The sequence below is a fragment of the Myotis lucifugus genome, unplaced genomic scaffold, assembly GCF_000147115.1.
Source record: "Myotis lucifugus unplaced genomic scaffold, Myoluc2.0 scaffold_96, whole genome shotgun sequence".
Taxonomy (NCBI): domain Eukaryota; kingdom Metazoa; phylum Chordata; class Mammalia; order Chiroptera; family Vespertilionidae; genus Myotis; species Myotis lucifugus.
In genome coordinates, this window is record NW_005871144.1 from 212,713 (window position 1) to 284,801 (window position 72,089).

At 42.8% G+C, this 72,089-nt stretch overlaps 2 protein-coding genes and 1 non-coding gene across 5 annotated transcripts in view; 2 read left to right on the forward strand and 1 right to left on the reverse strand.

Annotated features, from left to right (window-relative positions):
* Positions 1–15,718: 15,718 nt before the first annotated feature.
* On the reverse strand, positions 15,719–50,079 carry RRAGD (Ras related GTP binding D). Of its 2 annotated transcripts, none has more exons than XM_006091795.3 (7): positions 49,672–50,079; positions 37,470–37,765; positions 30,259–30,458; positions 29,240–29,354; positions 28,370–28,512; positions 21,697–21,845; positions 15,719–16,220 (listed from the first exon to the last, which is right to left on the reverse strand). In XM_006091795.3, the coding sequence occupies exons 1-7, from the start codon at positions 49,805–49,807 to the stop codon at positions 16,069–16,071; spliced, it is 1,191 nt and encodes a 396-aa protein (XP_006091857.1). In that variant the 5' UTR covers positions 49,808–50,079; the 3' UTR covers positions 15,719–16,068. The 2 variants fall into 2 exon arrangements, with proteins under 2 accessions (XP_006091857.1, XP_023612273.1); XM_023756505.1 differs by lacking the exon at positions 49,672–50,079 and adding an exon at positions 48,536–48,855.
* Positions 29,603–29,708, forward strand: LOC111826690. The gene has a single exon (XR_002830048.1). It is a non-coding gene; the product is annotated as a U6 spliceosomal RNA (small nuclear RNA).
* Positions 50,080–63,587: 13,508 nt separating the features above from the next.
* The window catches only part of ANKRD6 (ankyrin repeat domain 6), a 157,658-nt gene continuing 149,156 nt past the window's right edge, over positions 63,588–72,089 (forward strand). Inside the window, exon 1 of one of the 2 annotated variants that reach the window (XM_006091797.3) lies at positions 63,588–63,785. The gene's annotated coding sequence lies outside the window, so the exon portion shown is untranslated. The remainder of the gene's footprint in view (positions 63,786–72,089) is intronic. The other variant, XM_023756507.1, reaches the window with a different exon arrangement.

Genomic DNA, 72,089 nt, shown 5'->3' on the forward strand with positions numbered 1-72,089 from the left:
TTGAAAGTGTTTATGCCTGAGATGAAACTGAATTTGATCTGGGCAAGAGATGTGTTTATGTGTGCAAAGCAAAGAATAACACACTGACTCCTGGTGGCAAACCAAACAAAACCATAGTCATCTGGGAAAGGTAACTCGTGCTCATGGAAACAGTGGTATAGCTCATGCCAAATTCCAAAGCCACCTTCCTGCTAAGGCCTTCTTGTTAAATCCATGTAATGCTGTATCTGTGTTATAAGGATTTAAACAGTGAAAAGTAAATAAAAGTGGGGGAAATGTTTATGGAGAAACATGCTGAGTGGAACATGTGCAAGACAAACTTCTTCAAGGCTTCCGACTCCATATATTTCCCCTGACATAAATGGCTCCGCCGTGGCAATCTCTGTTCACACTGGAGGACTTGTTCTGCAAGTAGCAGTGCTGTTATCACAGACTGATAGCATGAATTGACTAATTTTATACCAATGCCTTCCCAGTGTATAATTAGAAATGCAAGCAGCTTGGAAAGCCATAGATAGACTTTATCATGTACTTTTATTAATTCTTCTGAATATTTGTAGTAGAGTTTTGTGTGTTGTTTTTTTTTTCATTAAAAAACAAAACAAAAATTACTGGCCATAGTGTTTTCTTTTGTTTCCCCCTCAGGATTTCCCCTTTGGTAGGTTAAGAAAAATGGGACTAATTTTCCCAGGGGAATGTAGTTGGTGTTAAGGTTAGGAGAGGTTGGTCCTTATCAGCGACACAAGTTTTAACTCTGGTTACCTTAACAAAAAGTCGGACGGGAAGGAGTTCTTTGTTCAGTGTGCCCCACCTTGTAACATGGCAGGTCTAATAGCTATGCTTTTGCTTACCGACTGGTGGCCCGGCTGAGAGAGCCAGTAGAGAAAATGACTTCATGTTTTCCTTTTCAGGTTCAATGTTCAAGATATGCCTTATCTGCTTGTTCTATTTTAACACTTTCTAAAACTGTATTCCAGAAAGAAAGAAAAAAGCATTATTGAGAGATATCAAGTGAGTCTATTTGAAACCAAGTGGAGTGCTTACAATACTAGTTTAGTAGGTGTCTTCCACCAGATACCTCATTTTAAAAGGTTTTTCCCATTAATGAGCAAAGGAGCATTTTCTACATGCAGTTGTAAATGGTTGTTTGCAACATTATTAAAATCATTTTTACTGCTGCTTTCTAAAAAATTATGTATTTTCTTGGAGATCCAATTTGCTACCATAGCTTTGAATTATCTGACATTCCTTCCTTCCCCCCTCCCTTCCCCCCCAAAATTACAGCTATTGGTATTAGGGATGAGGAACAAGAAACCTACTTTGTATTGTGCTTTTGCTTTATTTGCATGGATTACATTTCTTTTTTTTTCTTTTAGTAATAAAGGTGTTTTAAAATTAGCAACAAAATTTACAACTCATATTTCTTACTCCTTAGTTCTGATGAACAGATGAGTGTGACAAGAGATATTTCAATTTCTAAATTTAGCCCTAAAGGAAACACCTGCAACTAAGATGAAACTGGGTTGCTCATTGGTGAAAGAACAGGTCCTTCATGATGTACCAGCAGATAGCTTGGGCACAGCTGTATCTTCTGCTCTCTCTGAGTCCTCTCCTAATAGCTCTTCTGTGCTACTCTGTTTATGCCTTTTTTGTGTCTCCATATCCTGTTGAAGTATGGTAGCAACCATCTCAGGTAGAAACTGTAGGTTAACTCTAACCCTGCTGTTTGGCTTAACAATAGAAAAGTTATTTTGATTTTCTGAATTGTATACATCATCCCATTCGATTGAATGACTATCCCATTGATTGTTATCTCACTGGTTTTAGAAAGCACATTCTTCTGTACCCGGGAAACAGGACAGCACAATTATCCTAAATTGTCTTAGTGGACACAGAGAATGTGTTCCAGTTGACTCAGTGGTCCCAAGACCAGGACAGCACAATTACTCTAAATTGCCTCGATGGCTCTAGATAATGAATTCCTGCCAACTCAGTGGTCTCGAGACCCGAGGGCTCTAGATAATGTGTTCCTGTCAACCCAGCGGTCCCAGATGATGTGTTTCTATCAACTCAGTGATCCGGAGACCCAAAACTATAATTAACATGTTTAATTCTGCTTCTGTAAACTGCTTTTTTGCAAACCAGGTTCCTCATTCCAAACCCTGGGATGTAATCAATACCTTTGTGATTTTTGCCTATATAAACCTGGTTTTTCGACCATCTTGTTACTATGAGATTTGGGAATGACCCCTCATAGTCCCGGATTGCAATAAATGTGACTCTTTAATTCGACTTCTTGAGGCGTCCTTCTGTGATTCGCGGCGTACGTTACAACACTGTCACCCCAGAGAATTTGTCATTCTTTGGACTCTTTTTGTCCATTTGCTGATTGATGAAACTTCGTCACCTACTATCTAGCCTGAATAGCTTAGAACTATTCCCTACCTTCAAAGTAGTTTTAGTTTCTATCCATTGGAAAGGAAAATGCAAAATGACAAAAAACTACTAAGAGTTCAATACTTTTAAACAGGTTTGTATTTTATTTACCACAATAGCATCCACAAACTTCCAAAAAACAATATTTCATAGATATGTGAAACATTCTTCAGTGTACAGAGAATGCTCAGGGCACACATAAATAATGGAACTTCTAGAGTAATTCTGTAGCCACAGGGCATTTTGGCAATATTATTAATGTCTTTAGAACAAACAGTCCTACTGCTGCTTCCCCTTAAAATTCACTTTACAATACAGGCAAACTTTAAATAATAACCAGCTCATCAACTTCTAAAAAGCAGTCCTGGACTTTCCTACAATGTATTCTTGTAGCACAAAATAACCAAAAGGTGGATGTATGCCACTCCGTCTGCCTTCTAGCATCTTGTGAGAAAACAGCTGAGGCTGTCTAACTTCCCTGGGAGTTGAAGTTAGGTTTTGGTGTAGATGTTCTTAAATGGAAATATATACCTTATATGCCAGGATAGAGAGCAAACTTTTCCCAAATATATCATTCTTCAGGGGAAAAATAAAAGAGCTGCTTTATATTTTCGTCCTTATTTTGTGTTGTTTGAACAAAATGCTTCCCAGGAAGACAACGTTTTGAAGGCACCTCAAGCACTGGAGTTTTCTGTCTTATAAGGGTCACATAATGAAATCAGGGGGACAGGTGAAGACATTTATTAATTATTCCTGAGGGTACGACCTTGGAGAACAAGCACTGGAGATTTTTATTAGTTGGCTTTTTAAAAGGTCACTGAAAAGAAGAATATAAGAAGTACTTATTTGTGGAAATTATGAATATGCAGCGGAGAAATCTGTCATAATGTTTAAGAAATGGCTCTTGAGACTCAGTAAAATTGCCACCGACAGCATCTTACTCAATTTAAAACATGTTCTATATTAAATAACTAGAAGGGAACTGTTAGATGACTCACAATGTTGTTCCAATGATGATTTAAAAAACCCTGCTACAGAAGATGCCTGAGAAGAATTTGAACGATTTGAGTGCGGAAAAAGCAACTTTTCTAAATTAATACCATTTTGTATAATTTGTGATATTAAATGTGAATAAGTATTTAAATATATAAATTAATAAGTGGTCTAAATATACTTTTTAATTATTTAGTTTACATCCATAAAATTGTAGATTAAATAATGCCAATGTTAAAAGCTACATAATCAAGTTGGAAAGCAACACTAATTACTTGAGGGTGTGTGTGTATGGAGGAGAGGAGGAAGGCTGACTACAATCCTAGTCCTACACCATTTGCTCTTACCATCCCTCTTAACAACTACAGGCCAAATAATGTCTCCCAAATTATAAGAATTCCCTAGGGTGCTTATTTAAATACAGACTCCCAGACCTCTGCCCAGAGATTCTGATTCAAGAAGACTGGGGTAGATAGGAATTTGCATTTTTAAGCATCCAAGATGACTCTTAGAATCAGGTAACTTTGTAAAACACTGGCTTAGGGCATGTTATGGGTTCAATCAGCGAGATAGACCACCGACTCAGAATTTAAATTTAGGAGCCTTTATTAAGCTGGCCAGCTGACTACAGCCGCGTCCCTCCCCCTGTGGGAGCCTCACAGCTTGTAGTGCCGACTGAGGGCACAGAAAAGCCTTTTATCTGCAACACTACAAAGCATTTCCTGGCACTGGCAGGGTTCACACAAAGTTTACAAGTCTGAATGGGGAGGTAAACGGAGTCACACCTGGCTGGGTTGAATCATAATACATTGTTTTTCTAAGACAATCTAGCAATTTTTCTCTGTCACGATCCCAGACCCTAATACAATCGGTAACCTTTCCATGCCTCAGTCCCTCCCCCTAGCACATGCCGTAACCCTTCCATGTCACAGTCCCTCACCCTAGCACAGGCATTAAATTAAACCTTATGACATGAATCAGAAGTGCCATTTCTTATACATTATAAACCTGAGTTACTCCCTCTCCCATCAAGATAGAAAGACATACAGGATTGGTCTTCCCAGTCAGCCCTTTAATGACTATTTCACATGGAGGGGAAGTGAAAGCCTGATTACCAAGACCACCTCATAGAGGTCTGGGAAAAGTCTGGAGTCCTGGTTATTGACTATCTAGTTGATGAAGGCAAGGCCAGAGGCAGAGAGAATTAGACAGCAGCAAAGGACTTAGGCAATAATGGAAGCTGGAAGCAAACAGAAACAACTTGTAGGAATAGAATTCTCCATAGTGATGGTGAGGGTTAGCATGGAAGAATCTGAGTTCTTAATTGCTCTACTGTAGTTGGCTATTCAGGGAAGGGCCTTCATTTTTTGCTTTCAGTTTGGGGCGACTAGAAAAATCCCCCTAGCCTCAGCAGCTTATTGGTACAGATTGAGAAAGCAGGGTGGTCAAGGCCTGAATTTTACTGCTCTCCTTCACCTCATTCCTTCACCCTGAACTTAGCGGCGAGGTCGGCTCCTTTTCTAGGTCGGGGAAGGGGCTTGTGCAGGTGGTTCTTGGGAGTGTCAGAATAGCACACAAGAGCAAACTTATGTGTTCTTGATATCTTATAAGACAAATGTCATCGAATTGACAAAGGATCCCATAGAAGTTAGATATGGACTCATAAGTTACTAAATTCCAAATAAATTATTTATTACTAGAGGCCCAGTGCATGAAATTTGTGCAGGGGGGGGGGTCCCTTCAGCCCAGCCTGCACCCTCTCCAATCCGGTACCACTTGGGGGATGTCCAACTGCCAGCAGTAGGACATCCCTCTCACAATCCGGGACCACTGGCTCCTAACGACTCACCTGCCTGCCAGCCTGGTTGGCCCCAACTTTCCCTTCCTGTCAGCCTGGTCATTTCCAACTGCCCCCCCTGCTGGCCTGGTCACCCCTTACCGCCCCAGCCTGCTGTTCAATCATTTGGTCATCCCTCACTAACCCCCCCTGCCGGCCTGGTCACCCCACGCAGCCTGCTGTTCAGTCATGCATATTTGCATATTCCTCTATTATTAGTATAGATAGTCAAGGACAGAGTCTATAGTAATAGATGATCCTCTCAGGACTACAGCCCACAAGATGCCCCCCACGTTTAATACAACCCAACATACAAAACATCCAAGGGATGGCAATGAAAAGAAAAACTGCTCTGGTAAACAGAGTAGAAAGCCCTAACCAAGCGAAAGAAAAATTCAAGAACTTGATCAGCATTTCCCTTATGTTTCTTAAGACCTGAAAATTAAGAGAAAGAAGGAAAATATTTTAGGCTAGAAAGAAAGTCCTCAGGTATCTCTGATCTGGCTAGTGGGTTCACTCTAGCAGTGCTTTACAAATTGCAGGTCAAGACCCATTAGTGAGTTGTGAGATCTTCTTTAAAAAAGAAATGAATGGATTGAATGAATGAATCCTAGAGTGGATTGCGTGTAGAAAGGATAGTACTTCATGAGGTTTTTAAAAAGTAACATTTGCAAATATGAGTGTGTGATAGCTGGCAATGTGAATTGTAGTTATTATGGTTCACAACAAAAAGTTTAAAATGCATTTCATAAAGGATTAACTCCTACAGTTCTGTCCCAGGGCAGTTATACCATTCAAACACTGCTCTGAGTATAAGTTCACATGGTCATTTTGGTTTTTAAGATAACTTATATTTTAAAAATTAAACACTGAGGACCAGACCCCATCTCAGCTTTAACTGCTAAATCATTTATTGAAATAAAAAACCATAATATTCTACAAAGAAGACCACTGATGGGTATTTACTGGGCTAGTATTAAGGATCTTATTTTGGATTTCGTTTTTATTTATTTACTTATTTTTAATAATTTTGTTAATTTTTATATATATAATTTAAATTTGCTTGTTTGTTTTTATATAATTGAATTGTTCCTTATAATAACATGACAGAATTTGAAGTATCTTTAAAATTATGATAGGGCCCTGCCCGGTTTGGCTCAGTGGATAGAGCGTCGGCCTGCGGACTCAAGGGTCCCAGGTTCGATTCCGGTCAAGGGCATGTACCTTGGTTGCGGGCACATCCCCAGTAGGGGCTGTGCAAGAGGCAGCTGATCGATGTTTCTCTCTCATCGATGTTTCTGGCCCTCTATCCCTCTCCCTTCCTCTCTGTAAAAAATAAATAAAATATGTTTAAAAAATAAATAAATAAAATTATGATAGGGACCATTAAAGCCTATATTTTCACTTTACCATGACATTTAAAAAACAAAACCAAAAAACTTCAAAGATACTGGTGGTACAGCTGAAATAAGATCACTGCCTCAACTTTACTTGAATGTATGATAAAAGAAGATATTCCTGAGGACTTGCTAGGCCAAGTTTGGCACATTTTAAAATATCATCCAGCCAAAACCGGTTTGGCTCAGTGGATAGAGCGTCGGCCTGCGGACTGAGGGGTCCCAGGTTCGATTCCGGTCAAGGGCATGTACCTGGGTTATGGGCACCTCCCCCGTGGGAGATGTGCAGGAGGCGGCTGATCGATGTTTCTCTCCCATCGATGTTTCTAACTATCTATCTCTCTCCCTTCCTCTCTGTAAAAAAAATCAATAAAATATATTAAAAAAAATAAAATAAAATAAAATAAAATATCATCCAATCTTTAAAAATTCTAAATGATCTAAAAAGAAGGTCTGCATTAGCCCTATATTCTATATTCTTAGAAAACCAAGTGGCTATAGAAGGTAATGAAATCTGATTCTTCTCACATCTTCTGTGGCTCCTCATGTCAACATATTAAGAGGACATAAACTTCTTCCTTAAGCAGCACTCATAGTTCCCTGGGACAAAAAAGATTGAAAAGAGGAGTAACAGTAAAATAAACTTTTAATTAAATCTAATTCTGGAAATGATATATATTAAATTAACAAAGTATGAACATTAAAATAACTAACATTTTGTCCTAGTGGGTTTTGCTCAGTGGATAGAGCTTTGGCCTAAGGACTGAAGGGTCCTGGGTTTGAGTCCAGTCAAAGGCACGTACCTTGCCCTAACCGGTTTGGCTCAGTGGATAGAGCATCAGTCTGCGGACTAAAGGGTCCCGGGTTCGATTCCAGTCACAGGCATGTACCTTGGTTGTGGCACATCCCCAGTAGGGGGTGTGCAGGTGGAAGCTGATCAATGTTTCTCTCTCATCGATGTTTCTAATTCTCTATCCCTCTCCCTTCCTCTCTGGAAAAAATCAATAAAATATATATATTTTTAAAAAGGCACATACCTTGGTTACAGGCTTCTGGGGGCATGCTGGAGGCAACCAATCAATGTGTTTCTCTCACATCAGTGTTTCTCTGTCTCTCCCTCTCCCTTCCACTCTAAAAAGCAAAAAAATAAAAAATAAAATAAAAAAATAAATAAAAATCCTCGAGTGAGGATTAAAATAACAAAATAACACTTAAAACTCACACTTTCTAGCTAAGGCTGTGGCAAAGGTGTAACTTGTGAACTTGAGTTGGAGTACCATAATATCTGCAAGTGAAATTGGCACCACATGCTATCTGTATGTGTGTGTGTGTATATATATATATATTCACACTTTTAACATAATTTATCTCTTTCCTTAATTATAAGGGAAGGCACTACAATAAACATTTTCACTTCCTCAACCTATTTCTTATAGTATTTAGTCTTACTATAAATTAACAATATTAAATATAGCTATTGATCTGCTACTGGTTGAACAACTCAACTTCTCAGATGCTAGTTCTAGCTATCCATGGTTTTTGCTGGAGAGGGCAAGTCTTATAGAGCTGTTGTGAAAACTATAAGGGCCTATCTAAAATTAAAGTAGTTTATTTTGTTATTTTTACATATTAAAATCCTACCATCTCCAGTATCTGTCTTTTAGCTACTTTACTAAGTACAATATCTAGCATATAACAGCTGTCCTACCAATAACTGTTGAATGAAAGAAAATTATAATTTCCCTCAGAAAATGACTGACAAAGGAACCAAAATGCACGGATCCTCTTGTTTACCACACTGTGTAGGCATGCCAGTCCAGCTCTGTTAAGGGAGGATGAACCAAGGCTGGAGAGGGAGGTATGGACTGGGGAGACAGGGTCTTACACACTTTATTAAGGACTTTGGCTAATATCTATAATGGGGAGCGAGGAAGGGCATAAGCAAGCGATATGGTCAGAATTGTGGTGGTTTAGAAAGGTCATTCTGCATCTTGTATAGAGAATGGAACGGATGGGTGGATGAGGCAGAGTGACACTGTTAAGAGGCTACTGAGATTCAAATAAGAGGTGATGGTGGTCTAAACAGGATAGTGGCAGAAGAGATGGAGAGAAGAGATTCAATGGAGGTTTGTAAGGCTGAACTGAAAGAAGTAGAGGAGGAGGTGAGCAGGAAAGGGAGTCAAGAAAGAGGAATGTGTTTCTAGCAGGGACTTGGGAGGATAGTCATGCATCACAGATTTAGCAAGAAAGAGGCCAGCTCAATTCTGGACGTTAGATCTGAGGGTCCTCTTACAGAAGAGTCCAGCAGAGGCATGCTAGTAGCAATTTTAAATATAGGTCTGAAGGATTAGGATCAAAATGTATCTTTTTGAATTTTAATCCAGATCAGTATTTTATTTTTCTATGTTATTGTTACATATATTAAAAAGGTTGAGTACAGCTGAGGTCAACAGCTTATTCTCTCTTGATTTTCTTAGAAAACCAATGGCAGTAAAATGTATTTAAATTTTCTTCTGATATTTAAATACTCTGTTAATAATATTTTGGGCACTAGTTATTAACTGGATTTGTTGACTTTCTTCTCTGAGTGAAGCACATTTAGAAGAATGGTCCTATTGATTCTCATGTACAGAAAGGTATTTTAAATATCTCAGCACCTCAGCCTTCACAAACCCAGACAACAGTAAATCCTACACAGTAAGTCCCCCTTTTCATATTTGTGAAAGGAGGGCATTTAAGGGGACATTCGATAAGGCTGCTTAGAGGAATAGCTGAGAGACTGGACTCTTGAGTCTGACTCCAGACCTTGTGTCTTACTAGTAATATGATCTTGACTAAATTATTTAATCTCTTTGGACTCGGTTACCTCATCTGTAAAATAGAAGTGATAATAGTATCTACCTCTTGGATTTATAAGTTATGTAAACACACATAAGAGCAGCGTTTGGTATACTGTGTGTACTCAGTATCTAGTATCTACACTAATAAAAGAGAAACATGGTAATTAGCGTACGACCGCTACCCTTCCCATTGGCTAATCAGCATATCCTTATGCAAATTAACTGTCAGCCAAGATGGCGGCCGGCAGCCATGCACTGAAGCGAACAGGGAGGCTTGCTTGCTCCAGTGACGGCTGACTCTAACGTTCCCCACCTGAGTTGCCGGCCTCTCAGCTGCAACTCTAAGCAACTATGTACTATGTTGCAAATAAGAAGCTAAACAAAACCCCAGAAACCGGCTTTCAGTCAGCCAGGTTCAGCCAGCCGGACCGCATCATTGTATCAAATACAGAAGGAAAAACAAAGGCCAGAAACCTGCTTTCAGCAGCCGAGGCCTCAGAACTAAAGCTGACCCAGAATAAAAAAAAAAAAAGAAAAAAAGGAGCTGTTTGGAGCTTTAGTCACCCGCCAGCCGGAAAACGGCCCTCAGCCCCTCACCCAGACTGGCCAGGCACCCCAGTGGGGACCCCCACCCTGATCCAGGACACCCTTCAGGGCAAACCAGCCGGCCCCCCACCCATGCACCAGGCCTCTATTCTATATAGTAAAAGGGTAATATGCCTCCCGGCACCGGGATCAGCGTGACAGGGGGCAGCGCCCAAGCCCCCTGATCGCCCTGCGGCTCTGTGAGTGACAGGGGGCGGGGCCACAACCTCCCTATCCGCCCTGCTCTGTTCGTGACAGGGGAAGGCGCCCCAACCCCCTGATCAGCCCTGCTCTGTGCCTGATAGGGGGGAGCTCCCCAATCCCCTGATCGCCCTGCGGCTCTGTGTGTGACAGGGAGGAGCTCCCCAACCCCCTGAACGCCCTGTGGCTCTGTGTTTGACAGGGTGTGGCGCACCAACCCCCTGATCGGCCCTGCTCTGTGTGTGACAGGGTAGAGCCATAACCTCTCCATCGGCCCTACCCTGAGTGTGACAGTGGCGGCGCCCCAACCCCCTGATCAGCCCTGCTCTGTGGGTGATAGAGGGTGGCGTCCCAACCCCCCTCCACGGGCCTTGCTCTGTGTGTGACAGGGTAGAGCCATAACCTCCCCATTGGCCCTGCCCTGAGTGTGACAGGGTGCAGCGCCCCAACCCCCTGATCCGCCCTGCTCTGTGTGTGACAGGGGGCGGTGCCCCAACTCCCCTATCGGCCCTACTCTGTGAGTGACAGGGGGGAGCTCCTCAACCCCCTGATCCGCCCTGCTCTGTGCATGACAGGGGGGAGCTCTACAACCCCCTGATGGGCCCTGCTCTGTGAGTGACAGGGGGCAGTGCCCCAACCCCCTGATCGGCCCTGCTCTGTGCGTGACAGGGGGTGGCGTCGCAACCTCCCCATCGACCCTGCCTTGAGTGTGACAGGGGGCGGTGCCCCAACCCCCCAATCGGCCCTACCCTGAGCGTGACTGAGGGTGGCATCGCAACCTCCCGATCCGCCCTGCTCTGTGCATGACGGGGCGGCGCCCCAACTCCCCAATCGGCCCTCCTCTGAGCCCCACCAGAGGCTGCACCTAGGGATTGGGCCTGCCCTCTGCCACCCGGGAGCAGGCCTAAGCCAGCAGGTCGTTATCTCCTGAGGGGTCCCAGACTGCAAGAGGGCACAGGCCGGGCTGGGGGACCCCCCTCCCCTCCCGAGTGCACAAATTTTTGTGCACCGGGCCTCTAGTCTATATAATAAAGAGCCAGGGTTGTAATGACGGAAGGCTCGACAGGCAGACCGGGCGCCCCAACCCAACACTGACTGTCTAGGGGGCTGTGGATCAGGCCTGAAGAGAGGCCTGCAGAGAGAGAGGCAGGGTCTGATCTGTAGCCTCTGTGGCAGCTGTTGATCAGAACTTGCCTCTCTTTCTCGCCCAGCCTGGCCAACAGCCACACATCCATTTCTCTCCAGGCCTCCACTGCAGCTGCTGATCAGCCCCGCCTTTCTGATCAGGCCCCATTGATAGGCCCAGAGATGCTGCCTGGCATAGAAACTGACCAATCAGAACCAAATCTGGGTGAATGTAAGGAGCCAATGGCTGCCTAGGAAGTGGAGCTTTTGATGCTGATTGGCATAGAAACTGACCAATCAGAACCAAATTGGCTGGCAGAGGAGGGCAGTTGGGGGCGAGATCAGGCCTGCAGGGGAGGGCAGTTGGAAGTGAGATCAGGCCAGCAGGGGAGGGCAGTTAGGGGTGATCAGGCAGGCAGTGGCAGTTAGGGGTAATCAGGCCGGCAAAGGAGAGCAGTTAGGGGCGAGATCAGGCCAGCAGGGGAGGGCAGTTGGGGGCAACCAGGCTGGCAAGGAAGGGCAGTTAGGGGTGATCAGGTAGGCAGAGGCTGTTGGGGGTGAGATCAGGCTGGCAGGGGAGGGCAGTTTGGGGCGATCAGGCAGGCAGGCAGAGGGGTTAGGGGTAATCAGGCAGGCAGACAGGTGAGTGGTTAGGAGCCAGCGTCCCGGATTGTGAGAGGGGTGTCCAACCAGTGGTCAGACATCCCCCGAGGAGTCTCCGATTGGAGTGGGTGCAGGCTGGGCTGAGGGAACCCCCCACCTCCGTGCACAAATTTCGTGCACCGGGCCTCTAGTTATTAAACAATTCTGTTAAGGACAATGTTTTCTTCCTCCTAAACTCAACATCACTACTGATTTAAAAACCTTGGAAATAATTACTTCAGATCAGGTTTTCCATCAGAAACAGAATTTCATATATAAGATATCACATCTAATGTTAGCTCTCTCTAAGAACTCTTAGGGGATCTGTACAAGTCATTAAAGAGTGGAATCTTACTAAGCAAGGAGCGATAAGGTGCACTGTTAGGGAGAGAATTTCCGGAGATCTAAGGATCAGAGCCAGAGTAGCAGAATGAATATCTGAAGTTTACTGAAATAATAGTTCTATCATCTGCACAGGCAAATTGCCATCAAAAATATAAAGAGATAAGAGGGTTTAAAACAATAAAAACAAAAGTGCAAATCCAATATAAATAGAGTGCTTTATCCTCATTTCCACAAGCAAGGCCAATATAGCAGTAATATACATGTATGGTAAACAACCTCATAAATATGAAAGACCATACTTCCTTTTCACCAAAGAGACCATTCCGCTCCCTGAAAGATTAGTTATGAATATGCTTAAAATAAAATGAGAGCTTAGCATATCATGAGCATATGACACAAACTTTTAAGTTGGCAGTTAACATTTGTGAAAGCAATGATTTAACAATGGTTATAAATGACTACCGTTTAAAGTAAAACTTAATACTATATTTGATTATAAATTACACTCAGTCCATATAAGTTGAATGCATACCATACTTTAATAATCAAGACAGTTGGCTGTTTTTCTGAAGTACATTTCAAACAGTTAGCATATAACCCGTATATAACAATATTGCTGTGTTTTTAGTCATCTCATATTTAAGGGTCCAAAATACATTATGTTCACAAAATAACACTGTCCATGAATGTCAACAGTTTTTTATTTATATTCCTTCAAAAACACTCTACCCTGGTCATTCACACTAATCTGCATAACTGGAAATAAGCAAAGATGCTAGGTAATTCAGAGAGTCTCACCTCCACATAGAAGTTCTAACTGCCCTAGAAACCTATAGGTCAGGTTGTCAACCTTTGAAAATGAGCAAAAATGTTCCAGAGCAGTCACTGTAGCCATGTATTTGGGCTTTATATTTATTTATAGCATTGGATTTGTGACCTAAATGTGGCCATAGACATCACAGTAAGCTAAGTCCCATATCAAAAATAAAATGCAAGCCCTAGCAGGTTTGGCTCAGTGGATAGAGCATTGGCCTGTGGACTGAAGGGTCCCAGGTTCAATTCTGGCCAAGGACACATGCCTGGGTTGCGGGCTTGATCCCCAGTAGGGGGCATACAGGAGGCAGCTGATCAATGATTCTCTCTCATCATTGATGTTTCTCTCCCTCTCTAAATGCAAAAGTAATTGAGAGATTTTGTAATTTCAATAGCACAGACTTCAAAAAATTGGACGCTTAGACATAACTCCTACATCTCTCTTTAAATAAGAGGTCATTGCCATACTTACAGGTTTGAGGCAGTCATCTATATATTAGTGTGTGATGAATCAAAGAGTACACTTAATACCATGAACTTGGGTCCTTATGCCATAGCACTAATTTTGCCTTTCCCCCAAAGAATCATTTGCTCTTGAAGTAATAGGCTCTTAAGGCACATTTTAACAACAAAAAAACATCATAGCTTGGCCGTTGTGGTTCAGTGGTTGAATGCTGACCCATGAACCAAGAAGTCACTGGTTCAATTCCCAGTCAGGGCACATGCCTGGGTTGCTGGCTCGATCCACAGTAAGGGGTATGCAGGAGGCAGCTGATCGATGACGTTTCTCTCTCATCGATGTTTCCATCTCTCTATCCCTTTCCCTTCCTCTCTCCCTAAAAATCAATAAAAACCTATTTTAAAAAACTCACCATATACCCAGCTCAAAAATGGAAGCTCCTCTTGGTTACAATAATATACATATGTACCTAAGTAATGTGTGATTTATCAGATAGGCAAATGTCTCTATCTTGAGGATAAAGTCACATTAGAAAAGCAATTCTTTGTTGCTTACTCTAAAAAGAAACATTATAAAAATGAGAGAATTAGATTTGTAAGAATAATCCACCTATCGTATACCAGGCCTGTTGGCAAAGGTCCAACAGGATATAGGTCTGGAAATTAGAGGAAAAACTTCCTTAGAACCCCAGGATACTATACACCCAGGTTTCTGAGCAAAAATTATGAGGCAGTTGGCGCTCCTTCATGATTTTTAGAAGTTTTCTTCCAAAATGCACAGCCTCTTGGGAGGGCTCAAATCTTAAATCCCAAACAGCTACCATTTTAAACTTCAGCTGCCAGCCTCAAAGGAACAGGACTTGATGAGAGGAAGGACAGAGGATAGAAAGAAGTCACAGGTAGAAGTGGGATCATTTCAAGGACAAGTTGCTCTAGGAACTTGATACATTTTGCTAGGAGCAGCTTTGATATCCCTACGAGCCTCTGACAAAAGAAAAGAATATTATTTTCTAATACCCACAAGCATGCCTTAGGCACCAACCCTTGGGATGGACCTAGAATTATCTACTTGGAATGGTTTGGGGTAGGGGGTAGATTTAGGAACCTCTTAACTTGCTATTAGTCTAAAGTAAACATAAATGAGAGAATTTCACAAAAACAAATATATAGCTAACTGTAATGCCTCCTCTGGCCAGCCCCTTCCCACTGAACTTGAGGGCTTTTCAGCTGTGCAGAGCATGCTGCTGGCAAGCTGAGCTCTAGTTCCGCCATAAAATAGGTACAGGCAGAGTCTACAAGGTACACTGTCACAAATGAGAACATTACTCAAGGTGACCAATGTGCCCAATAGGATTCAACTCTATGGTAGAGATCTGAGACATCCTCTGTGATCATGGAGCAATAAAAATAGCTGGTCCTAAATAAACATTTCAAATGCTGCACAATAACAGGCCCGTTTCACAGGGGCCAAACATACAGAATTGTGTATCTATTTTTATATCTGCAGTTGTCCATCGCCTACATTTGGGAAACCACGTGTCCTCTGATGTTACTCTAGCCTGGGTGGCAGGTACAAAAAGCCTCCAGAGTCCCTGCAATTCAATGACATTCTTATTTGTCTCCAGTGATCGGCACCATTTTGGAAATCTGGTCCCAAAGGTACTAAAGAACAGTAATACAGCAAAAAGAAACCACCTCTCTGTATAAAATTATTATAGAGATGTGTGTTGAGGTAAAGAGCTTTGTAAAAACTGTTGAGTAGGGAAGCACTGCCACAGCTATAGAGATTTTTAGGTAAGTTTGGTGCTAATATTATTCATCAAAACTCCTGTTTAAGTATATTAGTTACAAACAAGGGACAGTTCTTATTGCTCCTACAGCTTGCTGTCCCAACCTGTACCATCTCCACTGAAAAATGATTTTTTTTCCCCTCAACAACTGGTAGCAAAGATCCCCAAGTTTATAAAAGTCATTGCTAATGCATTACTTTTTCATTTCTGATTGCCATAGCTAAGAACTACAGTATGCATGTCCTTCACACCAAGTACAGAAAAAGCTTAGAAAAGTTTTATCAAAGTTTAGTTCAATGAAAAAGTGCAAAATATATACAGTTCCTGGCAGTTCTCACACAGGATTTTTCTGACTACAGACCATAAAAGTGTACATTTATGTCATGAAATTACAGTGGATTTAACTTCACTATTAGTATACAAGTTTTTGCTTCAAAGTGCTTGCTTTATTTAAAAAAGAAAAGATCAAAAGGGTCACAGGGTTTTTATTTTTACAACAAATTTATGTTATGTGTCCCAATCTCTTCTTCCTCTTCCTTTAGTGCAACACAGTGCAGCAGCCTCACTGAAAGGCCTGATTTCAAAAGATGTTCCTGAAACCTCACCTACAGCAGCACTCTAGGGGTCCCATTGGGGGTGGTTCCTTTTTTCTTCTGCAGTTGATTCTGAACCTTTCTCGATTTCACCACTTTCATTCTCACCTCAAAAACTTCATGGATGGCCTTCCGGAAGCAATGAAAATTATAGTCAATAAGCCCTGGAGAAGAAAACAAAAAATATTTAGCAATGTCACCTAGAAAGAAATAATATCCATCTTTTCATGTCGACCATGACAAGGATCAACCAGTAGGGGGCAGTAGAGAAGCGGCCTTAACATAAGCTCCAAAGACTGAACGGGGAAGTCTGCAGCTGGTCCTCAGGAATCGCAGGCAAGATCTTGTGAATGTGTATTTCTCACTAAGAAAAGTTTCCAGAGTATATACCACATTTTCAAAGGTGTCTATGACCCAACACATTTGAAGAGCCAAGTGAACACATTTTTTTGACCTTTCAGAATTAAAGATTTTTTACAGTGAAGTTATTATCTTCAATGAAATACTTATTACTTTTCCCTAAAAGGCATTATTAAATTGACTCTATGTGGAAGGAGACCCTGACTTGGAGTGTGGCTGAGATAACAAAGCCACAGTATCAATCAATAATCAATCAATATTTACGGGATGTATATTGTATTTAAACCATTGTCATAAGTCCTGGGGAAGGCACAGTCCCTGGTTTTACTAGTGGAGTGATAGCAGTCACCTCAGGTCAACTCAAGCTCAGGAACTCAACAACCAATGACACTCAGTTCTTCAATATCATGTAAATTTAAAATGGATAATACTTTTAATAATAAAGATTTTTTTTTAAATGGAGAAACAGTAGGGTAGAATCTTACTGTATTTTCAGAAATTAATTAGTAGTACAAAAATAGAATAAAAGAGAATGCAAAGTCTTAAGTGTATTTTTCATCCTCACCACTAGTTTATTAGTGCTGTGGCTTATGTTTACACTAATTAAAATAGGCAGTTGGTCCTTATTTACTATCTTTAACTTATTAAAACAACTAGCCTAACCATTATTTCCATCCACTAAGGTGATGCTTCCAGAAACCCAAAGAAAGAATTGAGATTCCAGCCAAGGGCTGAAACTCTTCAAACTAGTTATCCAAGTGCGAGTGAACTGGAGGAACCACCACCTCAGCTTCCAGGAGCAGGAAACCTTCGGAGCAGCGCCCTCTGCTGCTTCTGCAGTGATAGTGGCCACACATCCAGTTTTAAAAAAGCCCTAAACCAATGAGGCAATAAGGCAGAAATAAGAAACAAAGCGCAAAGAAGTGATGTTACTTTGTGGGAATTTGGAAATGAGATGTTAGAACAACCTTACAAGTCTCTGCCTATCATATGTGCAACTAACTGCCGTAGGAAGAAAGCTCAGCTTGACCGCTTCCATGGGACGAGTGAATCAAATACTCAGCGTGGGAAACTGCAGAGACATCCTATTGATAGTTTTTGACAAATCTTAACTTAGTCATCGTTGCACATTTTTAAATGCGCAAAATTTTAAAAACAGTAATCTTGCTGCATGGGGAGTTTTAAAAGTAAAATGGTAAAAATTCACAACTGGGGTTTTCAAAGGAAGTAAGCACTCAGAAAAAAGAGTTTGCTATTTATTTCAGCCCTTTCATTGAAAATACAAGAGAGCCATGAACAGAATAAGGACTACCTTCACCACCATACACAGTTGCAGGATGATCCCAAACCTTTCTCTGGTTCAGTGGTTTTCACCCTAGCTGGGTATTAAAAACATCCAAGGAAGTTCAAAAATATTAACAAACCCCAGGCCCCCCTCCCAGGAATTCTATTCTAATTACATGGAGGAGGACCCAGATGTCCGTATTTTTTAACTGCCTCCCATCCCAAGGTGCCTATAATGTGCACCTAGGGCGGAGAGTCCTGCATCTGCTTTCAATTCTATCTCCTCTGCCAAAGCAGTCACAGGGATCATTAATGAAAACTCAGATGAAGACAAACATGGAGAAAAGCTAATCACCAAGTGTTGATTATCAGCACCAATAGGACTCAGCAATACAAAATTCAAGCAACAAAATAAATCAAACTACTCCATGCATTTATAAGCCTAAGTTCTTTTCAAAGACAGCTGCCTAATAGATAAGATGACCGCCTCATCTGGTTGGCCCAGTTTTACTGGAGGTCTACTGTCCCATGAACCCCCTTGGTCCCAGACAAATAGAGATGGTTGGTCACCGTAAAAAAAGCGTGCAAGTTTAACGTGATGGTGTTACACCTAGTCTACCTATTTATTTACATTCATTAGTTATGACATTAACACCTAAGTTTCTATTTAGTTTAATAAGTTCTACAAAGTCTGCCTATCCACAGTGAAGGTTATAATTAGTGAGCAAGAGTGTGAGAAGAAACAGGAGTTGCATAGTTTGAAAGCACGTATTAATGACAAAGGGACAGGTAGGGAATTTCCAGTGGAAAAACTGGCAGAAATTACCTTAGCTAAGTCAACATCAGCGTCACCAGCAACAAGACACCATTAACCACTTGATATGATGCACAGAGAAAGACACACATCATTTCTGTGTGGTGTTTTTTAAATATACTTTTATTGATTTCAGAGAGGAAGGGAGAGGGAGAGAGAGATAGAAACATCAATGATGAGAGAGAAATCATCAATTGGCTGCCTCCTACATGACCCCCACTGGGGATCAAGAGCCTGAAACCCAGGCATGTGCCCTGACTAGGAATGGAACCATGACACCCTGGTTCATAGGTCAACATTCAACCACTGAGCCACGCTGGCCAGGACTGTGTGGTGTTCTAACCAAAGTGCATTATCTCATTCCAACTGTGTGAAAAATCTCAGACAAACCCTGTTTGAGGGACATTCTACAAAATAATTGATCAGTACTCTTCAAAAGAGTCAAGATCATGGAAGACAAATTGTCACAGATAGGAGGAGACCAGGAGAAATAGCAACTAAATCAATTTTGGATCCTGAAACAGAAAACGGGTATTTTTGGAAAAACTGGTGAACTCTGCACAAGGTCTGCAGTTTCATTGATAGCATTATACTGATGTCAATTCCCTAGTTTTGAACACTGTGCTATAGTATGTAAGATGTTAACATTTGGGGAAGCTGGATGAGGAGTATATGTAAACTACAGTTTTTAGAAGTTTTTGGAAGTCTAAAATTGGTTCAAAATTATTTCTTTTAGAAACTGCCACCATCCTAGATGGTTTGGGGGCTGTAGTTGTATTATTTGTATAACTTTTATTAGCTTCCAAAATCAACATGAAATATTAATCATCAGATATAAATTCTGAAAGTACCTTTAACCAAGAAAATATACATATTATGGTTTTAAACAATATACAACACTGATCCCACAGAGGGAGAACCCCAGGAATCTTTAGGCCTGACTGCCATACACTGGTGGTATGACCTTATATTGGGGAAAAATCACTTAAGTCCTGAGTCTGGGTAAAATCACCTGTAATTGAGAATGAAACAAGGTATGGTCCTATCTTCAAAATTCCATGGATTTATTATATAATCTGTTCTTACTTTCAGCAAGATGAAAATAAAAAGTAAAAGATTTACACCATTTAATTAAAAATTTTACAGGACAAGGACACAAAAGGCAATTTGGTTGGCAATAGTAGGTAAATATGGGGAAAATACATGCATAACTTCAGTAAGAAGCAAGGAAATGTAAATTTAAATGATATTCCAGTTTTCAATAATCAATTTTTAAAATAGTTTATTGACTTTTAGAGAGAGAGGAAGGGAGAAGAGAGAATATCAATGTGAGAGCAGAACATCGATTGGCTGCCTCCTGTATGCCCCCTACCGGAGATAGAGCTGCAACCTGGGTACGTGCCCTGACTGGGAATCAAACACCCAACCAACTGAGCCACACTGGCCAGGGCTCAATTATCATTTTGTTGTTGTTGTTAATCCTCACCCGAGGATATTTTTCCATTGATTTTTAGAGAGAGAGTGGAAGAAAGGGGGAGAGATAGAGAGAGAGAAACATCGATTGGTTGCCTCGTGCACGTGCCCCAACTAGGGCCAGGGACTGAGCCTGCAACCTGCAACTGAGGTATATGCCCTTGACCAGAATCAAACCCGGGACCCTCCAGTCCACAGACCAACGCTCTATCCACTAAGCCAAAGTGGCTAGGGCTCAATTATAAATTTTTAATGCTAATACCCAATATTGAAACTACAGCAAAATTGACACGCTCATATTCTCTTAGTAGTGTAAACCCATAAAGTCTTTCTAAAGGCCATTTTGGTAACGATGCATTAGAAGCCACCAAAACATGCCTACCCATTGATCTAAGTAATTCCATTCGTTGAAAGTTTTTCCTGAGGAAACAACCAAAGATGTACAAAAACATTTAGTGCAAAGAGGGTCATCATAGATTATTTATAACATCAAGATCTAAAAATGATGTGGAAAAAAGATTTAGTAAGTTGGAAAGATGTCTATAATAATTTAAGTGAAGGTTATAAAGTAGTATTTATCATACAATCTCATATATAAAGATAATAGATAAATATGTGAAAAAGGCTGGAAAGTGATACAGAAAATATTGAGTATCTGAGTGAGAAGTTTATCAGTAATTATTTCTTTTTTGCTTATTTGTTATTTATAAATTTTCTAAGTGAATCTATTGCTTTTATAATTTAAAAAAATCTAATATATGTTTTCATGCTCAATGAATTTGAAAACAACAGGATATAAAACTATATAGACAGTCACCTGGCCCCACTTTTGTTGGAAGGAAGGAAAGAACAGATGAAGGAAGAGAGGAAGGGAAAGGAGAAAGAAAGCACATTTCAGAAATTTAGCATGGGGTTTAGCTCTAGATGGTGAAATTGAGTGGTTTTATTTTGTTTTTGTTATACATTCCTAAATTTTCTAAGTATTTTTAAAATAAACACGTATTGCTTTATAAGGAAAAAAGGCTTTTTCAGTCAATGTTACTATTGCCACTTTGTTGGGAATATTTTTACCCAACAAATTGGTAAATCATTTCCTAGTTGCAAAAAATTCATAGCAGCAGCAGTAAGGTATTACCCAGGTTAGGTAGCAAAGGGAAAAATGAATATTTTTATGAGGTTAATTGCTTTGGTTTTAAAATAAAACTAAAAAGATATCTGGTGATATTAAGTGTTTTTGTGTCTTCTGTTTTCAGGATCATGGTGCCATCCCTGTGTTTTGAGGACTAAAGAATATAGAGGCTGAACACAAGTTAAATACCGTCTAGCTTTGATGTTGTATGAGTCCCCTCCTTCACATGGGAGCACAAGTGGTCACATGTCCCTAAAACCTCCTCGAGGTGTGGCCCAAGAGGGAGGCCGAGGCCCTCGCTGTAGGCTGGGGGCCTCCCCTTGGTAAAGAACTTTACAGACTGGCAGCACCCCAGCTAGCTGCACCCGCAGGAAAGCTGAGGCCCCTGGTGGATGGTTGTGTCCACTCCCACCTCACAGCAGCTTTCACTAGAGGGCAGGCTGGTTCATGGGTCCCCAAAGCTGACTGATCAAGGGGGCCTGTGACTCAAGTCTACAAACTTCAAGAGGCACGCTGCTCCCCACCCACATTCAACAGGCAGTGAAGACAGTATTAGTCTGAATCACACACACATAATTACCTTTTCTTTCAAAGCTTTCCTCTCTGACAAAGCAAACAAGAGCCAGGAACTTTGTCACCTCTTTTAAATAAAGAACTGTGGTATTATTCAGCTTTATAATGGCTGTTGATTCCTTGTCATAGGGGGTTCCTGCTCCGTCTTCTTTGAGACTAAATGGGGACAGAAACCAAAACATATTTGATCATCGAGAAAGAACTATAAATTTTAACCTGACAACAGAAACCAGCTTTAACACAGAATGATTTACTTCTTTAAATGTATTAAAACTAGCCTACCCATTCAGACCTTTCAGCTAAAGATCTCAGAAACACACAATCACAAGAATGTAGAGTGTATGACAGTCACTTTCCTACTGACACAAGGGGTGGCTGTTGTGGCAGCTGGGCAACCCCCCAGACACCTGAGGAACACAGGTGAGGGACGGCGGGCGTTAGTTCTTCTCCCCTCCGTGGCCTTCAAGCGTTTCTCATTTTCTCATAATCAAATAACCAGGCTGTCAAAGGCATGGTCTGATGAAAGACCAAGGACTGAAGAACTGTTCCAAATGAAAGAAGCCTAAAGACACATGACAGCCAAATGCTGAATTAGATGTTGAATTGCAGGGGAGAACTGATATAAAAGGTAGAAGTGGGACCACTGGTAAAATTTGAATATGGACTGTATATTAGATAATTGAGTGAAGTAGCCATGCTAAATATGCTTACTTGGATCATTAAACTGTAAAGAATGTCCTTGTTCTTAAGGAGAGATGCTCAAGTAACGAGGATCAAAGAACCATGATGTCTGCAACTTACTCCCGAATAGTTCAGAACAAACAAACAAACAATATAGAATAGAAAAAGAGGGAGATAGCAAATAGGGCAAATTGATAAAAATGGTGAATCCGAATAAAGGTTTATAGGAATTCATTGTACTATCCTTGCACATTTCTGTAGGTTTGAAATCTTTTTAAAATAAAAAGTTAAATAAATAGATTAGTCTAACTTTTTTGTTTTGTTTTTATTTTTTCATTGAATTTATTGGGGTGACATTTGTTAATAAAATTATATAGATTTCAGGTGTAGCATTCTATAATATATCATCTGTATATTGTATTGTGTGTTCACCACCCCAAGTCAAGTCACCTTCCATCACCATTTGGCTGCACAAGGTTGAGAACCACTGATTTAGCACCTTTATACCCTCTTCTACCTTCCCCCAACCTTCTTTCCCACTGGTAATCTGCTGCCTGTGTCTAGGAGTGGTGTTTTCTGTTTTGTTTTATTTTGCTTAATCCCTACACCTTTTCACCCAGCCCTGCAACTCCCCTCCCCTCTGACAGCTATCAGTCTGTTCTCTATCTATGAGTCTGTTTCTGTTTTGTTAAGTTTATTTTGTTCATTAGATTCCACATTGAGTGAAATCATATGGTACTTGTCTTTCTCTGACTGGCTTATTTCACTTGGCCACAGACACAGATGACTTGGGTTGGTATCCCAGCTTACTTACTTACTATGGGCAAGTTAAGTAACTTCTTTGAGCCTTAATTTCCTCATCTGTATTCTAACAGTAATTACTTCAAAGTTTCCTAATGTAATGAAGTAATACATATATAGCACTGAGCATAGTGCTGAGACGATGTAATATGCATAATGAATGTTAACTGCTATTATTATTATTATGACTTTGTTGGGGAGAAATACATTTTCTTCTATGCTCAAGGTTCTTCTGACTGGTCTAATAAATAAACATGAGACAGATGAGCAAGAGAAAATAACCAAATTTAATATCTACATAGTATGGGAACCCTCCATACACGAGAGAATCAGAAACCCCACATGCAGGAGATAGAAAGGGGAGATCTGGGAATATAGGACATCTGAGCTAAGGATGAGGTAACTGGGGGCTTCAAAGGGTCAGTACAGGATGATAAGAAGAACAGATGTTTAATAAATAAAAGTTTGCCCTACCATCTAGGTGGGTTAAGAAGGTTATCACTGCCCTAGCTGGTTCGGCTCAGTGGATAGAGCGTTGGCCTGTGGACTGAAGGGTCCCAGGTTCGATTCTGGCCGAGGGCACATGCCTGGGTTGCGGACTCGATCCCCAGTAGAGGGAGTGCAGGAGGCAGCTGATCAATGATTCTCTCTCATCACTGATGTTTCTATCTCTCTATCCTTCTCCCTTCCTCTCTGAAATCAATAAAAATATTTTTTTTAAAAAAGATTATCACTGATCATCTTTTATTATACGCAAGGCCCCTAATTCAAGTTCTTCTGGGTAGTTAAGGGAAGGGCAGAAATTTCTCTTGAACCAGAGGATAAAGTTGCCTTTAGCTCAAGAAACAACCTGCATACCACAGAGACATATCTTGGGGTGACTAGTGCTGAATCCCCACAGCCTTAATGACTGAAACTGGACCCTTCGAAACACTGATGTAATCAAAGAATTATGCCTCCTTTCCTCATGGGCAAAGGAGCACTTCCCTGTACCTCTTCCCCTATGTGACACCATGCATACATTTTCTGATTTATTTTTGCTTCCCAAACTTATAAATACTTGACCAGAAATCTGATTTAATTGTAATTTTGCTAAATAAGCCTTATTAATACACTAGAGGTCCGATGCAAGAAAGTCATGCAAGGGGCTTGGCCCTTGCAGCTGCCTGAGGCAACGGTGGCAGCTGCCTCGGCCCTCGCAGCCCCGGCTTCATCCAGAAGGTCGTCCAGTCTAATTAGCATATTACACTTTTATTATTATAGATAAGCATAATAACTCAGCTGCTGCTGATCCTTATCATTTTGCATAGTAAGAGCCAGCATTTCTAAACATGTATTCTGTGATGGGCACCGTTCCTGGTTCTTACTATGCATTATATTGTCTGGCACACGAATCCTCAGTGCTGAGGAACTGAGGTGAGGTTGGGAAAATAAGATAACTTGGTCAAAACTGATGATGGGGGTACAGCCAGGACTTCAAACTCATCTGACTAATTTTAGAGTTAATGCCTTTAATCTTGTAAATATCACAAGGGGGGAGGGTGACAGACCAGATTACATAAAATTGCCTGAATTGTAGGGTATTTTACTTATTTATTTTAAATATATTTTTATCGATTTCAGAGAGGAAGGGAGACGAAGAGAGATAGAAACATCTATCTCTGATGAGAGAGAATCATTGACCAGCCACCTCCTGCACATCCTACACTGGGGATTGAACCTACAACCCAAGCATGTGCCCTGACTGGGACTCGAACCGTGACCTCCTAGTTGATGCTCAACCACTGAGCCATGAAAGCCAGGCTGTAGAGTATTTTAAAGGAAATGTAGGTGTTTAGTTTTGAGAGTATTTTAAACTGGCACATACATGGCTACTTCAAAGTAAGTTGTAGAAGTTAGTTTTTTATAAAAGAATGCAACTCACTATAACCTACCAGAACAGTAAATAAAAATTTTAAGAAGTGTTAAATTTCAAATGTTAAAGATACTTTAACAGAATTCTTAACTTCCTTTGTACTACTTTTAGTTACTGTTTTTCTAAACTGAATTTCTTGCTAATAAAGTAATGTTCTGAGAATTAACTGTAACATTTAAAAATTATAAGCCAGCGGTTCTCAACCTGTGGGTTGCAATCCCTTTGGGGGTCGAACGACCTTTCACAGGGGTCGCCTAAGACCAATGGAAAACACATATATAATTACATATTGTTTTTGTGATTAATCACTATGCTTTAATTATGTTCAATTTGTAACAATGAAAATACATCCTGCATATCAGATATTTACATTACGATTCATAACAGTAGCAAAATTACAGTTATGAAGTAGCAACGAAAATAATTTTATGGTTGGGGGTCACCACAACATGAGGAACTATATTAAAGGGTCACGGCATTAGGAAGGTTGAGAACCACTGTTGTAAGCAATGAAGAAACCTGCATTTAAAATTTCCAAATAAATATAATACTACTAGAGGCCCAGTGCATGAAAATTCATGCACTGGAGGGGCAGTCCCTCAGCCTGGCTGCCCCCTCTCACAGTCCAGGAGCCCTCAGGGGCGGGAGGCGACCTGGTGATCAGGGGAAGGTGATGCCCCATCACACCTCTGCTACTGCCACTGCTGGCAGCGCAAGCCTTGGCCGGCCCTGGTTACCTGTGCCTCGGGCAGGCCCTGGGCGGCTGGGGAGCTGAGGGGACGGGGCGCCGTCATCTTGTGGCTGTGGGTGCCATCATCTTTGAGGGCGAGGCAGTCAATTAGCATATTCCCTCCTTATTGGCTGTGGGCACCGCCATCTTTGAGGGTGGGGGCAGTCAATTAGCATATTCCCTCCTTATTGGCTGTGGGCACCACCATCTTTGCGACAGCGTGAGGTTCAATTAGCATATTCCCTCTTTATTAGATAGGATGCTATATAGATACGAAATAGTGTTTTTGTTACACAGGAAAATTCTTGTGATAATGTTAAGTGAAAAAAGCAGGATACAATGTTAAATATACAAAGAGATCACATTATCCTAAAAATTACACAAAAGTAAGAATAAAATATATAAAAATGTTAGTGATTGTTACTAGGTGATAAGATTATGGCTATTTTAATGTTATTCTTTATAGTTTTACATATTTTCTGCAATGAACATGGGTTACATTCACATTCAGAAAAAGTAAACATTAAACAAATTGGAAAAAGAAAGACCAAAAATATTACAAGTAGAAACTGGTGAGTTTTTATGACTGCAACAACTATTTGCTACTACTCATATCTCCATCTACAAAGACATAAAAACACATGAGGATGGCTTTGTGTTTTAACGTGTGTGTGTGTGCGTGTGTGCGCGCGCGCGCCCGCAGAGCTGACCAGCCTTCGCAGAAGCTCAGCTGAGATTCCTGAGCAGTGGACTGAGGTACCAGGTCACCTGCTTCTAACCCCTACTGGTCTCCAGGGAGCAGCTGGGAACTGGCAGGGAGCCTGCTTCCTGGGCTGCCGCACACATCGCTAGCCCTCCCCCTCTTAGCTGGGCTGGCTCCTTGCCTGACCAGCAAACGTCTGAGGAAAACCACAGGGCCATTTGTGACCAAGACTGGTTCTCACTGAACCTGGTAAGTTCTCAGGAACACTGCACTCTACACAGGAAAACAATGTGAAGGCAGGATCCAGCTCCCTCCTCCTCCCAACCCTGCCCATGTTTGTTTCAGCTGGGTAAAAGTAACTCTGATCAACATCCTTACAAGAACTACTTACCACTTACGTCTAGTTAGCACAATCATGATTATGCATATCATTAAATATGAGCCAGATCAGTTGTGTTGTTCATTGTATTTGATTACCACAGCAATCTAGACTGTCATCAGGGTACATTCAGCTTCCATGGCTATTTCAAGGTCATTCACTTTACAGTTTAAAAATAACTGTAGGGAAATAATCTTAGGAAACATGGCCTATTTCTAAAGCCGAATGGCAGTGTTTGATGATGATGATGATGATGATGATAATAGCAGCTACATTTATCCAGGGTTTACCAGGGGAAACCTAATTATTTCTTTCTCACTACAGTCCTGTGAAGATTCACTTTCCGGCTTTCATAACAGAAGGCACTGTGTTTGCATGTGTACTAGTATGTATAACAGAGTTAACAGAGAATCTAAACTGAGTTAGCAAAGGATTTTCAGACAGTGGAAGACAGAAATGGCGAGACGGAGACTGTCACGTAAGAGGAGGTTATATAAAGCAGGTCACAGTGAGTAAAGAGGAAGATGAACAAAACCTTCAAGTAATCAATGACTGGATGAAGACATAAATTCAACATAAACAGACAACTTGGTATCTTAATAAGATAAACAAAGTAGTTCATACGCATTCACTCTGTATGACACCCATTCAGCAAATTTATAATTATGTGGAATTGTTTCTATGTCTGGTAACACAATCAACTTTTCCCACTCCTTATTTTATGATTCTAAGTGTAAAAAACTATTTTCTAAGAATGTAAGACCTTAATAGTAAATAGGCAATGCTGTTTGCTTAGTTTTAAAATTCCCTGCTACTCACAATAAAAAATAATCAAAAAGAATATCGTTGAAGGGATCATTTTGTAAGTTATGTAAATGTCTAACCACTATGCAACCACCTGAAACTATGTTTAATGTCAACTGTAATTGAATAATAAGAATAAAGGTATATTTTAAAAACAACAACCCAGTAGTTATATCCTATAATGAAGAAGATAATAGAACTGTTGTTAACATGAGATATTTGGAGTTCAATATCCTATCAGTCTGTCCCAAGTATATAAGACATTATAGTATGATGACAGATTTTCAGTAGAGAAACTCCAGGAATCAGTTAGGCTGAAGTTCAAATTCTAGTTCCAGCCCTTATTGACAATGTGAGCAAAGATTAGAAACATAACCAGTGTAAACCTCAGTTTTCCCATCCTTAAAGTGGGGGTAGTAATTCCTGCCTCATGGAGTAGAGGAGAATTAAATGATATAATATGTGCAATGAGATTCTTAGCATAATGCCAGGAATTTACGCAATAATTATTTGTTATTATAATTGCATGCTAAATGGTATATTTATTTATAGATCTCAGTCATTCAAAACAAAAGTATTAAAATCAAATAAGTAAATGCAAAATGTCTCAAAGGTTCTGAAAGAGAAGCATGGCTTGATTTTTAGCCTTTAAGAATGTCTTACTTACCCATAAATACAAGAGATGTCAATCACCACATCAATCATATCACAGCAGAGCTCATAGGTTTGCATATCTACTGGGGTGCTATCAGTTGCAATATAAATTTTACTGACCACATCAAATAGAAATGCCTTTTCAATTCCAGAATTCTGAAACAAAAAGAAGATGCTGACTTAAAGCAACAGCTGATTTCAAACCAGGTCATGGTTCTATAAAACTATATGCCATCCTCTATGTGAAAAATAAACAAGCAAAAATTAAGTTACTATAATTTTAGGTTGTTCCATGTTATTACAATTTAAACCTCATTGTCATATACTTCTTTATAATGGACTTGCATAGAAAATGAAAAGTGGAATTAATTATCCAAATTATTTTCTGTAGGCAAACAAACTGAGTGGTAGCCAAGTAAAAACACTAATTATATTGATTTTAAATTTAAAAGTAAATTTAAGAAATCTAAACAAGCAAATTCCAAACTGTGCGGTGAGAATTCATGTGCGTACAACCAACAGGTCTGCCTTAATGCTACTCCGCAGAGCTGGTGGTTTATAGGACTCATTCAGTGTTAACAGTTTATATCTTATCGCCAAACCAACTTTTATATCCTCTACCTCTGGTAAGGCTCTATTAACATTGAATGATTGCCTACAATTTGAATAAACACTCCAATTCTATCAGTAAAGTACAGGCATCCATTTTGGGAGTTAAAATTTAAAGGGCCTAAAATAATCTCTGGATCAACCTCCAAAAGTACATACTTTGTGACCTTGAAATGCTGCTGTAAAAGTAAGCAGAAATAAGATCGTTTTCATTCTTGCAATCTTATTCTTAAATTCTGCAAATGACGCTCACAGGATGATATTATTTACTTACAGAGATAAAGATGTTTAGCAAGTTCTCCAGGGTGGGGAGTTGTGGAATTAGTTTCTGAACCACTTTGCTAAAAGCTTCAAATATTGAATGATCATATATGCTTGTCAGATAAAAGCTGAAAGAGGAAACAATATTTCATCACATTTTCCCCTTGACTGGGGAATAGACTGCTTAGGCTGTCATAACACCAGTACTTGCCTTCTGTATCTACACTCCTTACACACACATTCAGAATTTGAAACAGCCTTGGTAAAAACTGAACATGTCTTAACGGGCCATTTCCTCCCACCACCCAAAAAACAAGAACTGTGTCCATTCTCATCTGCTGACTGGCTGGAGTGGAAAGCTTAAAAACACAATGTAGTGCTCACTTCGGCGGCACATACACTAAAATTGGAAAGATACAGAGAAGATTAGCATGCCCTTGCGCAAGGATGACATGCAAATTTGTGAAGCTTTCCATATTAAAAAAAAATGCACTGTCTGTGTCCATACCAGCTTCCTTATATTCTGCAAGAGAATGCACACCAGGTCATCTATACACACACCTCATGGGCTAGTAACAGTGACATTATTATATTGAAGTACCGACGTTTTTCACTTTCCAATTTGTGAAATCAATGATACATGGAGCACCCCACAAAAAATGAAGTGGTTTTCCTGAGTATTTCTATTTGAATTATCTTCAGAGTTAGATACTATCATATTTATCAAGAACTGTAAACTTCAGCTTCAATTAACCTCCTGGATTATGTCCATGGGTTTTACCAGGTATGTTATGTGTTTCTCAAATAGGGGAGGAACCTTAGCTTTGACCACTTATTAAAAAAAGAAATTATTATTTTTAAACCCCACTGCTTTTCCCAAAGATTAGAATTAGCACATGGAAAGCTTGTTTTACCCAAATACCATCCCAACGTCCACAGTACGAAATAGGGTGAACCACTTGTGGTGACTTTGGACCCCAAATCTGCTTTTTCCGTCCATGACAGTGATCCCTGAGGGGCTTCTGTTCTCACCTGAGGTGAATTTTTTCTAATCCAGCGTCTGCGAGGTCATCGTTTGCCCGCTGATGAATATCTCTTTGGGTTTCAATTTTGTGGTCATCGGACAGACCGTCCACTTTGTGAATAAACACCTCGAAGTTGATGTCAGTGTTCACTTTGTAGGCCCTGGTCACTGTGAGGTGCAGCCGGGCCAGGGCTTCCATGTAATCGTCCTGGGAACACAGACACAGTCCTGTCAGGGGAGGCGGCTTTGCTTTCTAAACCCTGCTCAGGTGCCTTTCACATAACTCCCCAGCTTTATTGAGGGATGCTTGACAAATAGACATTACATATATTTAAAGTGTTGCTGAAACCGGTTTGGCTCAGTGGATAGAGCGTTGGCCTGTGGACTGAAAGGTCCCAGGTTCGATTCTGGTCAAGGGCATGTACCTGGGTTGCGGGCACATCCCCAGTAGGAGATGTGCAGGAGGCAGCTGATCGATGTTTCTCTCTCATCGATGTTTCTAACTCTCTATCTCTCTCGCTTCCTCTCTGTAAAAAAATCAATAAAATATATATTTTTTTAAAAAGTGTACAATAGGACGCCCTGGCCGGGTAGCTCAGTTGGATAGAGCAGAGTCCCCATAAGGCAACCTTGAGGATTCGATCTCCAATCAGGGCACATACAAGAAGCAACCAATGAACGCATAAAAAAGTGGAACAAAAGTTATGTTTCTCTCTCTCCCCTCCTCAAAAAAATCAATAAATAAAAAAATAAAGTGTGCAATGGGATGTTTTGATAAAAGGCACATGTTGTGAAATGATACCCTCACTCAAGCTAACCTTTCCAGCACCTTGCCTCACAGTGAACCATGTTTTTCCTTCCCATATTCTTTCTTTCTTTTTAATATATTTCTTTATTGATTTCAGAGAGGAAGAGAGAAGAAGAGAGAGATAGAAACATCAATGATGAGAGTGAATCATTGATCGGCTGCCTCCTGCACGCCCCCTACTGGGGATTGAGCCCACAACCCAGCACACTCCCTACTGGGGATCGACCCGCAACCCAGGCATGTGCCCTTGGCCGGAATCGGACCTGGGACCCTTCAGTCCGCAGGCCGACGCGCTATCTACTGAGCCAAGCAGTTAGGGCTCCACATTCTTTCTTAATTTGGAAACCATCTGGGTACAACGTCCGAAAATATTTTGCAAAAGCCCAATAAAAAGCTGGTTTTATAGAATTCAAGATTGAAAATGTAAGTTTTGTTAACAAAGAGATGAAAAAGAAAGGCCAGAAAAACCCAGCTGTAGGCTCTTATGGCTAGCTTGGTGACAGTCATAAAGATCAGAGCTGCAGTTCTGTGAATCGAAAATTCACAAAGGTCACCTAGGACCTCCTTTGGAATACAATTCCTTCCAGATTTTTGAATCTCTTGGTCAACTGTGATGAACAGTTAGAGATGAAAATATGATATGGGTCACTGGGGAAGGAGCCAGGAGGAAAAACTTTTAAGAACCCCTGGTCTAGAGCAGCCAAATTGGGCCCATGCCTGATGTTGTTTGTAAGTCAAGTTTTATTGGAGCACAGCCACACTCATCTGTTTACATAGCATCAAGGGCTGCTTTCATGCTACAATGGCAGCTGAGTAGTTTTCCTCTGTGGAAATGGTATAGCCTGCAAAGCCTGAAATATTTACCATCTGGCCCTTCACAGAATATGATTGCTGATCCATGTCTATAATCATTGCCCCAAGTAAAACAATACTATTTTCCTCCTTCCTACAGATGATACCTATATAATAATATAATAAACACCTATATACTATGTATCTCTTTGCTTAAGAAATCAAACATTAGCCCTGGTCGGTGTGGCTCAGTTGGTTGAGTGTTGTTCCATGCACCAAAAGGTTGCTGGTTCAATTCCTGATCAGGGCACATGCCTGGGTTGTGGGTTCGTTTGCAGGAGGCAGCTTATCAATGTTTCTCTCTTACACAGCGATTTTCTCTCTCTCTCTCTCTTCCCACGCCCCTCTTCCTTTTTCTAAAATCAATAAAAATATTTTTTTAAAAGAAATCAAACATTAGATACTGCAGCCCTGTGTGTTTCTCTCCTTCCTCCCTTCTATTCCATCATTCTACCCCCTACCCTCCAGAGGTAGCACTACCCCAAGTTTAGTGTCTATTCTCACTCATCTCTTGATACATTACTACATACATATCTATCTTTAAACAATATACAGAATTCATTTTCGTTGTTCTAAATTTTATAAAAATATCGTTACATGTATATTATAGTTTGCCTTTTTCACCCAACATTATGTCAGTGAGATTCACCTACATTGAAGTGTATAACTCTTTTTAAAAATATTTTTTTTATTGATTTCAGAGAGGAGGGGAGAGGGAGAGAGAGATAGAAATATCAATGATGAGAAAGAATTATCAATTGGCTGCCTACAGCACACCCCCCACTGGGATCAAGCCCACAGCTATGACATGTGCCCTGACTAGGAATCAAACTGTGACCTTCTGGTTCATAGGCTGATGCTCAACCACTGAGCCATGCCGGCCAGGCCATAACTACTTCTAACAGCTCTATAAAGTTTCATTGTATGGATGGTCTATAATTTATCATTGTTGATAACTGTTGATGGACATTTAGAATGTTTCCAGACAGTAATAATGTGGACAGTCTCATACATGCATCTTTGTGTCTGTTTGTGAGTTCGGGGGAGCTTACCCTGAAGGCCAACCTGTTGGGTCCTAGGAAGGAGCACCTTGAATTTGACTAGATAACGTGTAAGAGCACTGGATGCTCCAGTCCCTCACCAACACTCAGTATTGTCAGATCTCTTAATTATTGCCAACTTGAAGGTATGAGCAGGTCTTATTGTTACAGCAAAGAGAGGAAAGGGATCTGCAGGACAGAATTCAAAGGACTTTTCACCCCTATTCTGACTCCAAACTTGGACCAATACAGGAAGCCAATAAAACAGGGGATGTTCTGGCATTCTAAGTAAATCAAAATATTAAAGATAATAATGAGAAACTGTGAAGAGAGACAAACAGCAAGTGGACTCTTCTCATCCTCACACTCTAAAGAGTCATTTAAAATGAAAGTTGGAATTTGGGGCACTGGGCTAGCAGATTAAGCATTTTGGAAAAATTTTAGATGAATAATTTGTAGCACTTTTTTAAGACCTTAAAGTATCTCAAATAAAAACTAAAGTTATTACTGTATAATTCCACATATGTGAAATTCTAGAAAAGGCAAACTAGTCTATAGTGACAGAGAGCACATCAGCAGTCCTGGAGCTGGGGTTCGGGGGACTGGCTGAGGAAGGACACGAAGGAACCCTTTGGGGTGGTAGAAATATTCTACATCTTGATTGTGAGCTAGTCACAGAATGTAGACATTGACCAAACTCACTGAACTGTTCACCTAAAGCGAGGGTGTTTTATTATATGTCTATTCACCTCAAAAAAAGTGTTACTGCTTATGTCTATAACATAAGGAAGAGGGGAGTTAAAGGGACAGGCCTGTGAGCACAACTAGCCAATGTCAAGAGAGCATTACAGTCGCAAAGGATTAGAAATTGCTACTCCTGCCGAAACCGGTTTGGCTCAGTGGATAGAGCGTCGGCCTGTGGACTGAAAGGTCCCGGGTTCGATTCCGGTCAAGGGCATGTACCTGGGTTGCGGGCACATCCCCAGTGGGAGATGTGCAGGAGGCAGCTGGTCGATGTTTCTCTCTCATCGATGTTTCTAACTCTCTATCTCTCTCCCTTCCTCTCTGTAAAAAATCAATAAAATATATTAAAAAAAAAAAAAAGAAATTGCTACTCTAACCTCCCTGCCAAGTATATAAAATGGACTGATTACCAACTAACTGATGTGGTAGTATGTAGCTACAAGAATTACAAATGACATTAAAAAGAAGAATATACTTGGTTTATTAGAGCAGAGGGATTGTGGATGATTTTTCCTACTGTGTCTGTTATCCTCTTCTACGACAAAAGTAAAAACTATAATGCCTAGTGTCGATCCAAATTTAAATCTAGGAATTACAGATGTGTGTGTCCGCACAGGTGGAATGGCTGCAGGGGGCCGAAGCGGGGCCTGGAGATGTGATACATCTGTGGGCTCTGCGGGGGTTTGGGGGGTCATACATCTAGGTCGAGGGAAAGAGCTCTCAATGCTTTCATTCTCTTTTATTTTACAACCTTCTGTGAGGACACATTTTCTCCTTGGTGATATAATTATCTGGCAATCCTCTGACTGTGAGGAATTCACAAGCAAAAAATAAAAATATGAGGTGTCCCACCCACAGAGCACTGCTCAGAAATAAAGAAAATGATTGGAGTGCTGCTGAGGTACTTCCCTAACGTGTGCTCCTCTTTCAGTCTTGTAATCACATCCTGCAAAGATTCCCACAAATACAATTTTCACAGCCTGCTTCCAGCAGAAACGTGTATTAGACTCTGAAGCTGCTGATTTAATTACTTTATATATTTTTAGTACACAACAGCTCTCAACTATGTTTTTCCTAACCTTTTTTAAAAGTATAACTTAAAAAATGAATTTTGCAAGCATCCGTTTACCTTTCTCTGTCTTACAGCTAAAAAATAAATAACAACAACAACAAAACAAAATAAACAAAAAATACATTTACCAACCCAAACTGAAGGTCTATTTCCATGTTCAGGTAGAAATCAAACCAAATTATGGTTGCAATATTTAAAAATAGGTAAGCGTACCTATTTTAGCCCCATTACAACCATCGTACAGACACCTGAGATGGGTTTGTTTTGGAAATTTAAATTCTTGCTAGGGAAGCACAACATGGTATTGAAGTATTTACTTACTAAGCCACTGTCTTGAAATGAGGAATCATCTGGTTGGAATCTACTCACACATGGGCTGCCACTACCTAGCTCACCAACTACAGAAACAGTGGCCACGTGACTTAGGGGGAAATGGAGCTTAGAGGAGACGGATGAGCGTGACATCCCTGGAGCCTCACCTCCCATGCGGCAGCGCGGACACACTCTGGCCGCTCCTCTCCAGCTCCAGACTCCCTAATTTATGGTGCTGGCAGATCTGAGGCAGGAAGGCAGGGATACTGCCAAGGCCACAGATGGGCCAGAAAACAGGTCAGTAAAAGTGGGCCAGCCAGGAACACAGCGACTGACGCAGGCCCCGGACCTGATGCAGCTTCTACAAGCACGCACCTCTGGATGGGTCCAAGGAGGAGAGGTACTGCTGTCCCTAGACCAGGCATTGGAATGTAAAGTCTCCCCTCTATACCCCACCACAATATAAAGAACCCTCTCTAACCATATGGCCAACCTCCCTCACTACAGTAGAAGTACAAAATGCAGTCGCTGGAAACGAAAAGGCTTTAGTTGAGAATTTCATTATTCTATCGAACACCTAGTTCCGTGAACGCTCTCTGGCATGAGCAGTCTTCTCAGAGAATGGTTTTGCAAGCATGGGCTCAGACCCATTATGACTGAGTCTTCACATCCCTTCCCCGCTAACCACATTGGTGCTCCTGCAAGGGCTGGGAGCACTCAGCCCACCTGTCTCATTGTGGGTCCACAGTTTCAGGAAAATGTCTGGACCTGCCCAGCCGGTGTGGCTCAGTGGTTGAGCATCGACCTATGAACCAGGCAATCATGGTGCAATTCCTGGTCAGGGCACATGTCTGGATTGCGGGCTCAATCTCCATTGATGTTTCTATCTCTCTCTCTTTCTCCCTTACTCTCTGAAATTAATAAAAAAATATATTTTTTTAAAAGTCGGGACCTGAATTTGGGGTTGGTTTAGCACATTCCTGTAGGACTTGTTGCCTTTTATTCCCCCACAGATGCAAAAAAAGAGCCCTTGGAAGGCCCTGGGCCTGGGCCACACGTCATAGACACTTTCTAAGATACTTGGACATGGAGAGTTTGAAGGGTCTCAAGGTCTCAATCCTGCTGCCTGTACTTTCTTTCTTTCTTTTTTCCTTTTTAAAATATATTTGTATTGATTTCAGAGAGGACAGGAAAGGGAGAGAGACAGAAACATCAATCATGAGAGAATCATCGATCGGCTACCTCCTGCATGCCCCCCAATGGGGACTGAGCCGCAACCCAGGCATGTGTCCTGACCAGATTCGAATTGTGACCTCCTGGTTCATAGGTCAATGCTCAACCACTGAGCCACCCCAGCCGGGTTGTACTCTTTTTTATACTGACCTGCCTCAGATACACCAATGGTCCCACCGCTTTCTTTCCCCGTCTCCCCTTTAACAGGGGCTCAGGGTATAAAATCCCAGGGTGCCAAAGAGACAATTCAGAGGCTGGTTTGAATAACTGAGAGAGTGACTCTATGCCTGGGTATTAAGTCAAAGGGCTCCCAATTCTTTGCTCTCAGCAAAGTTGAAGAAGAACCAATCAGCATGTCTGTTGGGAAACTACGAAAAATAATTTTTTTGTGATAGAAAACTGGGCAATTTAGGGGATATAACTTAGAGTGTAAATAATTGAGTGAATGCTATCCCAAAACTCACCCTATCTCTACACCTACATATTTATGTGAGCAAAGCTTCTCAGTGCTTACATCTATGCAAACAAAAAACAAAAATAGAATCGATGCCAAATCCTGTCTTATTCAAGCATGGACACATGAATTAAGTGGGAAAATATTCATCTTAAGAGAGACAATTATATCTTAAATTTTACTTTTTATATTTAAGTCACCTATAAAATACACAATACTTATGCTGTCTTTATTAATTGTGCACTAGCAATAATTACGATAATTTTAATTCAGAAGAAAACATTTCATACTTGGAACTTTAACTTCACGGGAAACCGATTAAGAGGTAAACTTACACACATGTTCTTGTTGCCCAGAACCTGCTGAGAGCATCAGAGGGGGGACTCATACCTGCTGTCTGTGGCCTGTACAGTGGTCCCTCCATCTGTGAGGCTTCCGAGATCTGTGATCTGCTGAGATGTACACAACTACGCAACCCCCTAACGTCATCCCGTGGTGGTCAGGGTTGCATGAAGGGAGACTTCTTTGCAAACCCTGAGAGCCCCAACTGAGAAATGCCGGTTTGGTAGAGAGGCCTATTCTCAAGTCTAAAAACCAAACCCCAAACCGAAACGATCACAAAGGAAATGGTTTAGACCCAGGGGAACGACTGCCTCTGTGGGGGACAGGGCCTGCTGTCCCACCGTACCCAAGACCGGCTTTACCTGGGAGTCTATGACAAATATCAGGGCTCCTGTTCCCCGGAAGATCATCTCATAGTCAAATGTAGGGTCAAAAAAATCAATCTGTCCTGGGAAGTCCCAAATCTGAAAATTCACAAAGGAGCTGTTGGAAACATCTTCCCGGCAGATCTTGTTCGTGCTCTCCAAGAACAGAGTTTCGTTGGGAGACATTTTGTGAAAGACCACTTTCTGAATCGATGACTTGCCGCTTCTCCTCAGGCCCATGAGCAGGATCCTCGGCTTCACCTCAGTGCTGAAGGGATCGCTGAAGTCCAGGACTGCAGAAAACCACAAAACAAAAATGAGGGTGAGCCGCTTTCACAGCGGTTAATTCGACGAGTTTCACTTCCACCTCAGATGTGATTTATGATTCACAGACAATTTGACTTTTCCAAATATGGGGAGTGCTAACTACATCACCCCACTCATTGAGGGGTCAGCTTTTGGTAAGTGCAAAACACTGAAAAAATGCTATTTCACTACCTCTCATCCCATCCTGGGGGGAGGGCAGTGAGGGGTGGGGAGAAAACCTGTACCATTCCACGGCACCAGCAAGGAATCTAGAGGGTGAAGAGTAGAGGTTTCCTGGAGCCAACTGCCGGGGAAAGGAATCTGGTGTTAGCATTCCAAAGCAATGCCCTTCATCAGGGTCTCTATGAACTAAAGAGATGCTTGTTTATTTACCATCAGAGAAATACTCATCACAACCACTATGAGATGCCACTCCACACCTACGAAGATGGCTACAATAAAAAAGTCAGATAATAATAAGTGTTGGTGAGGATGTGGATAAACTGCCACCCTCCTATACCGCTGGTGAGAATGCAAAATGGCATCCTTTGAAAAAAGAAAAAAAAGTTTGGCAGTTCCTCAAAAGACTGAGTCACCCTATGGCCCAGCAATTCCACTTCGAGGAATATATTCAAAAGATATGAAAACATATGTCCAAGCAAAAACCTGTACATGAATGTTCACAGCAGCAGTATTCATAATAGCCAAAAAGTAGAAACAATACAATGGCCATCAACTGATGATTGGATTAACAGATGTTGTCTATAAAAAAGGAACAAAGTACTGATATATGCCACGATATGGGTAAACACTGAAAGTGAAAGAAGCCAGATACAAAAGGTCATGTACTGTTTGATTCCATTTATAAGAAACGTCCAGAATAGATAAATTCAGAAATAAAAGATACTTTGTGGTTGCCAGGGGCTACAGGGAAGAGAAATGGGAAGTGACTGTTAATGGGCATGTGGTTTCTTTGGAGTAATAAAAATGTTCTAGAACTAAATAGGAATGATGATTACATACCTTTGTGAATATATTAAAACCACTCATTTGTATGCTTTAAAAGGGCAAATATTATATGTGAAATATATCTCAATTTTGTAAAAACGGCTTCATGAATGACCAAAATAAATAAAATAATACATAATAATGAAACTTGGCAAAAGGTCAAGAAAGGAAACCAACATTTTAAGAAAAAAGGCAGAATATAGGCAAATATGGAGATCTAAATATATTATTTTTCCAAATTTCTATTTGGTTTCCTTCTGAACTACTCTTATGACTTTCTCAGTCCCTTACTCGGATCTAAGCCTACGCAAATAGAAACTGAAAAGTAATCCTTTACTTCCCTACTGTAACTAACATTTTTTCCCAAAACACACCAATACTTGATAATCTTACTTAATTTCACTTATATAATATTTTTATGTTTGAATTTGCAAGAGGTGTAGGTAAACAAAAAAATTTTGAGAACAATAATGAATAAAGTAAGCAGGTACAGATGAACACAAAAACCACCCTATTATAAGCAACATCTCAGCCCCTCCTACCCAAATACACTTTTCCAGTTCTACTTAATCCAATCCAACAAATTGGTGATGATCTATGATAGAAGTAGTGATAGGGATGTAAATTACCCAAAGGTCACCAGCTTTCTTCTTCATCAGTGATTATATGCTACCCATTTGCAGTATTGACATTACAAGTCAATCTTAGCAAAACCAGGGCATAAATTAAAAAAGAAAACAGGTCCTGGCCGATTTGCCTCAATGATTAGAGCGCTGGCCCTCGGACCAAAGGATCGCAGGTTCAATTCCCAGTCAAGGGCACATACCTGGTTGCATATTCGATCCCCAGCCCGGTTGGGGTGCATCAGGAGACAACCAATCGATGTGTCTCTCTTAGAATGGTATTTCTTTCTCTTTCTTTCTCTCTCTCTCTCTCTCTCTCTCTCTCTCTCTAAATAATGAGTGAGGATTAGCAAAACCAAAAAAGGAAAGAATACAGGATTTCCAGTTTCAAAAGTATCAGACTAATAACATGTCACAGTCTTCACCTCTCCATATTAAATCCCTAAAAATAAAAGAGAAAGTATAAACAATTAATAGATGAACAAATAAACATGGATATTTTCAAGCTCAGCTGAGCTTGGAATAAAAGGAAAACTCGAAACTGACAAACGGTTGAAAATTCCCTAAGAAACACAAAGATCAGATTGAAGAGGAACCTGCAGCCAGCCCTTGACATGAATGGAAGGGTTCCGCTGCAGAAGCTAGAACTGGTGGAAGCCCAAACAGGAAGGGGCAGGAAGAAAACCAACAGGGGGTCATTTTTTGGAGAATCAAAGTGAGGAGAGCCAAGGAGATAAACTGTGCACCACTGCCCATCTACCGAACGCCATCCTACACATACTCTAGAACAGTGGTTCTCAACCTTCCTAACGCCGCAACCCTTTAATACAGTTCCTCATGTTGTGGTGACCCCCAATTTCATTGTTATAAATTGAACATAATTAAAGCATAGTGATTAATCACAAAAACAATGTGTAATTATATATGTTTTCCGATGGTCTTAGGCGACCCCTGTGAAAGGGTCGTTCGACCCCCAAAGGGGTCGCGACCCACAGGTTGAGAACCGCTGCTCTAGAACATTCCAGGTGGGTGCGGTGAACCTAGGAGCTTGGGTGTGAGAGGGAAGGCAGTGCTGGTGATGCTCTGAAATAGGGAGCAACCACATGCCAAATACTTTGACCTCACCTAACTTCCACTACAGTGTGTGTGGAGCTCAAGGGGTGGGAGCAGCCCCATCTTCCCTTCAGACACTTTCTCAGAAGAGGAGAGCCAAAGTGGTAGCAGAGAGTAGAGGCTCAACAAATGGGAGAATGTACACCTGAAACTGAGGGCATAATGGAATCAGAGCAAACTTTCAAGATCAGTATAAAATACACAGCGACAAGAGAAAATATGACATTCATGAAACAAGGACTATTTTCAAATAAGAGCAGATATGGGAAAGGGCCTTAGAGATCTTAGAAATAAAAATGTAATTCAGGAGGGAAGGGGAATAAATGGACTGAAAAGCAGAATAAACGCAGACAAAGAGGGTAATCGTGAAGTATAAAGTCAAACCCTCTCAGGATACAGGGACTACAAAGGGATAGTGCACTGGAAGGTGTGAAATGAAAAGTAAAGTGACATCAGAAATAGGACTCAGAAGTCCCACTATGTGCCACAGGAAATCCAAAAGAAAATACAGAATATATGGGAAAGCAATATTTAACTAAATAATAGATAAGCCTTTCCCAAACTAAGAAAGGATAAAATTCAAAAGGAACAAAGAGAGAAATGTAAACAGAAATAAGCCCACACCTACAATAAGCATAGTAAAACTTCAAAATATTAAGAATAGAAATAAAATCCTGCAAACTATCAGAAGAGGAAAACAATTACCTACAAAGAAATCAGAAAGGCATCAGACTTCTTAACAACACGGGGTACAAGAAGAGAAGGGACTAGAACAGGATCTTTAAAGAACTGAAGGAAAATATCTTTGAACTCAGATTTATATACCCATTGGTGGAGTCCTTGCCCAGAGCCTTAGCCACCAAATGGCATTCAACAAAAACTACAACAATAAAAAGGGTAGAGACTAGAAAATATCAAGAGTACATCATGCATACTAAGAGTAAATATGGCTAGGTTTATTTACTAGTATACATATGTGGGTGCTGCTTCACAATATAAGTGTATTTTTTATTGTGGACCACAGTTAAAAAAACACGTTTTATAGGCCACTGCTGTTGATCAGGAGAGGTTTCCTGCCTCAGAAAGGACTGCTGACAAAAATCTCCCCTTACCTTACTCTCCTATCATTTCCTCGAGCATCTCGGCTTCTGAAACCCTCTGGGGTTTCTCAGGTCTGATTCCACTCTGGGAGTGGGAAGCAGGGAGTTCACATCAGGAAGGTCAATAACCCGCCTCCTGGCCTCCTGGGGAGGTCTGGGCTCTCCACCATTTCCCTGAGCATCGCCCACTTACTCAAGTTTAATAGGAGCCTAAGGAGGGTGAAAAGTGTGACGAGAATGAAGGTTGATTGCTGTGAAAGGGGGGACAAAAAGGGCTAGTACCTAAAAAGGCAATCGGAAAGGAACCACAGGATCTGGGATTAGATGGAACCCCACCGAGGGCTCTTTAAAAGTGTCAGCAGGGCTGGGAGAAAGCGCAGGAGCGAGGTGAAATTTACAAGAGGGCAGTTTGTTCTGTTTCATAAAGGTTCCCTGAAAGTCCGCCAAGCGTTAGACAGGGCTAAGCCAGGGGCTGTAGACACAAAGAAAAGATTCATCCTTCAGTGATTAGAGGGGAAAATAGACAAGAAAAACTGACAATTCGCTGCTATCTAGGTGTATGGGTTCAGAAAGAGGGTGCCTGGAGATAGAACATCTGAGTCTTAAAGAAGAGGAGGCATAAAAGGAATGAAGGGGCAATAGCACCAGAAAGAGGTTTTTGGCACTCCTGGAATTTAGGGAATGTAGTTCAAAGGGAGAAAAAAAAAGGCTCTGCACTATCCACTGGTTTCCCACAGCATATACACTAAAACCCAAATGCCTTCTGCTTCAAAAGGCCCCAGGTGGGCTACCCTCATCCCGTGCCTGGCTCATCTTCCCCACTAGCTCCCGATGCTACAGCCACACTGGCCTTCCAGCGGCAATTTTACCTCCTCGGATGGAATCTAGGCTCCATCACTTCCTAATAACCCTGTGTCTTCTTAATACTTACCACTATAAAAATTATCTTTCTACTTCATGTCTGTCTTCTTGTTTGTCAATTGTCTGTCCCTCTCATACACACACAAAATACAATGTAGAGAAGTAACAGACTAGCTCATGAATGAGATGCTGGGAAGTTTGGATTCTACTCTGAAAGCCATAAAGAAATCACTAAGGCTTTTAAGGGGAGACTTACATGATCAGATTTACACTTAAGTAAGTTCACTCTGGAAACAGAATCCTTAGAGGGAGTCAATGTGTAGCTAGGGATGGGGTTTAGAATAAGTCAGAGGCATGGAAATTATTTTCAGCTACAGGCACTTGAGTTCCTGATCCTTTATTTGCCTATAGCAGAGCCTCCCAAAAGAACTCACTTGTCATAAAGCTACCCAGGAGCAACTCTAATCTCCTGTTAGAAGATTAGAGACTGACACTGAGCCAAGAAGAGATGTCTGCTCCACACCCAGACATTTTCCCAAAACTATCTCCCACCTCTTCTGCTATGGGTCCATTTATTTTTCCAGAAAGTCATGTTTTTCCGTAAGTGCCCTTTCACCAACCCCAAGAACTCAGGCATGGCCTGTGGAAAATGGCAAAAGGAATGGATTCATGAGAAGTTCAAATCAACTCAATTTTATCAGGTGACCCATGGGACATGCAGGACCAAGAAAAAAGGCTCTGAGTTCCCAATCTGACAGAGCATTCACCAGGGTGGTAAAAGGAAAGAGGCTATTTGAAGTTGTTGAGTCCGGGGTGCCTGCTGACCTGTGGCTCCAATGAGAAAAGGCTCTGGAAGTTCAGAAGGGCCCTAAGACTGAGGTTGCAGACAGGTTTGAAGTGGGAATTCAGGCTGCTAAGACTGTCCATGCATTGTTGGTCCTTTTTGTCCCTGATCTTGGCTGAGTGTGAGGACACATTTGGGTTTTAGCCTTGGCCACCAAGAAAAAGCTCAAGCCAACCTGCTCTTGTCACCCAGCAGTTACCATTACTGACCACCTACCTAGCAGGCAGTGTCATCTCTAAACTTCAAGTTGATAACGTTTGTTCTTTACTAATGTGAAAAACGGAGGCTTCAGGGCTTATCACAATAAATACTCAATAGTTGTTTGCTGGTTGGGATGATTGAATGAAAGTGACTGAGCAGCATTTGAAGATAAATTAACTGAAAGCTTTAAAAAGAAACTTTATATCTGGCTTTGGCCTAGGCCAGCACCTGGGTATCAAGAGGATGAGTTTTCTGCCTAAGGAAAGTTTATCTCCCCTGTCAGGGGCACTGAACATACCTCACCTACTTTGCACGGGGTCCTGTCACTACCAAATTTTCCCAAACAGCCCAGCTTTGTAAGTAGACTGCTGGCGATCCCAGGGAAATACATTCCGGAGAAACAGTATTATGGGAGGAGTTTCCTAACCCTGCCATTCTGTCTTTAACCCCTGCAGGCCAATTATGTAATCAGTAACTGGCAAAGCCCAGTCAGAAGCTTTTAGGCCTTGGACATACAAAAAGAAGGAGAGAAAGATGGATCATGTGCTGGAGTACAAGGCCACCTGGGGGCCAGGCCTGGCTGATCTGTGGGGTGGGAATATCACAACAAAGGAGGAGCTGGACGTCAGGAATTGAAGGGCAATGCACCCCTCCTTATAAACTACTAACAAGGTTGGCCCAGCCTCCCAGAGGTGACACCTCTAAACAGACCCAAAATGGGAAAATAAAACAAAGATTTAATGAAAGAATATCTTACATATCTTCACATTTTCAGGGCCAGAATAACATGGTAGCAAAGAGATGGCAAGTTGAATGGTTTAAAAAGTACTGGGTTAGTGCTAGACTGGGGGTTCAAGTCCCAGCTCTGTCCTTTATCAGCTGTGTGTCCCCTAGCCCCCGAGTCATTATTTATTCATCTATCAGTCTCTATCAGCATGTGAGTATATGAGTAGACACACACACACAACCCTTCTTTTTCCCCCCACCCCAGCCCAAGCTTAGGTAGGTTAAAGAGAAGGTTTTTTTGTGGAATGTGACCACAGTGAAAGGCTCACTCAGCCTTAAGGGCAAGTTAGCATTTCTTCCTTATTTGTATTCTGTAGGGTCAACAAAGCCTAAAGGTTCTATTTATTTATGGTTTTAGGAAGAGGCCTCGATTCTATTTGCAACATTATCTATGGGCCTTTGTATTTCTGATCAATGGAACTACTTATACATTCAAGACCCAGGGTTTAGTAAGAAATTCCAACCCAAGTGGAAATTAAATACATGCATAGTAATAGTACCATCAACAAGAGACTGCAACATCATGAAGACTCACTGTCCATCTGATGAACTACATAGTATGGAGAATTAAATGCAAGTAAGATATTCTCAAAGGCATAAATGTGATTTTTATTTATATGTGAAGACCAAATCTTTATAAAATCCTCTCACATCACACTGGCAAGTAACTAAAAAGCATGATTCCCTCTACGAATATTTCCTTAAAATATGTATCCAATAACATTTCTAATGTATTCTGCTCTACCAATGTTCCTGCAAAAAGGGAAATTTGTTCTTGTGCACTTTTTTTTAAAAAAAATCACTTTGAGAGTGATCGAGGTTGGTTTTGTGTTGTCCTCTATTTTATACACTGAGACTCCGAGTTGTCTGCTCCTCAGGAGGAGAAGTCGACCGGTTCCCTGTACGCTTAAGACCAGGAGTGAAAAATCTGTGTCTGAGTGTCAGGGCAGTGCCAGGGAAAACCACTCTCATAAGAGAGCTTTAAGGCTTTTGCCGAAGAGAGAGAATAAAAAGGGGTTAAAAAAAAAAAAGGTAAGGAAGAATAAAGGAGATAGAGAAGAAAAATGAGCAGGAAGTGAAATGTGTCACCAAGAGCTATGGGTGTGGGAGACTGAATAAAGCAAACAGTGAACTCTGAGAGAGACACAGTCGCCAAGGGGCTGAAAATTCAGAGCCACACACACCTTATCCAGAACTTGATATTTCTGCCTCATTTCTATTAGACTACCCTGTGTCGGTTCTAATATTAAAATGGGAGAGATCTCTGATAAGAATAGAGAATCAAGGTTCTATGATACACTAAATCATTGTTTACAAAACATCTGATATAAAACTATGCTCTCTGCCCTGGCTGGTGTTGCTCATGGTTAGAGCATCTGCCAGAGCACCAAAGGGTCCCAGGTTCGATTCCTGGTCAAGGGCACGAACCTAGGTTTTAGGTTCGATCCCTGGCACCAGTGGGGCATGTGCAGGAGGCAACCAATCAATGTGTCTCTTTCACATGAATTTTTCTCTTTCTCTCTCTTCCTCCTCCTCCCTTCCACGCTCTCTAAAAATCAATGGAAAAAATATCCTCTGGGGAGGGTTAACTATATATATATATATATATATACACACACACACACACACTCTTTAACTGTATGTATTCAAACAAGCACTGTGCCTAAAGGTGGCCTTGGTTATATCATTTAAAACTATTCTGTATTTACATCTATTCCAACTCTGACATATCTTCATATTTTCAGGGCCAGAAGAAAACCCAAGAGATTAGCTATGGAAGGCTGTAGCCATCCCAACTCCTTTTGGACAAGGCAGGCTATAAGGAAAAGGATTTACATTTTCACGAATTTGACCCTCTCCTAAACCTCGCTCAGTTCTACACCATGTTGTGGCTGCACTAAAGTCCCCTGGTATCTCTGGCATATCGGGAGAACAATGATCTCTGCTTACTCTCAAGAAACTGCAAGAAGATGAATCCGCTAATAATTTTTAAATCATTTTAAGTGAGAAAAACCTGACACTAATGATTAATAGACATGAATTGCTGGAGTCACAGCATTTACACCCAGCAAGGAAATACCACCTGCTGACCTTGGATTTGTGTGTGTGTGTGTGTGTGTGTGTGTGTGTGTCTCTCTCCAGTAACCACCTAAACTGCCACTTCCTCAGACCCTAAGAGAGTACACAGGCTGCCATGGAAACAAGTCTGCACTCAGCTGGACTTGGGTGAGCAGCTGTCTTAGCCAGGTTTCCCTTAAATATTGGGACTTTGGGGAAAAAACAATTTCACTTTTTTATTACATATGGTCTTTTAATTACTTTCCTTATTATTAGTTTTTAAAGCACAGCAGTTTCCTAAAGATTTAAAGTCCATGTGTCAAAGAACAATCATTACTTTTGATGCAATTGTTTCCAATGGCTTAATTATTTACTGCACGGCAGTTTTATCTGGAGCATGGAAGTTGAAGGCGAGACAGATTCACCTATCTCTGATTAAATACCCTGAAAGGGGCGTTGAGAGGTCCCCAAATACATCCTTAAGAGAACGGAAGTACCAGAGAACATTCCTGGCATTCATGAATCAAGTCTGGAGTGCAAGCCAGGGAAGTGCAATTTAAGTCTCACCTTAGCTGCAGTATGTTTTCAAACCTACAAGACCCTCGGTTTAAAAATAAAATTAGAGGTTCCTTATAAGACTATGGGAAATGAAAATCACACTATCCACCTTCAATCCACTTTCTTCTGCATAGCGATGCTAGTCAGTCCAGCATCCCACCCACCAGGGTAGATTTCTGAACTCATGGAAAAAGCCCCAGGTTTCCACTGAGCTCAGCACTAAACCAAGTCTAGTAAGAAAGTGAAGGGGGAGGAGCATTCTTTAGAGACAGGCATTGCTCATTATTCAAACTGCACCACATCCATCTTTTCTCAGAGTGAGTCCCTCTCCGCCCCCACCGTCCCCCCTCCACCCCTTTTTTAAGTTTGAGGGTAGGTAAATGTAAATTTTACCAAAAATAACACAGGGGTTATAATGCAACATGTGTCCAGGTCACATTAGAAATCAAGATGACCCTTTGGTGGCACCTTAAGGTCCCAGGAATGGAAGTCACAACTCCTAACCTCTTCCCTCACCCCAACTCCCAGGAACCATATCAGCTGGCATGACTGTTGTCAGGGACAGTCTTTGCTAGAATTGCTGACCAAGGAGCCTATCTGCGACTCTAGAAAGCAAATGTTCTGACAGAGATTCAGGCCTAAAGCCCCAAATCAAAACTGGGAACACGTGAAAAGAACAGGAGCCTGAAATAATAGAGGAAGTCTTCTGAGAACAGACCACCTACCCACAGCAGGCCCACAGGGAGAAAGGCCTGGCTTCAGTGATGTCTGAGGGAGCAAATTTCCATTTGTGGGTCCTCTTACCACATAAATATAGTCAATGCGCTTATTTTATAGCAATATTCTAGGTTGAGCAAAGAACTCACAAGGGAGGATTTTATCAGTGAAGTAATCAAAAGGATCAGTTCTGGATGGGTTTGCCTTGAGGTTAGGTGCCCTGGGGAGCATCCAGGCCCTGGGGAAGCCCACCCCTGAGGCAAAGCTTTACTTTCACTTCAATTTCAAGTCCCCAAATCAGTTTTTAAAATGCCCCTTTAAAGGGCCGCAGAATAAACAGGTCCTCTGGCCCCCAGGACAGTATCAAATTACAGGGCTGTTCTTTCCCATACAGTCTCTTTCTCATTTTTCTTTTTTTAGAGTATCACAAATACACCCTATTGTGTGTCTACCATTTCAAATACCTTGCAAATACAACCACATTCTGAATCTCTCAAGTCTCCCAAGAAACTAGGAGGAGCCAACAAATGCAATTTGAATAATAATGAAGTGACAGAACAATTACCCAAGCTAGCCCTAGGGCAGTGGTTCTCAACCTTGGCTGCACATTAGACTCACCGGGGAATCTGGTGATTCTCCAACAAAAGGGTTGAACGCCTTCATCTACAAAAGTGTAACCACGTGCTCAACTGTGGGACCAATTATGGAGAGTGCAGAAGAGAGAAGTGCACAGGTGCCCACACCAGTTAAAGCAAATGGGGAATGAGCACAAATCCTCCCAGGAGACAGACCACGATGAAAAAGGGTGACTTGGAAAGCTTCTCTCATCTATCAGGCTCAAGGTTTAGTTCACTTTCTTCCCTTTGATTCACTGAATGCAGCACTTACCATAAACAAAATAATGAAACTGTTCTCCCGACAAAGGCTTTGAACAGGGAATTTAAAATAAGTTCAATGAATTCCAATAAAAGTTCTTCAAAATCAATGGTCACAAAGGTACTTTCATCCCCCACCATTTCTTCAAAGTGCAAATGTTTAAAATTAGTTCCTTCTTTGCATGCACACAGCTTCACCTTGATGTTATGTTTAACAGCCTTCTTCGATTGACCTTTTCAAGTGACCTTACAATAAAGAACTTTTCCCTTGCTTTGGAGAAAAACAAAAAAAGATGAACCTTTCTGGAAGCCTAAAAAAACTCTCAGCTTCCTTAGGCCTTAAGAATTAAGTAGAGGACATCCCCTCCTCCCCCGCCCCCCACACACAGGCTGAACAATTGCTAAATCCCGCTTCATCAACAGTAAACAGTTGACTTCTGAGTGGCCTGTATTTCCCCACCACGCGCTCTCTCCAGGACAGGCAGTCATGCCCAGGTGGTGACACTGGGCGCAGATAAGGTGTCCTAACAACCGTGTTTGCCTGGATCCGGGAAACCCTCTGCCACTCGACAACTCGCACATCACCTGGGTGCATCTCCGCGGGTGCCCCTAAGCCGCAGACCTGGGCGGCCCCAGGACCCCTCCCGCGACGACACGGGGCAAGACTGACACCCGCAGCTGCCGACGACCCTGCCAGTCACGTTGCCGCCGGCTGCCTTTTTTAGCCACGACATCTGACCTCAGCTTCAACAGCAGCATTCAGGGAGAGGTCCCAGGGCGAGCCCGGCGGTCCCCTTCCCTCCCCAACCCCCAGATCCTGCTGAGAGCTCGGGTGAGAGGTTGGGGAGGTACCCGCCCTGGAGCCGGCCAGCGAGCGCGCGTTTCCCCAACCCAGACTCTTCCACTCTCTGCTCTCCCCACTGATCCCGGTCCCCCCATCGCCGCTTGCACCCGGGCTCCCCCATTTTGCAGCTTGCCGTCGCTCCTCCGGCGCCCTCCCCACCCCCACCCCGCAACTCCGTTCTCCTGGATTCCCTCCAAGTCCGCGGCCCGCGCGCTCGGCCCGGCCGGGGGCGGGAAGACAGAGGCGGGACCGGGTGCCGGCTCAGGACGCGCGGGGCCGGGGCCGGCAGGGGACCCCGCGCTCACCTCCCTCCTCCGCCCCGCTGTCCGGGTCGGCATCCGAGGAGTCGGGCCCGTCCCCGTAGTCCGCCAGCCCCACCAGCTCATCCTCCTCGTCGTCGTCCTCGTCTTCCAGCTGCGGCTTCCCCAGCACCTGGCTCATCGCGCCCACCGTGCGGCGGCCGGGGGTGGCGAGTTCCGGGCGAGGGGCTCAGCCTCCTCCTGGCCGCTCGCAACCTCTCTGAATTGGGGTTTTGTCTGGAGCGTGGCGGGAGCCGGCGGAGGCGGGGGCCGCGAGTTCCCCCGGCGGGCGGCCTCCGGGGCTGGGTCCCGCGGTTCTCTGCGCGCCCGGAGCCCCCTCGCCGCCCCTCCCGCCGGCCGGCGGAGGACTCAACCGGAGCGCGGCAGTTCCTCCCCGAGGAGGGAGAGAGACTGCGTGACCCAAGTCACCTGACACACACTGTCACACACTCACTCACACACACACATGCACACACACCCCGCACGGGTGCGCGCGCGTTCTCCCGGGCGCAGGCACCGCTCGGCGGGCGCAGGGCTGAGGACGCGCACACACTCCTGGGGGGTGGGAAGCAAGACGGCGCCGAGCCCTCCGCCCACCCAGAAGCGCACACGGACACACGCGGGGTACTCCCGGGCCCGGGTGCAGGCACCTACCACGGCTGCGCGCCAGAGGCCCCCACGCGCCGCTTCTGCACGTGGTCCCTGCACAGGCGAGCGAGCCGGGGGCCTGCACACCCTGAGAACCTTCCCTCCACCCACCTCCGACCCACACACCCTGCTTTGGGCAGCCATCTCCGGCTTTTAATCCTTGGGGAGGGCTCCCGTCCCAAGTGCCCCCCCAACACTGCTGTGCCTGGGTTCCCACCCATAGCAGCGTTCCTAGGACACCCTGTGGATGCTGAAGCGCCCAAGAAGAAAACTCAGAGAAATGCACTGCAGAGGCAGTCTCCATCGCAATTGCCTTTCAGTGTGTCTTCATGGTTCAAGTGCTTCCCACCAAGAATATTAAAAAATCAGGCCTACCCAGATGTAAACGTTTCAGAAAAAATAACCTGCCTCCTGGCTGCCTGGACTGACTAATTCCTCTGCAGTGTTTTGGAAAAGGCTCAGGTATAACACACCCGGGGGCTACTCATGGTCATCTTATCCTGTCTCATTGCATAGACTAATCTCATTTCTCACGATTAAATGTTTCAAGGCTTTTGTGTGGGGTCGGGGAGACGGTGTCTGCGTGAGGGGGGACAATTCTCTTATAGGAATAGCAACAATATGGGGGTGAAACTAAAGCCTGCATTCCTCCACAAGCTTTTCATCACAGGACATAGTGTACCCACCCTTTCTGGTTACTGCAAAAAAATCACGTGAATGAACTGCCTCTGTCAAGAACAATAAGAAATAAATCCTGCTGGCTAGCCTGGTGATACAGATCCTACAGGTGCCAGCAGCTCAGCAGGTGGTGTGGGGGAGGAGAAGAGGAAGGGAGCTGAGGCTGAGGCTCTTGGAGCCCAAGGGTGCTGTCTTTGTAGGGAACATTTGTTGAGCACCTACTATATGCCAGGGGCTGAGGGGGAGCGGCAGGGTGGGCAGGAGGGGGGGGAGCAAGACCCCTTGATACTCAGAACAGTGTGCCTGCCATGGAAGAGCCCTCAGCCTAGCAAATTATAACTCATGCTCTGGATTTTGTATTGGTTGTGAGTGTTGAAGATGAATACAAACACCTTCTAGGAGGCGGCTGCTTTTTAATGGAAAGGTTTTCAGATTTTCCAGGTGGAGTAGTATAAGTTGATATGACTGTATCGATCAAGATCCTTCCCAGGAGGAAAATAGATGGCACATGCAAAGATTTTAACTTAAAAGGCTTTCTGTGAAGGGACCATTTACAGGGGTGTGGACGGAGTTTAGGGAATCAGCCAGAGCTTCGCAACAGTGGGAAGAGATAATCATGCCTTCAAATAGTAGGAGTAAGGAAGGGCACTAGAGTCCTGGAGAAGGGACACAAAATAGGAGCTGCAGCTGATGAGGAGGCTGCCAGTACCAGAGCCATCTCATGTAGAAGAGAAGCAGTGGGAAGAAATACCCTGGCCTCTCTCTCCTCCCACCCTCCATTCTCCTGGAAATGCCTCCCGCAGGCGAAACCCAACTGGAAGACAGAGGTCCTAGGAACTGGGAACCTAGTCCAGGACACAAAGATTGGCCAGGGAGGGCAGAAAGTGGGTCCAAGGGCCCAACTGGCATGGCTCAGTGGTTGAGCATCGGCCCATGAACCAGGAGGTCACGGTTCGATTCCCGGTCAGGGCACATGCTCTGGTTGCCGCACATACTCAGTTTGCCGTTGTGGGCTCAGTCCCCAACGGGGGTTGTACAGAAGGCAGCCGATTCGATGTTTCTATCTCTCTATTCCTCTCCCTTCCTCTCTCTAAAATCAATAAAATATATTTTCAAAAAAGAAAGTGGGTCCAAGGGTTGGGCAGGTAGGGTGGGGGGGCAAACAATGTAACCAACCAGCACAAGCAGGCTCTACTTGCTCTTATAAGAGGAAGTTACTCCAGGGGTCATTTTCCTACTCCATTTTCATTCATTCAATTAAAGGAAGTCCCCAGGAGGAAGGGCTCTCCCAGAGTGGGTTTCAAGACGTTTAGCTATCCCAGAACAAACCCACCAGCCTAGCGCAAGGCCTTTGAGCTGGAAGCCAGTCCAAGGTCAGCCCAGACCATGAAAGCATCCCTGGCTGGTTGCCAAGTGTGTGGGCCCCAGGACCCCAGGGGTTCCAGATAGGACAGTTTCTAAGCCAAAAGCCCCACTGTGCTTGAGTCCCAGAAAGAACAGAGATAGCTGATGATCCTCTGCCTTTGCCAAGAAGGGAGAACTTAGGGGGAAACACCAGCAACAGATTGGAGCACACCCTAAGATATCTGAGAATTGGACCATTATTGAGAAAATAAGGGAACAAACTCACAAAAAAGTAATAAGATCCAAATCCTCACTAATGTTCCACCTCAAGGTAGATAAAAGAGTCACAGACAGGTTTCAGAGTTTCTAATTACCTGTCGTTTCAGAAATGTACGGTATTGATAAAGTTGGAACAAATAGAACAGGAAGGATCTATTGCTTTTCTTTTGCTGTTATTTCAATACTGTCAGCTTTCAAATTAGGGATATGTTTTAAAATATCTTGCCGGAACCGGTTTGGCTCAGTGGATAGAGCGTCGGCCTGCGGACTGAAAGGTCCCGGGTTCGATTCCGGTCAAGGGCATGTACCTGGGTTGCGGGCACATCTCCGGTGGGAGATGTGCAGGAGGCAGCTGGTTGATGTTTCTCTCTCATCGATGTTTCTAACTCTCTATCTCTCTCCCTTCCTCTCTGTAAAAAATCAATAAAATATATTTAAAAAAAAAAAATAAATAAAAAAAAAAAAATAAAATATCTTAAAAATAGAAGTTCTTAAATTTAAAAGGTCATGTATGCGGATTCTTTCAGAATTTAAATAAAAATAGAAAACCACTACAAATGGAAAACCTTTTGGAAACAGTGTAGAATCTGCTCAGTAAATTGGCTATGGCATTGGCCGCTCTCTGGCCTGAGCTCTGGCAATGTCTGTGATGTCTCTCGGGGAGAGTGGGCTCAAGAATGTGAGGATTGCCTGGCCAGTGTGGCTCAGTTGGTTGGGCATTGTCCCATGCACTGAAAGGTTGCCGGTTCCATTCCCAGTCAGGGCACATGCCCAGGTTGTGGGCTCAGCCCCTAGTAGGGGGCCTGCAGGAGGTAGCTGATTGATGTCTCCCTCTCTCTCTGTCTCTCTCCCTCTCTCTCTCCCTTCCTCTCTCCCTAAAAATCATTTAAAAAAAAAAAGAATGTGAGGATTTATCTATGGGCTACTCATGGTCTTTGCTGTTGTATGTAACCATGGCAGGGTGATATACACATACATAATAGGTGTTTAATAAATATTTATGAAATGAACAAAAGATAGTACATGGCCAGCTTTCTACACAGAGCTAGCATATATAAATGTTAATTGATTTGAGAATGAGAGAGAGGGAGGGAGGGAGGGAGAGAGAGAGAGGAAGAAAGAGAGAGAGAGATAGAGAAGCATTGGTCAGCTGCTTTTGGCACACACCCCAACTAGGGATCAAACCCACATCCCAGGCATGTGCCTTGACTGGGAATCGAGCCAGCAACCTTTAGGTGCATGGGGCAATGCCCAAGCAACTGAGCCACACTGGCCAAGGCCAGATCTGGTATGTCTTTAAGAGAAACTTTTAGAAGATACATAAGCCAAATTTTCCACTTATTTTAAACCCTGGGAAATGCTACAGTGAGATAAATATGAATTGTGAGCTACTAGAGTACAACCAATGAGCAGCCATGCAAGAGATGATGACTCTTAAGCCTTCATCCCTTCAGTACTGCCTGAAAACTTGAAGGAATTACAATATGACTATTAAATGCTTACTTTATTTTTACCAACTCCTCTTTCTAAAAAAATGTTTAACTTTTAGAAATATTTTGTGATATCATGAAAGATGAGCTTTGTCTATTGCCCATTATAATTTTTGTTGTTGTTAATGTTTATTCTCACATGTGGATATTTTTCCATTGGTTTTCAGGGAGAGTGGAAGAGGGGGTGGGAGAGAATCATCGATTTGAAAGAAAGACCTCTATTGATTGCCTCCCGAATGCACCCTGGGGCCAGGGATCAAACCAGAAACCCAGGTTGATCGGGAATCGAACCCACGACTCTTCAGGGTGCAGGCTGATGCTCTAACCACTTAGCGACACCGGCCAGGGTGCCCGTTATAATTTAACCAACTAATGGTTACTGAGATTTTCCATGAATAAGGTCCTGTTCCAAAATAATATAAATTTCAAAATATCCCATTAAGTAAGTGATATTATAGTCCTTACTTTACAGAAGAAAACAAGTTAAATAATTTGCACAAGGTAACATATAGAGTGGATGGTGAAACTACTTTGGAACTCAGTCAGACATCAGATATGATTCCTCTTTAATGGCCCAAGCCTAACGTCAGTTAAATTATAGCCATTAAACTGAGAAGAGGGCAGGGAAGTGAAGAGCTTATTCCCAATCTCTTAGGAAGAGTGGGCTCAAGCATGTGAGGACTGCCCTGGCCAGTGTGGCTCAGTTGGTTGGGCATTGTCCCATGCACTGAAAGGTTGCATAGACAATCATTGATATCATTTCTTTTATTAGGAACACAAATAGCAAGTGACTTAGTATCCTTTCTGGATTATATGACTGTATTACACTATATGCTAAGCTAAAGTATAATACTTGTAAGTATATTTTTGCTTTAAAATTTGAATTTTAAAGGTCGGACATTTGTGCCCTTATTTTAGTGAATTATTTTTGCTGTTGCCAATTAGATGTCTTGTGACAAAAAACGTGAGAGGGTTTTGAAAGAAATCTATACAATTTAGACGGAATAATTGCAGTCCTGAGCAGGGCAGGCAATTAAATACAGCCTGCATCCTGCATCTTAGAGAATTTTGAAGCATCTGATGGCATTGTGCCTGATTCCTGGGATTCACGTGTTGAAAGCCTTTCAGGCTCTCTTTTTAAATATGTATTTAAAGCTATTAATTTTTTCTTGAAGCAAACAAAGGAAAGAGCCTTGTACAGAATCTTGCTGGACACCTGCTGATCCAGGGAAGCCAACCAAATTTCTCAAGAGAGAGCTCACAGCCTCCGGTTGTGCTAAGACAGTTGATGACCTGATGAAATCATTACAAATCATTAAATCGTCCCACTGAGCAATCCATCCTTAAATAAATTTTATTAAAATAATGTTGTGACATTTAAAAAAATGCATATGGTAAAATAGTCAAACAGCATAAAAGAATATCCAATAAAAAGTTAGTTTCTCTCCCTCCCCTGACCTACAGCCTCCTGGCTCCCCTCCAGAGAGGGAAGCTCTCTGCTTTTAAATGTGCAAACATGGCTGTCGCTATTACAGAGACTTATTTTTGATAACTTCATTTCATTAACAGTCAACAAACATTTTTTTTTTACCATGAAGACAATTAGATTTTCAGGGCTGTGCTTTAAGGGAAATAAACAGGGAGGTGAAAGCCTAACTGGGGGTGAGAGGAGCCTGATGTAGATGGGGTGGCCAGAGAAGGTCTCTTTCAAAAGGTGGCACTTGAGTTGACCATAAGAAGGTGAGCACACAGTGGAAGTCAGGACAGAGAGCGTCTCAGCAGTTGGAAAAGCCAAGGAGAAGGGGAAGGGCTTGCTGTGGGAGGAACAAAAAGGCCCATGTGATGAGAGGAGGCACAAGAGACAGGTAGTCTGTTCAGTCAGGATAAGCACTTTGGATTTTATTCTAAGTGCTCCTGGAAGGCTTGACGGGTTTTAAGAAGGGAGGTGAAATGTATGGTCTACTTTTCTGAAAGCTCATTCTGGTGGATGGTTTCCAAAGATGGCCACGACCATCCATGCCATCCCACATGCCCTTTTGCAAATGTGACTTTGCCACTTCTCCAACCTATTCTCCCTCCTCTTGAATGTGGGCAGGCTGCGCCTTCTTTAACCTATAGCGTGTGGCAGAAGTGATTGTGACATTGTACAGCTTCTTAGATTGGGCCATAAAAGGCCTTGCTACTTTCTTTTTTACTTTCTTGGAGCCTTGAGCCACCATGGAGAGAAGTCTGGGCTAGCAGGCTGGAAGGGCCCCAGGGATATAGAAGCCCTGAAGGATGCTGAGCACAAGAGTAAAAAGATCCCAGCATCTGAGTCATCCCAGCTGAGGGGTCAGACTTGTGAGTGACACCGTCTTGGATTCTCCAGCTCAAATTGCAGCCACCGGAGGCAAGTGCAGCCCACACCACATGGAACAGACTTGCTGTTCCAGCTGATCCCGGCTCAGTCAACCCACGGGATCATGAGTAATAAAATGTCTGGTTTTTTTAAGCCATTAAGAATTAGGGTGTTTTGTTGTGATTGGTTTTCTTTTACATATCAATAGATAACTGATGCACATACTCTGGCCGATGTGAGGAAAATGGATTGTATATTTAAGGTAGAAGCAGAAAAAACAGTTAGGAGGTCATTGTCATAGTCCAAAAGAGAAATGAGTGAAGAGAGTGGAAATTGAGAGAAGTGGAGAGATGGATATAAATTTTGGCAGTGGAATAGATAGCTTATTTATCATGGATGGTTAGGGGAAGGACTTCTTCCAGGCATTTGGTTTGAGCAACTAGATGTATGGTAATGCCATTTATTGAAATAGCAAGACCCAGGTAAGGAACAGGACTGTAGGTGGGAGGTGAATCAAGGTCCTTGATTTCTAACATTCTAGTTGCTGCATATTGCCACATAATGAATTTTTCCAATTACAAGCCACGAATAAACTAAAGATGACATTATTTTAAAAAATGACATTTGCAATTATCCAAGAAAAGTCCCAAACTTTTTGCTACACATGTAGCAATATGCACTTCTATAGCAAATTAACTTTTTATTTATACCGACTTTTAAGGACAAGCTTCTGATAAATGGTGATATAAATGAAAGCAGAAATGTCTTGATAATAAAGTCAGGTGAACAGAGGCATTAAAAGTTCCACATGTCTATAGTCATCTTGGACTTGGAAACCCCTACTGTGGGAAACCGCCTATTGTCTTCACTAGCAGAGAGGTGTGGACAAGGAACCCGGAAGGCTGGTGACCCTTGAAGCCCTAGCAGAGGTCAGAGCTGTGCACCCACTGTTAGTCCAGACAATGGTAGCTGAAGCAACTTCCCCATTTATTATTATGTAAATCCTTGCTGAGGGGCTAGTCTGCCTGTTACTGGAAATTGCCTGCCTAAGGGCTATGGGTGTATCCCAAACCAATAAAAGGTTGGCGAGGCCTGAGCACCCGTGGAAGTCCTTCCCCTTGAGTTGGACTTACCCGCCTGGCCCCCATTTCCCAAATTAATTCTTTTCTAGTCTCTCTTCATTTTGTGTGCGGCCTTCTCCAGAACCCGAACCCTGAACAGGTACCCTGAATAACGCAGGACGTGAAAGGGGCTACCGCACCCTACTTTGGCTGGGAGAGTTATACCAACTTATACATTTAAAGATACAAGAAAGCAGATTCTCTAAAACAAATTACCTTATTAAAAATCCAATAGGCCCTAGCCGGTTTGGCTTAGTGGATAGAGCATCAAACTGGGGACTAGGGTCCTGGGTTCGATTCCAGTCAAGGGCACATGCAGACTGGATTCCCAGTGTGGGGCGTGCAGGAAGCAGCCCCTCAATGATTCTCTCTCATCATTAATGTTTCTATCTCCCTCTCCCTCCCTCTCTAAAATCAATAAAAATATACTTTTTAAAAATCCAAGAGAATGAAATCCAGGAACCGTCATTTATACGTATCGCTCACTAAATGTTCCACAAAAGTGGCAGGCACTGTCACAGAAACTTACCAGCCAATCCAAACCCATCTCCCTGGCCTGCTTCTCAAAGTAGAGATGGGAAAAGTCAGATACTCAAACTCTGAGACTCCTTTATGTCTGGTCAGTAAGAAATAAGGAGTGATCCTGATGGAGAACTTCTAGGAAAGAATTTGCTTCCTGATAAAAGAGGACAATGAATCAGAAGAGCCCCCTGACACCAGCCTTTTTCCACTTTGAACACAGTTGTGTAAGCACCTGCTACCTGAGGTAAAAAAGTCCTCTTGTAGCCATGAGGTAACAGGCCTAAGACCAAGCCTGTCATGCGAATGGCAGAATACAGAGCGAAAGATCCTGGATAACCTTGCTGAACTGCTGTACTCAAACCTGGAAATGCCTACTCCCAAACTTGTTACTTCATGAGAAAATTACAAGTCCATTCCTTAAGCCAGTGCTTCCCCATCTTGTCCAGTCAAGGTGCACACAGGAAATGATTTGTGCGCCACACTGACTTAAACGGACAAGCTGCTTGCTGGCAAGAGGTGACTGGCCCAGAGACTTTGGCCACCTTAGACTCTGCCCAGCTGCTCTCAGGCTGAGGGGATCAATAATGTGGCCATATCTGTAACCCATTTATGGCACTCAAGTGATGGTGGCAAATCAACTGGGAAGCTCTGCTTAAGCCCCTGAAGGTAGGGTCTTCTGAACTTTCCAATAGAAATATCCTAATTGACACAATATATACCTTTTATGAGTGGAGGGGTGAAGGAGTGGGGGGGTGGAGGGAGGGATGGATGGATGGAACCTTATTATATAACTGGTGGTAAAGTTCAGAAGTTATGCCACGTGGGGAAGTACGGGACTTGGTTGGGAAAGTCTATAAGGAGGATTCTCTGAAGGTAGGGGGCCTCTGGGGAAACTTGCTGCAGGCGGCAGCCTGTGCCTTGACTTTTCCAAATGAGTCCAAGCTTCTGGGTGTTTTACTGAAATCTCTGTTTAGTCTTTAGCTACAACCTCCTAGAAGCACATGCTTTCTCAAGGAGACTTACCCTGCTGATAGTATCTAATAGTTAATTTTAGTTCAAGCTGTTACAATAAAAGCCTAAGGAGGCAGGCGAATGGGGCTGCTTGGTTGCTGTAGCCAAGCAGTCCCTTAGCCTCTCTTTCACAGAAACGTGTGTCAGAGTAATCCATTCATCCATCATCACTCAGGGTCTTCTGGTCAGTCCCAGCAATGCCATATTCAGAGGAACCTGGTAAAGGTGTCTCAGGATAATACAGGAGATAATGGAGGTTTCATATGAAGGGGAACTTGTTTTTGCTTCTCTCAATAGTTATTTCATTCTTCTTTCTTCATGAAAACTTTTTGTGCTTTTTACACTGGATGACAGGAGATGAGTGCTCCACCCTCCTTGTCCCAGTGATAGAGGGCCCAGGTTCATGAACTAGGCTTCCTGGGTTCAAAACCTAGCACCACCACTAACTAGCTGTGTGATCTGGACCAAGTTACCTAACCTCTCTATGACTCAATTTCCTCATGTCTAAACTGGTGATAATGTTATATACCTCAAAGTGGTTACGGGAAGAATTAAATCCATTAAACTATGAAAAAGAATTAAAAACAGTAAGCACTCTCTAAGTATTAGCTATCATTGTCTTCAATTCCCAGGCAAGAAAATCAGATTGGTTGAGTTTGGGCCAGTGGTCCATTCCTGGCCTAATTTCTTCCCTAATCATGCTTTATATAGCACCATGTACTGTTACTCCTTCAGAGCAGTTACTCAGCTGTAATTTAATATTTGATTGACGATTGTATTCACCACTAGACTCTAGGACCATCTGCTTTTGCTTGCCTAGCACAGTGGTCACATTCTCCATGAAGCACAATTCTAGGGCACATCATTTACGCTGTATTCTATGTGCAATATGGTAGCTTGATGGTGGTCAAGTCCCAATAAGTACACTGAATTAATGGTCCAATCCTCTATGGCTGGGGGTGCAGTTGGTGGCTGCAGAGGTCCACTCTCATGAGTGAGAGGCAGTTCTTAACAAAAGGGAATAAACTGAAAATAAACCTCCAAATGTACCCACCGTGTGTCTCGTACATGTACCATGGATACTGGGCTCTGAATAATTTCATGTGTCTTCTCATTCTGGGATCATTCTGGGATCCCAGCTGAAGCGGCAGCCTCTGTTTGGGCATGATATTCTCATGGCAGAAGGCAAAAGCTCAAGGCATGTGAAAGAAGCATAAAGTCACAACATATTTAAAGCTTCTGCTCCAACAGGTCAAGGCAAGTCACACAAGCCCCAAACCAGTGGGGCAGAGGAGGCTACGCCACTATAGGAAAGCATGGCAGAGGTGGGAAAGGAATAAAAAGTTGTAAATGAATAATGTAGTTCACCACATAGATCCACTGCAATCAATTCCAAACCAAAATCCCAAAATTCTCATGGGACCGGATAAGCTAATTCTTTTTTTTATATATATATATTTTATTGGTTTTTTTTACAGAGAGGAAGGGAGAGGGATAGAGAGTTAGAAACATCGATCAGCTGCCTCCTGCACACCTCCTACTGGAGATGTGCCCGCAACCAAGGTACATGCCCTTGACCGGAATCGAACCTGGGGCCTTTCAGTCCACAGGCCGACGCTCTATCCACTGAGCCAAACTGGTTAGGGCCGGATAGGCTAATTCTAAAATGTCTATGGATAAGCAGAAGGCTAAGAATACTTGAGACCCTTATGAAGATGAAAAAACAAAACAAAACAAACAACGAAGTAAGGGTGGAACTTCTATGATCAGAAGATGTAATATAAAACCACGTATTTTCAGACAGTATGGGAATAGCTTAAGGATAGGCAAATGGGACAAAATAGAGAAACTTCTAGTAAACAGACTCATACATGCATGCAAACCCATTATAATGCAGCTCTGGCATTGCAAATGAGAAGAGAAGTGAATTTCAGATGAAGTATAGACTTAAATGTGAAATCAAAACTTTTAGAAAAGAATATTAAAGAATATTTTTATATCCTCAGGGTCAGGGAGGATTTCTCAAAACATATGAAACAGGGTAAAAGAGAAAACAAGAATAGTTATTAAACACTAAAGATTTTTGATCGAACTGCTTATTAGGGAAATACAAATCACAGCCATAATGAGAAATTATTTTACACCTCCGCTACCCTCCCCCCTACACACACAAAACAAGCACTGGCAGAGAGGTGGAGCAAGGGGACTGTCCAGTACTGCTGATGGGAATGAAAATTGATATAACTAGTTTAGAAAACAATTAAGCCTCTCCAGGTAAATTTGAACACATACATATCTTAACACCCAATCACTTCTACATATATATTCTAAGAACTCTTGCACACATGCATCAGGATAAATATTTAATAATGTCATAGCTACGATGGCAAAAACTGGAGCCAACCCAATGTCCGAAATTAGACTGGACAAGTTGTGGTATCTTCTTACAATGAAATATTGTATGTCAGAGAAGTTGAATACGTAGCTGAATCGTAGAAAGAGAATGCTGAATGAAAAAAGTAAGTTGCATAGGAGTCACATAGAATGATTCCCTTTACAAAAAGTTCAAAGCCAGGCAAAACTGAACAATGTCATGTTTAGGGACACTAAGTATATTCAAGGTAAGAAAATCATTACCACAAATTCAGGTGGTTTCCTCTGGAGGAGAAGGAGAATATGATCATGGAAGGGCACGTGGAAGATTTCTTGAGTGGAAGCCTTAGCAAGGGCAGTTTCAGGGAGTAGAATGGCTAGAAGCCAGAATAGCGGGCTGAAGGATGAACTGAAGCTATCAACATAAAAGACAGCTAGGACAGTCAACTCATTAAAGAAATGTTGCTGGCAATTCGAGATTATTTCTCACAAAGCAGTTAAAGTTATTGGCAGAGCAGACTTCTTTCTCAAGAGGCAGAAGGAGGGGTTGGTGGGGTAGACTTATGAGGCTGACTGTGATTGAGCTGAGCAGAGCGGTGAGAACGGAACTGCAGGCTGGGAGCCTTTCTCATATAGAGGGAGGTTTAGGATTGTCCTTTCATTAGTTGCCCAGGAACTGAGTGCCCACTTGGAGATAAGCAAGCAAGATCTCCAAGCAGCCCTTATGTGCTGCTTGCTTTGGCACTCGTGAGGTCCCCCTGCCAGGAATTCCCATTCATCAAGGTCTGGGAACAAATGCAGACCAGTCAGCTCCCAAGAGCGTTCACATATCTTACAGGCTGGCTTGGGCATTCTGTTCCTTTCAGCAGAATTAATGTGCGATTACTCTGACTGCTCATAAATGTAACTTAAAACTCCATCTCACTGTGACTTTATGATGAGGCTATAAAAGCCTCCCACAGGAATGGAGCACTTTGGATCTTTGAAAGTTTATTGAAGAAACGAACTAGGAAAACTCTTGAATTTGGAAAAGTATAACAATAAATGATCTGGTTGAAAGGTCATGCATACATACCTTGACTTTGGGGGTTTCCACCTAGAACTCCCTAGTGACCTGTCCACAGAGAAATTCAGGGGACCGGATGGGCAGGGGAAGGAAATGTGTTCTAATAGCTCTAGATGTGTGTGTGTGTGTGTGTGTGTGTGTGTGTGTGTGTGTGTCACAGAGGTGGGGAACAAATCTGAAGAAGGCAGCTCTGATTAGGGGTGGGGGAAGTTCCGAAGCACTTACCCTTCCCTGGTTTGGGTAGAGGTTTTTTTTTTTTGATTTTCCCTGCCTAATATTCCCTGAAGGAGAGAAGGAGACAAATACCTTAAGAAAAAGGAGATCCCCCCCCCCCCGCCCCCAACCAGGCCTATTTCAGAGAGAATAAGAAAAAAAAAAGGTTCAAAATAAGCTTGTCCCGAAGAGTTCTATGTTTGGAGAGCAGATACCAGTCCTGCTTCTTGAAAAGGTTGAGGTCCCGTTTATTCATACATTTGCTCAACAATAATTTATCGAGAGCTCACTATGTTCGGGAACTCGTCTAGATACTGAAGAAGTAACTGAAAAACACAAAAACAGCAGTTAATGGCACGTCAAGTGTGCTTTGAATATAGGAGTCAGGAAGGCTCACCGGTTTTGCCTGTTTCATAGTATGGCTCCGTCCAGCTGTTTGGAATAAAGGCTTGCTTTCCCCTCCCCAGCCCTCTGGGTCAGTCTCATTGACGTTCGCTTCCATTGAGCGACCACAGTTCCGTGAACTACGAGGATACTCAACACCCACTGGCCGCGGGTTGAGGGATGGTTTCTCCTCCCAATTCCCTTCTCCCTCCCATAAACCTCCGGGCAGCCGCTGCCCGGAAAACCGCACCCCGCGCAGCCCCCTTTCCTCCCACTCTGCGAAGGAGACCTCTCCGTCCTGGGCGAAGGGGTAGCGGCCCCATCTATGAGCGGGCTGCCGACCACGGCCCCACCTCCCCGGGCCCCCATCGTGCCCCGCCGGCCGCTGCGGGGCGCTGCGGCCCCAGCTTAGGAGCCGCGGGCGGGCGGGGCGGAGGGCCCAGCCGGCGGCGCGGCGGGCGCGGCCACAGGTAACTTGCCGGAGCGGGGAGCGCAGCCTGGAGAGCTGGCGGCTGGAGGCGGCGGCGCGGGGCGGCGCCGAGGCCCAGGGGCCGCCGGAGCCAGCGGGAGCCCGTCCCCAGCATCTCCCTGCACCCCAACCCTGTGCCTGGCATCAGTTCCTGCAGCGCGGACGTCCAGCGCAGGAGAAAAAGGTACCGTGCGTTCTGCGCGCCGGCGCCCCCACTCCCGGGGACCTCTGATCTGGGGGGTCCGACGTCGGGACGGGGGCGCCCCAGACCGCTGTCTGCTTGTGAAGAGACTCACACGGAGCGCGTTGCCTCTTTCCTGCGGCCTCTGGGAAAGCCAGGGCCCGAGAGGTCTTCCTGGGCCTCTCGCTATCGCTTTGCTTTGATTACCTCCCTAGAATATAGACTGGGAGTTCGGGCGTGGCGGTCGCTGGGGCAGAAGAACCTTCTCGCCTTTGCTCCCCCCGCTCCTCTTTCTTGAGTGAGTTCAAAGAGTTTGAAGTCAGTGGTGATGGTGGAGTTGCGGGGTCACCAGGTATGGCTCCCGGGCGCGGAGTGCAGGCGCAGAGGAGAGTCCCCTCTTGTCCCCTGGCGCTCCGCGCTGTCCTCGGGCCTTCGGGCCGGCTTCAGAGTGACCAGGCTGGGCTCGGGCGCGCCGCAGTCAGCCCCGCTTCCCCCCGCCGGAGCGGTGCAGGGCGCGGGGCGCGGGGGGGGCGGGGGCTGTCCTGCCCCGGGAAGACCGCGCTGGCCGGGGCTCAGCCTTCAGATGTGGCTCGCGCACTCTTGCCTTGGGAATTTCGGTGCGGTGCCTCCGGTAGTTTGGGGGGCGGGAGGGGAGGAAGCGGAGCGCTGTTTGTCACCAGAGAGGGGCTCCAGTTTCGTAAAGCTGGTCAAGAACGGTTTCCCTGAGCCTCGGGGAGATGGTTCAGGGAGTGGTGAAGAAATCCGCTTTGAGACTGCGTCCTGATGCCACCACTTGTTCGGTGTGTGCTTTTTGAAAACCCACTTATGTGAAATTTGGGTTTTAGGACGGTAAATTGGGTGTATAATGCATAACCCGGTAGTATCGTGGAAATGAAATGATGCGAGTGAAATGCCTGGCGTACTGCTCTGAAACGTTAGGCATCCCTTTTGTGAACCAGTTGGTTGGTGATACTCACTCGTGTTTAGGTCAATGGAAATAACCTGGGCAATGAAGACACACACCTGTGTCCACTGATTGCCCCTGAGGGAGGGTCTTCCAGCCTTAAAATAGCAATAGCAACCTATTGTTCTTACCCTTAGTAGGTGCAACTATACATGTTTAGCTTCTATCATTCCTGGCAGGTGCTTAGCATATGGACAACAAATAAATTTTTTTAAATTAAGGTATAAATTAAAATCGAAAGAGTTTTCTATCCTCTGTGTCATAAGTGGGGAGGAGAGAGTAGAAGAGGATGAGGAAGAATAAAAGAGACGAAAGAACAACTACTTGTTGGAAGGTATAGATCAAGGGTGATAAGAAATGCTAATTTGTTGCCCTGATCAGTGTGGCTCAGTTGATTGAATGTTGTCCCTTGAGCTGAAAGGTCGCTGGTTCAATTCCTGGTCAGGGCACATGCCTATGTTGCGGGCTTGATGCCTGGTAAGGGTGCACACGGAAGGCAACTGATGGATGTTTCTCTCTCTCCCTTCCTCTCTCTCTAAAAATAAATAAAAATATATTTTTAAAAAAGAAATGCTAATTTGTTAACCCTTTGATTGTGGCTAGTAACAACAAAGGTAACCACAGCTTTCCACTTAAACTCATCAACTCCTCCAAAGCCCATCCAGATAAGCATATGCTGAAGTAAAAGCAGATGGGTTGTGATCCAACTCTGCGTAGAGACAAGGCACACCTCCAACTCCTGAGGCCCTTCTATATAGAAATTCTGGTGCTGCTGCTGTGAAATACACATTCAGAAAGTATAAAACTTAGAGGTACAATTTAAAGAATAAGAACAGAACACACACCCAAGTAGGCATCACCCCGCTGAAGAACTGGAGCATGCCCAGGTCCTTGGATACCCTAGTACCCCTCCCCATGGCATCTACTCACTTATTCTCCCCCATAAGGAACCACTAGTTTGGATTTGTGTTCATTTCCCTTTGATTTTCGCACTTAATATTTGGTATGTGTTGATCCAGAGAAAGAAGATAACTACCAAGAAGGACTCCTGGTAGCTAACTGGGCTCAAATTAAAAAACAGAGCCTAGCAGCGGTTTCTGAACAGTGGGAGAAGCCTGCACTAAATTACCTGTCTCCTGCATTGAACTGCTTGCCTGCATTGTATTCCTGCCACCTGAGCCAACCCTTATAAAGGAGTTCTTGGAATTGTATTTCAGCCAATAGGACTGAGACTTTCCCTGTCCAATAGCATCTTTACTGACCAATCAGAACAACTCTATTTTGACCAACCAGGATGGTGCTTTTTGGCCCAATCAAACTGTGAAGATTTGGAGCCCTCATTTGCATGAGGGTGGATCAATCAGGGATCAGGGGTAGGGACTTCTCTCTATATAAGTCAGCTCCCCCCCAACCCCCCCTCAGTGCATGTCCTTAACTTTCTCTTGTCACTGAGGGCTGGGGTTTTCCCAGGGTGGAGCTGAAGCTGAAACACAGGTGTCTCTGAAGAGCAGGGTTTGAGCCAGAGAGGGACCTCACGGGAGGCCAGGCCTCACAGCTGTGCTATTTCATAATTGAGTTAACACTATTGAGCTCACAGCTCTGCTGTGTCACAATTGAGCTCTTTACACTGAATAAAATTTTCGATTTTCTTCTTCACCACACCCCAAATTGGGGATTCCTGTTGGCACCAAACTTGCTTTAATGACCATTGGTTGACATATGGACAACTCTGGGGGAGGGAAGTTTCCAAGCTAGGATTTACACAGTACCCTGGAGCAATCTTATAGAAATTAAGAGCAATTATTGAGAGTATGGTGAAAACCACAGAAAAGCTGAATGTATCGAAGTGCTGGGATGGGGCAGTCTCTCAAGTCCCTGCTCCCCCTCACCTTGGCACAGGCGCCCCCTTTCCTTGCTGCAGTGGGGTGTGTTGATCATCTTTGCAGATGAAACAGTTATGTTCAGCGGCACCACAAATATTTCCTCTCAATAAATGGTACCTGTTAACCCTCCCAGGAAAGCTGACTTGAATAAGGATGCCGCAGATGACTGTCATGGTGCCTTGTAGAAAGCATAGTCGTTTCCTCCCCTGTCCTGTTATTGTCCAGGCCTAAGCTAGGACCTGGTGATATATTAACAATTTGTGAGAATACACTGAAACGTTGTATTTTCCTCATGTGGTTGTTGATTTTTATTGTTGCTTTCTCCCAACATTTATCGTTGGGAAGCCTGTACAGAACCATAGGTGATGCTTACAAGTTGAAATAAATATGGGTGATACAATTTTTATCTGTTTGTTTTATTTGTTTATCCTAATGTGTGTGTGTTTTTCCCCCTCTATAAAAAATTGAATATTTGTGTGGAGAAACAATGTGATTCTTGTTAACAAAATGTTTCCTTTTTTCAATTTGATGCCCATAAATTGTCAGTTGTTTTTTTTATTTTTATTTTTAAGGATAATTCTAATGGTTGTGTTATCAGTGGTGTTGGTAATAAAATTGGACCTTGGTTCTTGAGTTTGACAAAGATTTCAGAGTCAAGAACTCAAATTATAAGAGAAAGTGTGGCTGCACGACCAAGGGTGATCCCGAGTGAGGGGGTGAAAGGATTAAGGAAAGACAGACAAGAGAATAATAGCTGGGTCTCGGTGGGATGCGACCAAGGGTGATCCCGAGTGAGGGGGTGAAAGGATTAAGGAAAGACAGACAAGAGAATAATAGCTGGGTCTCGGTGGGATGCTGCCTCCCTGATGAGGAGACAACGACAGTGCCCATAAGCCATGTCTTTATTTTATAGCAGATGCCACGAGGCAAAGTAGGGGCGTGATCACGTTGTTTACAGCATTCTCATGAGCTCCAACCCTACTCAACTACATGCACCTGAACTCTAGCACAAGGCACGTGGGGTTACGTGTTTGGACCATAGGTTCAAGCTTACAACCACAGCCGTTGGCTATAATTGTGCTGGGGGGGGGCCCTGCCTTCCAGCTGGGACTTGCACGTGGCAATGAGAGGACCCTGTCCTTTCATTAGTCCGAGGTTTGAACCTGGCCAAAACACCGTAACCGCGCCCCACAAGAAAGTTTATTTAGAAAGTTACAGAGGTAGTAGAAGTGAGCCAGCTGGGCTGAGTAGGCTCAGGAAACAAGTTACAGAAGCAAAAGAAGGACCCTTGGAGCTTAGGAGAGAGAAAGGCAGAGGTAACGCACTTGTGGGGAAGGAGGGAAAAGGGACAGGCAGGAGCGTGCTCCCCAGAGGAAAAGTCCCATCAGCATTTTATTTATTTATTTATTTATTGGTTAATCCTCAGCCGAGGATATTTTTCCATTGATTTTTAGAGAGAGTGGAAGGGAGGGGGAGAGACACAGAGAGAGAAACGTCAGTGTGAGACATATCATCAACTGGTTGACTCTTGTATGCCCCCCACCAGGGCCGGAGATTGAGCCTGTAACCCCTGCAACCCAGGTATGTGCTCTTGGCCAGAATCAAACCTGGGACCCTTCAATCCACAGGCTGATGCTCTATCTACTGAGCCAAACCGGCTAGGGCTATTTTTAACATATTGTGCCTTCTTAATCTTTCTTTGGTTTAGACTGATTATATCTAATTTTCAACATCTTATGGTTTAGATCAGTGGTCGGCAAACTCATTAGTCAACAGAGCCAAATATCAACAGTACAACGATTGAAATTTCTTTTGAGAGCCAAATTTTTTAAACTTAAACTATATAGGTAGGTACATTGTTATTAACTTAATTAGGGTACTCCTAAGGCTTAGGAAGAGCCACACTCAAGGGGCCAAAGAGCCGCATGTGGCTCGTGAGCCGCAGTTTGCCAACCACTGACCTAGAACATTGACAAAATTTGAACATCCATCTAAGTATTAGAATCTGATATTCTAGACTCAACCTACTTTGGGAAATGCTTGACTCTGTTTTCATGTAAAACTAGGAAGAGGGTGTAAGGATTAAAACATTTAAATTTAGGAGTTGCTTGACAGCTGAATGGACTTAATTCAGTTTCTACATCACTGATTTGTCCTTAGTTCAAAAATGGAGAAGATTATGGAAAATCTTTCTGTCCATGATGGTAAACAAACAAACAAACAAAAAAGTGAACTTAAGGGAGATTAGCAAATAGTAACAAGAATAGAGTAGCTTAGAGTAAATCAATCTTAATAGCTAAACAGGAACCAGCAAGGCCTTTTTGTTGTTTTTGTTTTGTAAAGGACATATGCTTTGAGAAATGTTTCTAAAATTAATAGGAACAAAAGAATAAGGTCCATTTTCCTTACAGATAGGAAGTAGACAAAAGGTGAGTAAAGAACTTAGTTCTCCTGAGGTTGTGACCTTTTCCACATTAGCTTTAGGGACGTTGCTCTCTGTCTTCTGGTCGAGTTGGATGAGGCTGTGGGAGGTGGAGGAGCACATCCTGGGCCTTGGGAGACAGAAGGACGTGAGATGGACGTTAGGAAACCTGGCGTAGTCCTGGCCATCAACTCACTGTGGAGCTCTGGTTTCTCAAAGCCTCCGTTTTTATTAAATAAGGGGCCCAGACCAAAACATAGTGTAAAAGCAGTCCTTTTTTCTGCCACAGGCCTGGAGAGAGGTGCCCTCCAATCATCCTGATGGCCTGTGGACAAGCAAGAACTAATGAGATTGTTAATCTGATGTAACTTGATGATTTCCTTTTATTATGAGCATCAGTAGCTTACTGCATAGTGACCTTTAAGACCGTGTGTAGCTGTAACCGGTTTGGCTCAGTGGATAGAGCGTCGGCCTGCGGACTGAAGGGTCCCAGGTTCGATTCCGGTCAAGGGCATGTACCTTAGTTGCGGGCACATCCCCAGTGGGAGGTGTGCAGGAGGCGGCTGATCGATGTTTCTCTCTCATCGATGTTTCTAACTCTCTATCTCTCTCCCTTCCTCTCTGTAATAAATCAATAAAATATATATATTAAAAAAAAAAGACCGTGTGTATGTGTATTCACATTCCAGAATATAAACCAAAGTACCAGTTTATCTAAAATGTGATTCCAAGGTCAGAAAATTTGTATTCTTCAGTGATTTAGAGTTTTAAAAAAATGTCTGTACAGTGGGGCCTTGACTTACGAGTGTCCTGACTAACGAGTTTTTTGAGATACCAGATTTTTTGAATTGAGTTGATAGAGTAATTTGAGTTAATGAGCTCCTTAACGAGCTCGGTCTCTGAACTAATTAAACTCGTAAGTCAAGGCCCCACTGTATTGTATTCTAACACCAGGAAAGTCCCACGGGAATCTGATATACAAGGAAATTGCCTCTTGGTGCTGAGTTTAGGAGTATTGGGGCTTCTTCCCCTCTGTATCTTTATGGAGATTTTATAGGCTTCTTGCAATGAACATATATTAAGTTAAGGATCTGAAAAATAATTAAATCAGCTGTAAAGCTTTTAAAATTACACAAGATAATTCAGTATTAATCAAATGTATTTTTTAAAGAATACTTTGTTCCCATAGTGGAATTATTTATTTATTTTTTAAATCCTCACCTGAGGATATTTTTCCATTGACTTTTAGAGAGAGTGGAAGAGAGAGGGAAAGACAGAGAGAAATATGGATGTGAGAGAAACACATCAATTGGTTGCCTCCGCACGAGCCCTGACCAGGGCCCGTGCTGGGGCGGAGCCTGGAACCGAGGTACATGGTCTTGACTGGAATTGAACCCAGGACCCTTCAGTCCGCAGGCCAACACTCTGTCCACTGAGCCAAACCAGCTAGGGCCCCATAGTAAAATTATTTAGATGTTCTACTACCTAAAATATCTGCTTAATGAGAGGTGAAAATGTAGTGACATAAGGTGACCTATGATGTCATACGTAATACAATAGTGATTTGAATTTATTATTGAGAATAAAAAATAAACCTAATTATAAACAATCAACTTGAAAAATTTCAGTACAGATTTTTCACAAAACTAAAAGTTATTTTTCTTTCTTTGTCAGGGATAATATGTCTCATGTCATTTTAAAAACTTATTTTTTAGCTAGAAAATACCAAGTGAACTAACTGTAAGTCCCAGAATGAAATTCTGAATTTGGCCCAATTTAGGTAGAATGCCGAGATGTACTATATCTACTTTATATTATGCCATATATAGTGTAAAATATCAAAGTACTGGAGAGCAGACTTCTTGAGTGGTACATATGGATGCATTTGAGTATCACAGAGAGGCCCTTTAAATACTTATAGCCACCTTTGGTTAAGAGGCACAGCTTCAGAGCTGATCTTACTGGATTTGACTCCTGGCTCTGCCATCTATTAGTTTTAAAAATTTTGACGATCTGGTTGTAAAAATGTATGCCTCAGTTTCCTAATCTGTAAAATGGGGATTTGAAACAGTTCTGTGTCCTGATTGTGGTGGAGGTTACACAAATCTGTACATGTGATAAAATTCATAGAACACACACACACACACACACACACACACACACACACACAGTGAATACAAAGAAAAAGCGAAATCCGAATAGGGTCTATAGTTAATATATTATACCAATGCCAATTTCCTTGTTTTGATCATTGTACTGTGGTTATGTAAGATACTATCAGTGGGAGGTAGGGTACACAGGAACTCTGTACTATTTTTTTTTTAATTTTTAAAAAACATGTTTTTATTGATTTTAGAGAGAGAGGAAGGGAGAGGGAGAGAAACATCAATTGACTGCCTCCTGCACGCCCCTTACTGGGGATTGAGCCTGCAATTTGGGTATGTGCCCTGACTGGGAATTGAATTGGCAACCTTTCAGTGCATGGGATGATGCTCAACCAATTGGGCCACACCAGCCAGGGCTAGTTAGCTCTTCTGTAAGTGACTCAGGGATTAAAAAAAAAAAAAACCCCAGGAAAAAAAACTCTTGTAATTCCACCATCTTTACCATGTAGCCTCCAGTGAGTGTTACAGAAAGGAACAGAGTAGGGAAAAGGCAAACCAGATTAACTCCACCAGTGAGTAAAAACACCACTTCTGCTTACATTTCATTGTCCAGAACCAGTTCTTAGTCCAACCTCAATTTAAGGAGACTGGGAAATGTAGTCCTGGCTGGACAGCTGCTTCTGAGCAATAATCATTTACTTTGGAAGGGGAACAGAACTCTTTGGTGGATATGTAGCTGTCTTTTATACCAATTGTTCGGGTCGCCGAAGGAGGAATGCACGAGGCCAAAAGGAGTGAGGAATTATGAATTTATTAGGTCATCTGGATACCAGATGGGCTGAGCCCCAAAATGGCATCAGCCCCCAAAGACCAGGAGTCAGAGTTTTTTATTTATTTTTATTTTTTAAAAATATATTTTTATTGATTTCAGAG

Coding starts and splice junctions, on each gene's coding strand:
- RRAGD (XM_006091795.3), bottom strand. CDS start 49,807: ATGAGCCAGGTGCTGGGGAAGCCGCAGCTGGAAGACGAGGACGACGAC. Junction 30,459..37,469: donor TATTTGTCATAGACTCCCAG/GTAAAGCCGGTC, acceptor CTGTGTTCCCAG/GACGATTACATGGAAGCCCT. Junction 29,355..30,258: donor TTAGAAAAAATTCACCTCAG/GTGAGAACAGAA, acceptor TTCCTCTTTCAG/CTTTTATCTGACAAGCATAT.